The following is a 71,513-nucleotide window of genomic DNA, read 5'->3' on the forward strand; positions in this document are numbered from 1 at the left end:
TCGTAAAGTTCACACGAATACCTCTCATGGGCGTGGCAAGACTTTCACAGTAGTTCTGCGGAAACCCGCAAGATGGAGAGAAGTAATTAGTAATTCTCTCCACCTTGCGGGTTTCCGCAGACTATTACGTCAAACTCTTGCCTTTTCTCCGAGTTGTTGACCAATTCGACTTCGCCCTGCAATCTGCTAGCCGCCTGGTTAGGTCATATGGTAGAGCGGCTGCCCCGGAAAGGCGGCGATCCCGGTTTCGAGTCCCTGACCAGGACAAATTTTTCGTCGACTGCAAGGGTTTTCTTTCGAGGAACCCGTGGGTTCCCTTTGTAGCAATTGCTACGAACAGGTGGATGTCTGATCTTCCTTTTATTAATTACAGATTCTATAATTAAACCCCAAAACATTTATGGGATCTCTTTTTCAGTACAGCAACACGGAATTGACGAGTAATTGAGCAGGGGGTTGTGCACCTCGTGTTGCGGAGTTAAGCTGAAGCCCTGCTTTTCTCCTTTACGTGTAATTTAAAGGGTTCAAGCTTCCTTATTACCTGTACTGTTCTTTCTTCTCTCCCAGTTTATCGGGGATGACAGGGTGGCGTAAAAATATGCTTAACCTCATTCTGGCGGAGGAAGCGTCCAAACACGCTCCATCTGAACTGCGGCCTATTATCTAATTCTAACACTCTAGGAATGTTTTGCACTGCAAACGAATTCCGTAGCACCTACCATGGTTGCAGCCTAATTGACGTTCAATGATTTCAAATGCAGCCATTTTGAACATGTGTCCATAGCCAACAACCGTCCCTCAGCTTCCACTTCCACGAAACCCAAATCAACTCACTTCTAATAATTGCCTGCTACCGGCCTTAGTTGCCGCGGCGAAGGCCGCGTCGCGTTCTATACGCGAGAAGTCAGGCTTGTCGAATACTTGTTTCAAATCGGCATCCACATTTGGACACTAAAACCAGCTACGCGTCCTCCTCTTGCTTTTGTGAACACCTGGGTGTTCTCCTTCCTGCATTAGTGCCGCGACAGTTGACCTTGATACTTGGAGTATTACAAAGCCGCTCTTCCCCTGTAGACACTTCTGCTCAATAGACAGTTCGTAAAGAAGTGAGAAGTATGGGTTGCACCCTTCGTCCGTATACTTGAGCCAATGTCGCCATGTCACGTCGACCGGAGCTTCAAGTAGGCTGTCTTTCTTTCTGTTCCTTGTGCAATTTATTGATAGTAAAATACAGTTCCATCAACGATGGGGTAGGCTTCATTTTTGCTCTTCCCCTTTCGTTAACTCTAATGCAAGGCACGATAAGCTACCAACGTGACAGGCGCTTCGCTCTTTATTATATTAGGCTGTGTACCGACAGGGAGCCAGCAGGTTCCTCCGTCGTTCCAGTCATGCTACTGCCGTTTGGTTAAAATGTGTATTTGATTCGAGCAACTGAGTCAATTGGTGGCCTGGAAAGTTTTCAATTAACTTTTTTAAAACCGCAAACATTTGTTTCTTGTTCCCTTCCTACCTGTGCATGCACCATCATTGTGAGCGATGCGAAGCTCATAGATTTCTCATTCTCATTCTGCATGTGTTAGAAGTCATAGGCTCGTCACATATAAAGCACAGTGGCTTGCTTTGGGCATTGTCCGGACATTCCGGACACTGCCCAAAATGTAGTATACGTCAGACCTCGCCTTAAAGTGAAAGCAGTGGTACTCGAGACCCTCCAACGAAGGTGTACGTGGTCTTCAGTCACGGCGATCATCGGAGCCATATACGTATCTAAATAACGTCTGCAAGCACACGAAGTTCAGAAGTTCCGTAAGTTTCAGAAGTTGCGCATTCAGAAGTTCTGTAAGTCCATTGGATTGGCGATGATAGGCTGCTATGGAGTTACGACAAGTCGACCAGCTCTTTCTTTTTTTCTTTTTGTTGCGGTCACTCGCCTCTTTTGAAAAAGAAAAGCACCACCCGCCATCTGCGATGAGCTAACGAGGAGTGCCGTGAAGCAGAAGTAGCACGTCGTGAAGAAGCCAGTCCGCGATGCCTGTGTCGCAGCTTGCCGGGTTGCCCAGCGTGACCGCGTACGACGGAGCATAATCTATAGCAACAATGCGCTTGAATATGTCCGAGGTTTGTACAGATATACCCGCGGCTTTTTTCTTTGAAGCAATGCAAAGGAAAAAGAAATGATACGGTATGCGAGCGCACACGCAAGAACAATGGTCGTAGGTGAAACAAGCAGACAAGTAACTCAGGAAATGTTTGTCGATTGTGGTCTTTTCTAGATGACCTCCAACATCGAGCTAGTAAAACGCGACGTCACATACAAAAATTACGGGTTGTTGGCTAACGTAAACACGCAAAGAAATTCTTTCTTTTTTAAATTTGACTGGAGGCATACATAAAGGAACATTTATTCTGTAACTTGGCTATTGCCTTTGAAACCAAGAGCGGGGCTCCGACACAGGCTGGATTGCTGTATGTTTTTTGATCGACATTTGATTCCATTTGAAATTCAAAAGAAAAAAAGGAGGGAGCCGTAACTATCGTCAAATATTGAAATTAAAAGAAAATTACGTACGAAGAGTGTCCACACTCCCCTCTTGTTCCCATAGCTCTCGTGGCACGAAGCATGCGCCATGACGAGCGAGCACCTTCTCGTGCACTCGCCGAGGCGCAGGCTCTGCGCGCTCTTCGCGCCTCGTGGCGCGGGAGCTGGTGCACTGCGGGGCAGCGTCCTGCAAGGAGGCCGCCGCTGTCGCCACGCCGCCGCACGGGCGGCTGGTGTGGCGGGCCCCGAAGGGCTTCGGCCCGCAGCGGGACCTGCAGGAGGCCCTGTACCGGCTGCCGGCCGTGCTGTCGCACCCGCTCGAGCTGCACTGGTGGCCCCACAAGGCGGTGGAGCCCTTCAGGGGACCCTTCCTGGCGCTGGTGTCGACGCGAGCCGAGAACGTCGCCCGCAGGGCGGCCATCCGCGCGGGTTGGGGAAACGCGACGCGCTACCCGGCCGGCGCCTTCCGGCTCATCTTCTTCCTCGCAGCGCCCGCCAAAGCGACGAAGAAGAGCGCGCAGGTCCAGAGGCTTCTGGTACGAACGCCGCATTGTATCTCGATGTGTACATACGCGTATGGCTCGGTACCTGTCTGTCAAATCGAGCCCGGATTGTAGAGTGTTACCGTACCAAAGCGACGCGCACACCGCAAGACGCAGTAGTGCTGCGGTGCTCCGGAGTAATTTTTGACCTGCTGCCGTTCTTTGAAGTGGAAATTTTTTTTCGACGTAAGCACACCATCGTTTTTTTTTTTTTTTTTTGCCTTCTGCCTCCATCGTTATGCTACCGCGCCGCGGCGACCAGTCGGAGAGCCACTTCTTCCGGCTTAGCAGCACAAAACAATTACTCAGTAAATCTATACTCCTTAATACAAGGCCGGTGGTTCGCATGCGCACCCATGCGCGCCAGCACAGGCGTACATGCACCACAAAAATAATTTGAATTGGGGAACATATCACCATGTACCCCCCATACCCGGGCCGGAATATTACACGCGGCCGCCCTCAAAGCCTCTACGAGTTATAGGATGTAAAACCTTGGTGGGTAAGTTAAACACTGAATAAACGAATACGAACCAACTTAACACATTTTCCGTTCTTCTTAGATTTAGGTGTACGTTAAAAAACCCGGGCGATGAAATTTAATCAAGAGGCGTATTCTCAGGAGGCGTATTCGTCTTTCTGGCACATTCATTTCATTCGTTAAGAATTGAATGGAAGAACGAGGGAATCCTTCCTGCTATAGTGGGACCATGCTGCGCGGAATTAAAGACAGACGCCCACGTAAATTATGCCATGGATGTCATTATGTCATGGAGCATTATGTCATGGATGTATGTTTATATGATTGCCCAGTTACTGTGCATATATGTCGGCTCAGTTAAGTAAACACATCCCACACTTTATTGGATATGTTTATAAAGGCGTTGTCCGCCCTTCTAATCGAGGTGGTGGAATTGGTCTATATGTTAAAGATTCCCTCACTTCTGGTGCTATTGACGAAATTACTTCTATGCACGCCTACAGCCGAATGTGCCATTGTGCATGTGAAAACTGCTGGACTTGCAGCTGTTTATCGGCCTCCCACAGGGTTTAAGTCCGAATTTATTTATTTTATGGAAACGCTACTTGAAAAAAAATTATTGATGCCTAGTCTGTTCCTTATCGTGGGCGATGTAAACGTTGACATGCTCAGTGGGGATGCATCTTGGAAACAGCTGGAAACTATCTTCGACTCGCTTGCTTGTTCAAATATTATCGTACAACCTGCTCGTCTTACCGGATATTAGTATCAGGAACAACCCCACACATAAATGCGCTAGTGGTATATTATCACTCGACACGGGTGATCACCCTCCTGCTTTTAGAATTTTGCCACTTGCCAGTGATAGGCGTGACTGCCATGAAAAGTCATACTATCGCAAGTTAATTTCAGATCTGTTCAGTAAATTTAATGACGCGCTCGAAACTGCAAAATGGAACCTCGTTTTCGCAGAAAGTGCTCCTGACCAATCGTACTGCCTTCTCTTTTACACACTTAGGGCTATCGGTGATAGATACTTCCCACTTGTTCAATGCTCTCGAGGAAAAAACGAACTCGCAAACTCAGGATCATAAGAACTGAAAATAATATGTATCACATTTTTACAGACACGTGACGCTGCTGTGCTTCGAGAATACAAAAAAATACCGAAATAAATTAAATGCCGATTTGAAAAAAGCTAGGACATCTATTATCAAGCCACTTTTTGATAGAATATTTCATCATCCTAGGAAGCTTAGGAAAGTGATTAAAAATTTTTCTCACAACTAAAAAGTTAAGCGTTTCACAACACGAAAGTGCAACTTTTGCTCATGGTAAAACGCAGTTGGAAGCGCTTGCAGACATGAATGAATACTTTACTAACGTCGGCGATTTTCAGATTTCCTCCAGAAGTGACCCGAGTGTCGGAACTTGTCATGATTCAGTTCTGAATGGCGTAAGCTTTATACACCCAATTTGTTGGTTCCGACAAGTGCAAAAGAGGGGGAAAGCTTATTGGGTAAAATAAGAAACAACCTTTTGGCAGGAAATGATTAGTTGTGTGCCCAATGGCCCATGGCACCCAATGGCCCATGCCCGGTTACCCAAGTGTGTCCGACGTTGCGCCCGCTTCCCTCACAACAGAAGCCCGGTCCTTTGCCCATTTTTGACCATGGACTATGAAATACACAGTGATCAAAGTTTGCGGGAAAACGGCTATAGATCCAGCCCGACAGGCCGCTCAAAGTGCGTCAAGCACCGTAAGAAAGCTAATCGCGTTAAAATTCTCGTTGAAGGACCAGCGGTGCTCCGCGATCGGAAATCTATAAAAGCACTCCTCTCTGCGTGCGCTGTGCGCCAGCCGCTCTAACCTGTGTTTAAACCGTGTCGCATCGTGAGCGAGCCCCAGGTGACGAGCAACGGCAGCTGGGTGTAGGCATTCTTAGATGCTGCCGTCGCCAACGATCGGCAAAACAGATGCTCATACCGCAATGACACGTCCAAAAAAGAATGTGACCACTTAGGGTGCGACCGACGTGTGGATAGACTCCCGAATATTGTGCAGCACGTTTGGATACAATTTGCGAGTGCTTTTCGCACCGAAACGGCAAGACGCCACCAAAATACCTATGCGGTGCAACGCCCGAGATTTGTCTTCGACTGGCCGGACCTATTCTAATGGCTTATGGTACTGGTCCGGCGAGCCTTTCGCTAACGTAGGCGAGAGCGATCTCAGAGGCCAAGTCGTGTTAGTGTCAAAGCGGCGGCTTCAGCTTTCGGTGAAGTTTGGAGTTCGTGTATTTATTTGTTTAGTGCTGCGACAATACATCTAAGGGCTTGAACACGAGCTTGTAGCCTTCTGTTTTCTCGGGGACGCCATGCACATTGTTTTTCTTTCTTATTTTTTTCTTGGCTTCTGCGTCGCTGTTCGGTACCGCAGTTTTCGCCATGCAACCTTCAGTGACGCAGTTGGCTGATGCTGTGTGCGGTTGTCGCCGCCTAAGCAGCTGGTGGTTGTGGTGAATTTATCCTTGTTTCATGAAAAGTTCGCAGGTCAGCAAGGCACAAATGCCGACCCGGCGCTACTTTGAGCAAGAATTGCTTTTGTTCCGAACAGTAATGCGGGTTACGACACTAGTGCGGGTTAAAGAAAGTAATAATTTGCCTTTAGGAAGTGGTATAGCTGACCGTCCGATGAGTAGTCGTTTGCATGCGCCAAGAAAGTTTGTAGCGGGTCGCATTTCGATAACGAGCTCTAATGGATGGCAAAGCCGCTTCCTTGTTACTCTACCTTCCATTCAATTAAGAAGTCTCGGTAAGTACAACAAGAAGTCAGACGACCCGGTGTTGAGTGCAGCTGGAATACTTTCGTAACTTGGAGCTTTTGAAATTGTGCACGTTCAAGTCACGGAACCAAACGATCCCGCTGCACCTGCAGTAGGGCCACTGCATATGGGTGGGACTCTTTATCGAAGCGCCAGCTACCACAGTGTAAGGAATGTGTGAGCACCAGCGAACGATGTGCGATCGTGTCTTTAGGTGAGGCGTGGACACCTAGTTTATTTTCCTTACAGTGTGGTCGCTACATGGGGATACTGAATTTTACACGCCCTCCTCCAGCTCCGCGCAGAATACGAAGCCGACGAGGCTCGGAAGGATAATCTGGAAGTCGGCAGGCGATTTTGTCGGGTGGATTCATAATAGAACTCGCAACCAAGCTCACGCCGCAAACGACTGCGGCAAATGGTCACTCAACTATTGAGCAGTTCGCAGTCGTGCTCCTCGCCAATTAAAAAAATGGCTGTGGCTTAGCTAACGTTAAGCCCAGGATGCGAAGCATACTAGCCTTTATTTTAGTTGTTGAACCACTGAACGTTGGTGAACTGCTGTTGCTTGGCTATATATGGTTCGGCTTGTAGAAGAAACAACTCATGCGTTACTCTGCTTCGCCTTCAAGAGTGGAACGTGACAGCGTTCCCGTCGACCCGCCAAGGGGTGTAAGACAATGGGCTACGGCGCAGCGACTACGCGCCCCGCATTGGACGCGGTGAGCGTCGAGCAACGCAGCGTTCGGCGCGGCAACGAAATGTGCGCCTGAGCAAGCGACGCACGCCTGAGCCTTAGAAACAGCTCGTTTCTAAGGCAACACCGCATTCACTAGAGGCGCTTTTGTACCGCTTCGAAGCATCGTACTCGTGGCTCAGTGGTAGCGTCTCCGTCTCACACTCCGGAGACCCTGGTTCGATTCCCACCCAGCCCATCTTGCAAGAGTTGAGCTAAAGCCACCTAGAAAAAGCGCAGCTGCTTATATACCGCCGCGACGCCGCGAGCGACGGCGCGAGTTGGAGCCCCGTTTCTCCTCTGTCGTGACGTCACGGTGTCACGTGGTATTGAAGGCGACACCGCCGCGCCTGAGGAGCTGGGTTGAGCTCTAGTAATATGCTTCGCATAAAAGAAAATACATTTAATAACAACGCGGCACCTTGCGTTGGGTTCTGCAGAACGAGTCGGACCTCCACCTGGACATGGCGGTCGAAGCATTCGATCTCTCCTCGACCCGAGCCATGATGCTGGAGTGGGCGCCCGAGTACGCGCACAATGCGCGGCTCGTGTTCTGGGCCCGCGACGACGCAGTGGTGAACGCCGCGCTTCTGCTGGCGTGGATGCGTCGACTCTCCGCCGCGCCAGGTGACGTGTTTGGTCGCGTCGCCGGAGTCCCCGACCGTGGCGCTAGACGGCAGGGCAGCCGGATCACGTGAGTGAACGTGTTGCGCGGCGGCTTCAGAGTCGCTGAATGGATGCCGGCCGTTGTTCAAAGCGTAACGATTTCGCGCGAACCTCTCTGGTTTGTAAAAGCTCGGAGAAATACATTCACAAAATCTGCAGCGAATTGCACTCATCTTTCAGGTAATGCGTTTGTGCAGTTTGGGAAAAAAATGAGGCACGGAAAAAAGCTGGAATGAAAGTGCAGTTCACGGCTCATATTTATCGCCTAATTATCAAAGTGGGTGAGGGACAGGAAGCTTCTAGCAAAAGCATGCGCTTATCGCACTGGCTGACTTCAATTTGGATGCTATATGACGTCCTTCCTTTATATGCAATAATTTTAAAAAGTGATTTGCAGAGATTGCGTTGCTTACGAATGTCATGGGCGATTATCGCGCCAATCATGATGTCCGCCACATCTGTGAAGCTCCGGCAGTTGAAGTTAGTCTCGAATTCACTATTATTAAAATATATATAAGACAGTCGTCGGCTGAATGAAGTCAAAATCAGATTTGTGTGAATCTTTGACAAAGGGAAAGTGAGACATCCACCCAAACGTTGCTAAGTATGAATCTGTGTGGATATCATTGAGTTAGCTTTGTGGTTTTACAGCTGACTCAAGGAGGCTTATCTGAATAATTCATCGTTTGCATTTCTTTGTTGCCGAGAACTCAAGTGGTGGCGGTAGGAATGTGTCACTCCGTTTGTTCGGAACTAACTAGGCTCAGATCTCAGATGCAATGTTACATCATTGTACAGATCGAAAACTTTGTCTTTTTCATACGTGGTGCACAATTTCTTTTGTTTCAATACAAACATTCGGAAAACCCTCTCTATCCTTATAACGTAGCCTAATATACTGGCGTTGCTCGCACATGCCATACGACAAAGCACGATATCTTCGAACTGTCGCGAAAGTGGTAGGCCGGGAGGATGCTCGCCAGCGCTAACCTCCCTACACGTGCAGCACGTCGGGCAAGTTCTTGACGCTAGGGTCACCGCACCCTAAGTGCTTAACGCGTTAAAAAGTATCTGACTCTAATCTCTACGTCATACATGGTGTCCATGCGCAGTTACTTGCCCTGGAAACGGCTAGAGCAGTGCGCCTACTTCCTGAAGATGGCAGCACTGGTGCGAATGAGCAGCGTCTACGAGGACGTGCCTCGCCAGTTCAGACAGAACGACGCGGCGGGAATCGTGGTGCCCTCCCTCGCCAGGCGTGCGAACCTGAGTCTCGTGGCCATCGGCGGTTTTGAGCCCTGCGCCAGTGGCGCGTGGTACGCCAACAGGACTATATCCTGAATGACCGAGCGAGTCGCTGACTCCTGGGGATCTCAGGCCAACTCTTGGACTTAGGCGCAATAAAATTCGTGACCATATTGGTTTTACCTGCTGTAGAAACGTTTCCTTTCAGAGCTTACAGCCTAACCTCACGGAAATGTATTTATCTTATCTATATACTTACTTAAAGTTCTCTGAATGCCGCTGTGGTGTCACAGAGATGAGTGGTACAATAGTGGTAGATTGTTGCATACCTAATAGCGTTGTCAAACGTACAGTTGTGATCGCGATCGGGGCTGATCCGGAATCACCTTGATCCGGATCGAGTGTTTTCGCACGGCCATTTGCGTTCGCCAACTTGCGAGTGCCGGATCCCGACAATCGCGATCCGTGAATCGCAATCAGGCCTCTTGTTAGCGATTGCAGGTTGACGTCTGCGCCCTTTAGCGCAGTATTCCGAGAACGCTAAAAGCAAACAGTGAAGACAGCTCAATAAAAAAGTGTTTAAAAACATTTTTATCAGCGATAGTAAGTTGTAAAATTGTAGTATTGTTCAAATTTCAGAACATTTTGCGAATCTGGATTTGTAGCCAAGGCATTATGCAGTTTTGAGCATTGCCGACGACCAGCAGATGATAAAAACTCGATTCAGATCGTTGGACCATGCATCAGCGACTATTGTTGATCGCGATCAAGAAATTCGATCTGGATCGGCCCCGATCGCGATCAGAAGTGTACGTGTGACACCGGTATAAGTCTTGAACACTGATTGATACGGATCGCGGGTGATACAGGCGGGGAGGGCGTGGCTTAACGGCGGGGTGGCACGCCGGGCATGTGACAGCCCCCTCCCCCCTTTCGCGATTTTTCTGTTAGCGTGCACTCTGCCAGTCCCCCTCTCCCCGTTCCAGGTCAAGTGCGCGCTGCCCCCGCATCCCCCTCCTCCTCGCTCCCGAAAAGCATTTCTGACTACGCCACTGCGGGGAGGTTTCTATTCCGGTGAGCTTTTTGGCTCGATTTTATTTATGTATTGTTAAGTCTCAATACGGCAATGTCAATCCTTTGGGTGCTTCCCGTGAAGCGACCGCTTGACCAGAGCCCGCCCAGATGATGACGGAGCACGGTGCAGACTATTGACGGGTAAACAAACAAGCTACTTTCGAGGTAACAGCGACAGTCGCACAGCGTAGGAATAACTGTTGGATGAACCAACAACGCAAATAATCTAAGCCACGGAGTATACTCCAACGCTAGTACAGCGAAGCGACTGCTGATGAGTAAAAAAAAAAAAAAAAGAGTGAAAGAGAGATCCCCGTCAGGCGCTGTGCACAAGGCGTGATAACGAGGCCACTGTAGATAGCTGGATCCTTCGTTCGTTTCCGTTTGCGAAATGCAACCGATGCGCATTTCGTTTCCCTAGTCTTCTTCATAGTTTGTTGCTCTAAGCAGGGCTCTGTTCCCACGAATGGTAATGCTAACATGTTGTGTTAGCTGTTCAGCTTCTTTTTCTCCTAATTTATACATCAGTTCACTGGTCTCGGGCAGTTTGCTCACACCATTTAAGTTTTCTGCCAACATTCTCTGTATGGGCCCGCTGCATTTGGAAACTGGGATGATATTGTGCGCACAGGCGTAGCAACAGGGGGGGCCGGGGGGGCGGGGGGCCGGGGGCCCTGGGTGCTAGGGGCCAGGGGGGGGGTGTCATATATGCCTGAAGACACCCCTCTTTCCACCAGCTTGACTGGGCGCAAATTGCAAAGAATGCTCCAGTATCCAGTAGCCCGAGCTCATGCACCCGATGCGTTGTGCCGCAGAATGGTCGGCTTCAGAACTATCAACACCCCACGAAATAATTGCACGAATGTGCGGGCTAAAAAAATTTAATTCGCGAAATGGTCGCTAAACTACTCGCCTTAGCGGAACGTTTCATGTGGGGTGCGCTCGTGCTGTGCGTTCATGCTGGGAGCAGAAGTCGCTAAACATACAGTGAGGCGTTGTAAGGCGTTTGGGCTCTTGGGTCCCTCTTCCGTTCAGAACGCGCAGCGAAGACGAGCAAAGACAGCAGCAAGAGGGCGTTCAACCAGCGCGCCCGGCACTCGCGTTTACGGCGAAGCGTTCGTTGAGAGCGACGTTGCATAAGTAGGGCCGTCAAAAGTCGCGATTGGGATTTTCTGGATCGTCTTCAGACTCGGTTCGGCCGAAGAGTTTGGCGGCGTATGACTCGACAGGCTGTAGTCGCGGGCCCGCCGCGATGTCCGGCTCGCTTTTACTTCCCCTCTCCCGCTCGCTCCGAGAAGCCGCTGCGAAGCCTGCCGTTATGTTTCACGCTTTCCTTCTTAACCTCGAAAGTTTCAGAAAACTGTTGTTGTTGCGTGACTTCATGTTACAAGTACACTGTCTGTATCAGCTGCGCAGAACTTTAGAAAAAAAAGGTGAATTTTGTAAGGGTATTTCCCGATCGAGATTCTATGAAGTTATGTCTTTTTGTGATTACTAGGAACTCGGTAGCGCGAAAAATATGGCAGATAAGAAATAACCATATCCTTAATAATCCCGTAATAAGTACTTATAAAGGAAGAACTTCAATTCGAGAATTGAGGACTGAAAGTCATATTATGAACTCAACAAAAACTTCTTAAACAAAATCGTTTTGGGTGCTACAACCTACACAGCGCGGACAGCGTCCAGTATATGGCAGCAGCGAAATAAATATGAAATAGTGGACTAGTGACGTTGATCCCTTAATCCTCACCATTGCGAGTGCAGACCAACAGTACTGCAAGCTTTCGCTGGCACGGGCTTCATCGCGGCCTTTTCTTTCTTTCTTTATGGTGACGCCAAGATTCGACGCGAAGCGTGCTCTATTCTGTTCCCAATCTTGCGGTGGTACCGCAGCTCGGATAATCACGTTTGTCCGTATAGCAGCAAATGAAAACAAGGCTTTATTGATCAGAATGAAGAGAACTCGTAATTGTCATAGCATTGGCGCCCGCGCAGCGGGGAGGCAGGTAGCGTTGTCTAATAGGGTGGGGAGATCAGCGTCACTGACAATTTAATTTTCGTTTTCGTTCAGGGCTGCGCACAGACAAAATACTGCGTGTCATAGTACCTACGACAATTTTTGTGAAGTTGTTGTTGGGCAAGATATGAATGTCGGGCTTCAACTTTGCAAATGCAATATGGCCGCTAAAATTGGTAATTAAAACTTTATTATAAAGATATTTTTTGTTACTTGTGACGTGAGCCATATTTTCCACGATGCCGCATTTGTATTCGGTGCCAAGCCTTACAGTCTGACAGAAGATGTGCACATGGGCTTATCACACGTTATCGGTGCAGCACCCTGTGTTATTTGGCGCAGGAAAAACAGCGTGTATATTTGCTGCATTCGCGATCTCTGGGAAAGAAAGCGAAAGAGAGGATAACTCGGGGAACGTGCGCGGTATCCAAGGCGGCTGTACTGGTGCTGAAACCCGGAAATTGTCGATATCCTCGCCTTCCTCGACTACATCAAGGGGGGGGGGGGTGCCAGAAGACCTATGGGCCCCGGGTGCCAGACGACCTAGCTACGCCACTCATTGTGCGCAAGGTTCCTTAGGCACTAAGACGGTTATATATATTGCAGTGTGGGCAGAGTAACAGTCATCCTTCTGCAGCGTTGAAAGTGCAGTTAATATTAACTCCCGTGACGGCAATTCCAATAATTATGCACTTTATAGCGAATAATGAATGATACTTAAAGAATGTGTGAGCGTTATACATATATATATATCGGTTTTTATGCCTGCGGCATCGCATGTGACCATATTTCGTGTGACATCTTTCCTGACTTTTTTAACATGTATGGCAAGTGCTACCAGTCACAATTTGTCACATATACGCAGCTTTAAGACTGATCCTGCAGGTGCGTAGTGGCTTCAGACACCTCCTTCCAGTTTAGATGAGAATCGTAAGTGCTAGCTGACATTACTTCTTTCAACAAAAGTTCATAAGCACGCTCTGCTGTGCTTTGTAACCGAGTTTACAGAGCGGTATACTTATAAAATATTGTTTTATCAGAGAACGTAGATATCTTGAACAGGAGAGTAGTAATGTTTGTGATGTGGCGGATTTCCATGTTCTTTTACGCTTGACGATTGGCAGGGATTCTTTGCTGATGAGCTACATAAGACACAAGCAGCGCAACTATTACTTTTCTGTGTCTTTAGTGGCCCAATACACTGGATTCTTGGAAGCTAAGTAGTTACATCTACCTAGCCGGCATCTGTTCAGTGAAATATGTTTGCAACTGTTATAGTTAAGGCCTGCCAGTAAAAAGGATTGCTCACGAAGCCCAAAAGATGTTTAGGGCTAAAAAGAAAACTTGGTGGTGGTGGTAACAACTTTATTAACAATCCGGCAAATTCGTGGCCTGGGCCTAGGCCGCCCCCGAGGAGGTCCGGAGATCCTGTATCCTCGCCGCCTCACGGGCTTTCTGGATGGCCCATAGTTGATTTTGGAGGTTTGAGCTGCGCAACGCGGCCGTCCATCGCGCCGCAGCTTCATCTGGGGAAACTGCATCTTCTCTGCATATAACCTCACATTCCCAGAGAATGTGTCTAAGAGATGCGTGAGCCCTGCCGCATAGTTTGCAGTTATCATCTGAGTAGATGTCCGGATATATCCTCCTGAGATGGACGGGGTTGGGGAAGGTCTTTGTTTGTAGCTGCCTCCAGTCTACCGCTTAGGCCCTGTCGAGTTTGGGGTTAGGGGGCAGATAAACCCGCCTTGAGTTTTGATAAAATTTTGTAATGTCACAGTATCTGGTCATTCTGTCCCTCTCTGTCCATGCCTCCGTTGGATTTCCAACCCCAAGAGAGGATCCTTCTTCGCGGGCGCGGAATGTGAGACCTCGCGCTACGCGGCGGACCTCCTCGTTGAGGTTGGGTACGGGGCTGTCGGGGGACGTGTGAGCCGGGAACCATATAATGTGTCGTTCCCCCGTCTCCTCGGAGGTGACATAGTTCGCGTTGGCTTTCGATAGCCTCAGCCTTCGTCGAAATTCTGCCTTGTGCATAGTTTGTGACCGCCGTCTGCGAGTCACTGAGTATGTATCTACAACTGGGGTTAACGATGGCTAGAGCTATCGCCACCTCTTCCGCTACCTCGGGGTTTTTTACACGTATGCTACAAGAACTGACCAATTGTTTCTCGGTATTGAGGACGGCCACTGCAAAAGCACGTTGATCCTCGTATTCTGCCGCGTCTACGTACAGCGCTTCCTTGTCCCTACCGAAGGCTTGGAGTAAAGAAGTTCGAGCAAAACTTTATTAACCACTTCAAAATCTAAGGGGCAACTCGCCAGGTTTGGTCACTGAATAAAGAGACGTGCAGAGCATAGGTCATGTTGCGGCAATCGTGTCAGTAAAGTATTAAGCGACAACGCGGAATGAGAACACTTGAAATTTCAAACGGTAGCCCACATGCCCTTCCTCTCGAGGGAGTAACAACGATATGGTGAATGTCACATGCACAAATGCCTGGTCAGACAGGTTGCCTGTAACGTCACTGGTTATGGAATGTGACCTAGGTAAATCATCCAATGAAGAATGTTCACGACCGCCACTAGGAGTGTGCCACGCACGAAAAAGAGGAAGAAAATAAAGGAAGGGAAGCGGGACTCGCCATGTAAACGTGGCGCGGTCCCTTGAATCTTTTTTTGGAGAACACAGGAAAGAAAACGGTCTTGCAGCGGCAAGTCGAGGTACTAGGAGAAAAGATTTACATCGGCAGTGAAGCACGCCTCCTGGTAACATAGCAATGGGACATTTCAATTTCTCTTATCGCTTCTAATAATCAACTAGTTCCAGAAGAGTTTGCAGTTAGGTACTTCGAGGAGGTGCCCTGCAGCTTCATGGGTATACACATAATTTGCAATGGCATCTGGTGAGGGCTTTTTAACAAGATCACCTTTCTAGGAAATTGTGCAGGCAATCGCTCATACAAGACTATTTGTGTTGCGTTTAGCTCCTAAAAGGTATGTTTCATTCGCCTTCACCATTGTGAACCAATTCACGGCGGGATACGAGGAATTCAGAATTGTGGAGCTTAATTTCAGCGTTGCAGGCGGGACACAGGCGTTTCGTTTTGTCTGTCTCACTTCCGTCTCACTTTGAGAGGTCCGTAATCGCAGTCATAGCTTATGTGGTGGGAACACACTTCGCGTTGCATAGACACAGTAGACATCCGTAAGATAGGTTCCAATGGGTGCGACGCTGCTTCCCACCTGCATGTATGCATCAAGCTGACAACCTCAGTAGGCAGGCATAAAGCAAAATCATGAACCAGTCCTGTACCTTTCGAAATGAACGTCGTGGCTCAGAGGATGCCATTGCTGAACCGATGAAATAAACGGCAAGCTGAAGTATCTCTTGAACTGGTTCAGGTGGTGTTGGTGAATCGAACGGTAACAAAAATGAGCTCTGCCATGTGCACTCGGACAGGTAGGGTGCCGCTGCTTATGTCCGTCCCTGCTATATGAAACTGAGGCTGATCAACAAGGAGCCACCTGTTTATTGTGACTGAAGTATATTGATGTGCCTGCAGAGAAGATTGTCACATCTGCCAACATAGAAGAAGCACTGCATTCGAAGGCCTCGTCAATTGGTAAATATTGCCATGCATTTTGTTGAGCACTTGTGACATGTTTCTTGCCACCGAATCACAATGCGAGCATCATCACACTCTCAAGACCATCATTTAGACCCCTGATCTTTCATAGGATTAATATGGATGATTAAAATTTAACTACCAGTCTTGCTATGTGTAGTAATGCCAGCACAATTGCCGCTACTTTTGTTTGTAGCTGTAGAAAATTGAAATATATGGTTCTTATCATTAACGAAGAAGATATAGAATTTCCACAGTTCTTTCTGGTCTTTGGAAGATTATTTCTCAGAAACATTTTACTCGGATAATCACATAGAATACTTGGCGCAGAAGGTATCTTGCACACTCGGTTATAAGCACCGTGACTGCCCTTCCTTTACTGTGCCTATAAGTGTTTCACTCTTAACACACTCTTTCTTTTCCCATTAAATTACTGAACCAGTATCTGGAAAAAGTCACACCGCTATCGCCTTGCGAGTGCATAAGCAGTTCGCATAGGTTATCAACTGGCACGGACATTGTTGTTGCATTGTTGTACTCTGCTGTATGCCCCCAGGGGTTACGCCCTTCCTTCCTCAAGCCATTCATCATAATGACCTTTTGTCTGTGCTCCTGACATCATGTAGTGAGGTTGAATAAACTGAATTGAACTGTAAGGTTGACCAACAAGAAAATTTTCACTTCTTGAAATGCACCTTTGTTCATGTTCACCTTCATGGGAAGTTCCTCTCTTGTGAAGATGCGAGGGAGGAAGCATGCACACGGAGGATCGAGTAAGAGCACGTTTGTCGCGTTCAGGAATTTTTCGGGCAAGGAAAATAGTAAGTATGGCACAAGAGGTGTGGGTGGCTGCGTTGTTCGTCATTCTTGTGTGTGCTTTGCTCTCTGCCATTTGTTACGACTTGCCATTATGGAAACACCCATTAAACCTTGTGTGGGTTTCACGCCTGCATATTTGGGAGTGGCCTGGCGCTGGCCTGCCTACCTGGAACTGCGATATAGATAATTCAAAAGTGTGTTTCTATTGTAGTTCGAGTAGTCAGATTTCCTGTCGCCGATGAGAAGCCAGTAAACGGAGCCATGCTGGGGTGCGGGGTTGGACACCCACGTCAGTCCCCAAACCTTGTGGGGCAGATCTATTAAATGTCGCGTCATCCGTGAAGGTAGCCCTTTCGGTCGACAAGCTTACCTTTGGGGGTGATAGTTGCTATGGGGCGACGGAGCCCTTTCGGCAAACAAAGAATGCACAAGAGAATGCGATCTGTGGAAGGCGGAGGCTTCGCCACGAGTGGAATGCAGAGGCCATTGTGGAGTGCCGCTGACGTCATTTGTCGGTCCTTTAGGGGAGATTTGAAAGTATTACCGCCTCTCCGGAAGAAAGCACCGCGGAAAAAGAAGGGCTCTACGCACTTGGGGCAAGGAAACGACATCATCAAAAGAAAAATAAAAGTCTTGTAAGCTCCCTCCTCTGTGACACAATCAGAAAGAAGATAGCGCATCTTGTCGCAATATCCCTCGCCCGCCCGGTTCAATGACTACTTTCATTGGAGTCACATCGGGGGCTATTTGAGCGGCCCGTCATGTACATAATTTTCTCTCTTCTCATCTTAATACATGTCGTAAATAAGTCGCTAAAGTTTTTGCAATCCAATGTCGTCGTTCGTTCCTGTCCGGATGGCTAGTCTCCTGAGGCCCATGGCACGTCAGTCTTGGACACCTGCCATTTAATAAAGCCGTACAGCAAGCCACAAGGCACGACTATCCGGCGTCTTAACAAATTGCATTGAAAATGTCAGAGCTCATGTAGACAGTTTAGGTGAGAACAGAAAGTTGAGTTCGTGTGAAGCTTAGGTATCTTCTGGCAAAGTGATGTAGTTTCGCTGACACACTTCAGCTGTTTTGTGGCATTCAAGGAATCGGTATGTATGTGCGCTTGTGCAACATCTGATAATAATGAGGATGCCGCAGTGCCGTCTCGTATTGCCTGGAGTTCAAATAAGTTAGAACAGTAGACATCCATCGTGTACTCCTTACCTTCTTTCAGAGGCAGCGTTACGAAAGCAGCAAACACTGGTGTTAAGGCTTTGCGATAATATTACCTTGCTTATAGCATCAAACGACAGAAACGCAGCCCCTTTTCCCACCTGTTTCTTAAATGTTTTAACTGAAGGAAGTTTTATAGCCCATGTAAATGAAAGATTTGTAAGTGCTTTTTCCGAGGTGCCTCAGGCTTCCCAGAACACGAAACATAACAAAAGGGACGTGTATAAAAACTTAAGCTGAACGGTGACCCATGTTTTCGTACGCTGAGGTAGCCTTTTTGTGCACACGAACAAAACAACGCGCGCAAATTATTTGGGGACTTCTCTTTATTTTGTTCGCCTATACTATTTTCGTAGCCCTCGAATTTTAATCATGCTTATATTTTCTCTGTTTTGAACATTTTCTTTGCAACATATCTATGCGGTGACTTTGCTGCAAGTATCTTTGTCGTAGAGGGAAACACCCTCCCCGCAGATCTTGGTATGCTGTCGGTGACATTCTTCCGGAATCGTAGCCGTCGCGTTTTTTACCCACAGTGTGCAATCTGAAAGGAAGAAAAAAAAAACAGTAATATAATAAGAATAATCCACATCATCAGCCTGGCTACGCCCACTGCAGGGCAAAGGCCTCTCCCATACTTCTCCAACTACCCCGGTTATGTGCTAATTGTGGCCATGTTGTCCCTGCAAACTTAATATTTCACGGTAAATAACCGCGCAAGATTCTTGTAAGCATCGATTTAATTATGTTTTAGTGTGGATGAAAGGTTGCTCTATGGAACAAGCAAAAACGAGTTCTGCCATGTTGCCAAAGGTTGAGCATGGTTATGCGCATTTAGAACGTGATAGATTTAGTGCAAAGAAGACAACACCAAGATACGAAGCGTTACTTTCAACTGAGATGTGTTGTTATATAGCACTTCATACTTGCATGCTTGCATTTACATGAAAAGTATGCGCGCAGCTACCGCTATGACAACGCAATGATCAAGGAAGAAAGGTCAGTGAAATGATTCCAAACAAAGTTTTCTATTACGCAGGGCAGTAAGTGTAGAACCGCCACAATCTGAGCCATAAGAGCCGACATAATAATTTGCTGGGTAGCAGCTAAACATGTAGGTAGTTTGGAGTGATTAGGCAGGGGACGGCCCACTGCGGTCGATAATGATCACTCGTACTCTTTCATCGTTCACTTACACATCGGCTTGGCTGACCTGTTTAAACATTGTACCATTTCAATTGCTATGCGTGTACGTCATGCGGAACGTAGAATTTCTTGTGCACGCCGTAAGACGCCATTTCTAGGTGACAGTTCAGTCATTGCTTTGCAAGCACAGATATACCGGGTGTTTCAGCGAACACTTTCAAAGACTATTAAATTCTGGGGTTTTACGTGCCAAAACCACTTTCTGATTATGAGGCACGCCGTAGTGGAGGACTCCGGAAATTTCGACCACCTGGGGTTCTTTAACGTGCACCTAAATCTAAGCACACGGGTGTTTTCGCATTTCGCCCCCATCGAAATGCGGCCGCCGTGGCCGGGATTCAATCCCGCGACCTCGTGCTCAGCAGCCTAACACCATAGCCACTGAGCAACCGCGGCGGGTCTTTCAAAGACTATTAAAGATTGCCTGTGGCCGACAGCGCAATTCTACTTCACGAGCTGGTCTACTTGAAGAGGCACACATGCACAGAAAATTGAAATGCACAATCGACTAATTAACAAAAATTAATTAATCAAGTTTTTAACTAATTACCTTATCGCACATACTGCAAATGACAAATTCTAACCAGGGAGTTCGCAAGACGGATCCACTTGAAGCTAATTCTCAGGATGGAATAAGTTTCGAGATATAAATTCCAGAACTTTGTACAGAAATGCATTGGCGTTCGAGTTACTTTTATGCTTCAATGCATGAAACGATGTTTTTCTAAGAAAGTAAGTGGACCGACAGTGAACTTTTACCGCAAGTTTGACGGCGCGTATCTCCTAAATGTTGTCAATTCTTTTCAAGTGAATCCGCCTTGCGAGCTCACCGGCTAGAATTTGCAAATTGGAAAAAAAAAGAAGGTGATTAGATAGAAATATAATTAGGCGATTTTATTGAATTAGTCCATTATGCATTTCAATTTATTATACAAATAATTCCCGCCTTTTCGAGTAAATCGGCACATGGAGAAGAATTGTGCTATCTGACACAGGCAAATAAGAAATTTTTTTGAAAGGGTTCGTTCTAAAATACCCTGCACATGGTGCTCCAGGTATCATGCATCGTGGTTCTTAAAACGATGGGCCATTTTACGTCGAGATAGCCCACTGCAATTTGTTCACAGTCGAGCAGCCGTCAGCAATTGTTTTTCGTGCCATTTAATTGAAGAGTTAATTGAAATTCGCTATGTTTAAAAGCTTCCTAATTTTAATTTTAGGTATATATTGAATTTTTTTTTAATAACTGCTCCGAACGCCGCGCTGACGATGAAGAAATTGTAGGAAATTGAAAGACGCTTAAAGCTGGCATGCTTTCGGGCGCGTGCTTCTTGGACCGTTTATTTCTTTTCCGGCTGATAAAGAAAGCCCGAGAAAAAGGAAGAAAAAAAAAATGTCACGTGACCAACCATCCACCCGCACCACAAAGCAGCGCCCTCAAACAAGCTACACAGCAGTTAGTGGCCGAGCTGGCGCATTATCTGGTGCGCCCCACCGCGACAGCGTGACGCCTTGGTGTTGATCAGGAAAGAGGGCCGATAACCTGTGCTTGATGCGTCGTGTAGAAGGCGCTCACCAACCCCCGCGGAGCGTGTTCGAGGGCGCTGCTTTTTGATGCGCGCGGATGGTTGGTCACGAGATATTGACACGTGTACTTGTATATCTCTATCGGGCGAACACGTTTCACCGCCTAACAAATGTTATTGCACAGCGCAGGACGCGCCTGCATGTATAGGAAGTTCCTCGGAAGCTGTCGATGGTTCTATCCGCTGTATGTTTTTATCGAGCCTTGTGTTATCTGATTTCATCGCGTGACGCGAATGGTGTAGAACTTTGTGGAAGACACGCGGGTCCCAGGGATTACTCTGGAACATTCGACGACTGATGTATAAAAGGCGGCGCGCTTGACCCGCTGATCAGATTTTGACGATCGCCGACTGTGTTCGCCGTTGTCGCCGTTCTTTAAGTGTAGCCTGTTGTTGTGGGCATACGTACGTTCGCCTAATAAAAGTTAGTTTTGTCTTTCGCAGTATTGTTACTGTGTTCTTCATACGTCACTACCACGTGACAATATTTTTCCTTCTTCATGGCTTTTTTTATCAGTCGGAAAAAGTACACGGACAAGACGCACCTGGCTGAAAAACGTGCAAGCGTCAAGTTTCTTTCAATTTTCTACTTCTTCATTGGCAGCTTGGCATTGAGAGCCGTAATTGAAGCAGCTACTTGTAATTAATTAATGAATAGATTGGTATCAGCGAAAAAATTACTGGCAGCCGCTCTGCTGGACTGTGAACAATAGGCACTTGGTTAACGCAGAATGGCCCGTATTTTTTAAAGACGCGAGACGTGATAGCCGGAACATCCTGCGTTGCTTGTTTGTTTATGATATACTTATGCTAGCTGAGAGATATGTATGATTTAGTATTTACAAAGGTGTTGATTAGTGGCTATGGTGTTGGCCTGCTGAGCACGCGGTCGCTGGATCGAATCCCGGCCACGGCGGCGACATTTCGCTGGGGGCAAAATGCGAAAACACCCATGTACTTAGAATCAGGCGTATGTTAAAGAACCCCAGGCGGTCGACGTTTCCGGAGTCCGCCACTACGGTGTGCCTCATAATCAGAAAGGGGTTTTGGCACGAGCAACCTCATAATTCAATTTTGTATATAGAAGGCGCAGCACCAGTTAAAAAACTGGTGCTGCGTGAATTGCACATTCAATTCTGTGAAATTTTATTTTGCTTCGTGAAAAAGGAGCCGACAGGACTAAAAGTCGCAGCCGCGACTTGACAAGAGTTTCGGGTCCTGACATGGTGTCTCAGTCTCGCTAACCACTGCATGCTCCTGACTTAGACTTCGGCATGCAGCAAAGCGGAAACGAAAAAAATAATAAACATAAGATGAACAATCTTAACTTTACAACAGCTCGTAGTCCGATACGAAACTGCTCAGCGTAGTCAGTCTGGAAACCCGCTGTGCAGCGCAAATGTTGTAAACCGACATTTTAAATAATAGCGAACTATAGACGCCGCAGGTTCACCGAACGCGTGAAGCGATGGCAAACCTGCGTCACTTGTCTTTTAAACGCAGCTGGATACGTATACGTTTGTCAACCACCGAAAGACACGAGTTCGTGATCGTTCTTGCAGGGAACTCCCGAGCGGTTGACGGAGGACAGTTGTGGCACATCAGAAATTTATCGCAGGCGAAAAGGTTTTCGCAGCCAACAACGACAACGAGAGCCCCCCAGCATTCGCAGCAATCTTTTGCACTCTGACGCGATTCTTGGAGGATAAGAATGGGGAGACGTTTTGGGTGGGTTCAAGCTGTCAATTGTAGAGGATGGTCACATGTTAAAGAACAAATCAATCACCAAACCAATCAGTTGATTAAACCAATTAAAACGAAGGAAATAAGGGTTAAATATTCATTGTTTCTTTTTTTTCAATGCAGGCACGATGCACATTTGGACTTTTACGAGGACAACGGCAATGAGTCTAGGATAGCTTCTTGTAAGGGGGGTCAAGTTGGTGTTCTGCACGGACGTCTGTGTTTTCGCACTGTAACACAGTCCTTTCTAGAGCATGTACTTCCCCTTCCCTAACTACAGTTTCTTTCTGTGTGTATCCGGCGCTGAAAAAGCCTTTCTCTTCTGAGCGCTCTTTTTTCCTTTTTGTGTCTTACCGTCTCACGCCAGGATCCATCAATCAATAACGAATACGTTGCTCTGACCAAAAAATGACGCTTCGTATTCTTTTTTTTTTTTACATCGTTGCGCAGACATTGTGTTGAGGCACATTCTGTATGTGTACGTCTGGCCCTGAGAAAGGTGGGCAACACAATGTTAAAATCGTAGCGTGGTAAGTGTGGCTTACGATGTCCTTCGTAGTTGACTTCCATGATTCCGCAGGTCGTGTAGTCAGTGTAGGGATACCGAATAGTCTGCCGACTGCTGGTGTCTGCAAAAGAACAAAATTATACATTTTTTTTTCGCAACAAACAAAATGAGTTACGTCGCGCATGTACCGTCCTGCCTGCGCAGGGCAGTGCAACATTTGGTTGTGCCAAATATCATGCGGTGCAAAAAAAAAAAATGATGATCACCAGAAAGAAAGGTTCCAGCATGATTGGAGGGGGACAGTTACTGACCACTACGCATTGGCGACAAGTCGGTGGCTGATATTTCATTTAATGATGTTTGTGACTTTATTTTTAGAATAGAGGATCGATCTTTCAGAATTGATCGAAAGGCGAGTACGGAAGAAGGTAAGGAACGGTACGATCGCAGGACAGTGCATTCTAACTTCGAGTATCTTTTTTTTTTATTTCGCAATTTGCTAGGAAGCGGGAAAACAATGCGCAGAGACTGAAGTAGTTGTTTAGAGCTAGCAAATGCACGCAAAGTCAGCGTAGGATAGAAGAAAGTGAAAAAAAGTGTAATGATAGGTGTTTTCTGTTGGAGTGTAAGCGTCCATTGCTGCCTACTAGCTAATTCGTCTAGCAGAGGCAGGAAGACAGTGATCGATTCTCAGACTCTCTATTTGTAGCATGCTGGCGTTAGGGCAGGGATGACTGCAAGTATGTTAGTCTTCTAGTTTAGCAAGCTAGCTTTTGAGACAGAGCAACACGCTTCCAATAAACAAACTAACCTACATATAAAGAGATGAAAGGTCAGGCTACCCTTTCTTCACGCGTCGTCTGTACTTTCAATAATTTTCGACAGCATTCACATCAATTATGCTGTCGAGTTCATGCGTGATTTGCTTTCCTGTTCGTTGAGCATCTGTGGAACGAGAGTCAGGGGGAGGTTATTCCTAATATTACGCGAGGCTCACCGATCGAGTAGTCGGGAGTACATAAGTGTTAACTAGCGTGAATGAGTTGGGAGGATTAAATATTAGTTACATAGCCCAGCAGTGCTATGCCTTTCAGAGTTGCTAAATTTAGGAGCTCAAAGTTAGAGATATCTATACAGGCCGGCTCAGCACCACATAGCAGCATTGAGTCTCATTGTGTGTGTTACTCGCTATGGTGTTGAAGCTAAACATTAACAATCACCAGGACGGCTGTCACTCTTGAGCTTGCGCTTATGTTCTTCAAAGTATACTAACGTTCCTAAACACATTGCTTGGAGGTACTTGCAAGCTTTTATTACTTGTATCCCCCCCCCCTCCCCGCCCGCTGGCACACGAGGTGAATTCAGCTAATGCTAATTTATCGGTAAAAACATCTGTAATATCCTACATGCACCAACCAGTGCTGCAATGGAGTTGCGCCTAAGCTACACATGTATTGAAGCACAGCATGCGTAGTCCACTGCAGCAATGCGCCGACTTACCTGAGTTCACCACGACAGTGGCAGTCTCGGGGGAGTCACCCAGTGTGAAGTAAAACGTGGCGTTCTTCCTGGCAACAGAGAAATGAGCACTGGTCGATTAATTGGTAACACATCTGTCGCACTTAAGATACTAAGTGAAAATGCCGCGGCAATTACGTTTATTGATTTTTGTATCTAAAATACGCAACTGGACATCTTTGCCGTGAGTAGCGGCTTGATAGAGGAATAACCACGCTAAGGAAATACAAGGCCGAGCAATGCTACATTACAGCGGCCGAATAACATTAAGGACATGAACGAATATATGAAGCAGTAGTTGTGTCTAGTGTATTGATAAAAAATGATTAAATTTGGCCTGAATTTATAAAGAAAAAGGTAAACATGACTTTCTGTGGTTTTTTAGAGAAACTTAAGTGTCGGAATTGACAATACAGTTTACACGCCACTGATTTTGTGCCCCCGTTTTAGAAAGAGATGGAAACAGAAGGAAAAAGGAAAGAAAAAAAAGAACGGTCATATTTCTTTGCGACTAAGAAGTTGTTCCATACAAGAAGTGTTGGCTCGTTTCGGAAACGCTACCTTTTGAACAGTTAGCTTGTTTTAATATTGGCGACATATGATCCTCTCAAATAAAAGCTGGCCTTAAGTACCAATAACTGGAGCGATAACGACGAGGTGGTTTATTTGCCTTAACTTACTGCGTCGCATGACGTTCAATATTTTTATTTGGAAGGGGAACCACACGCACTGTGCGCGAATGAAAGAATCTTATTTCCGGTTCCTCTACGATCCGGTTCGACATAACGCGGCAGTAGAAGCGCAGGCAATTGTTTACCTCGGCTGTCCATCACCTGCGTTCAGTGACCACTCGTACGTGGCCGATGGACCGCTGGGGTCGAACTGGATGCGTGTCGCCGTCAGGCACTTGAACAACGGGTTGGTATTTGTGTCTTTAATAGCCACGGCGTAGGGAAGGGCAGCCAAAATCTGCGAGTGTCGACACATAAATTTAGAAAACGCACGCACAAAAAACAAGGAAAGCCGTGAGTTTTCCTTTTCTTTCTGCCAGGTGGTTTTCGTTAGGGAATATTATGATTAAATAAATGCTTCCAGTCTTTCTGCATAAATGGAGTGCGTAAGTCGGCTGTGAAACTGTTCGTCCGTAATCAACCCTTTGTAGTCTGTGGGCTGATCTGACCGCCCCTCGGCATCTCTACGCATTCTCCCTCGTGTTGTCTGTGTCCCCGAGACAGCCACAGCAGACGGCGAGCGTCTTCATGGCCCGAAGACCTATCCTCCGACGGAACACTTGTGATCTCATACCAGGTTTAACTGGTGCCTTCCTCGTAATATTCACCCCATTTATATTGTGATCTTTTGATCGCTGTCGAGCGCAATCGGGATCAAATTTCACGACCCCGATGGGCTCCCTTCTGCCACGCCCGCAAGGAATACAATCGAGCTCAGTCGCAATCGAAAATGCACCACGTGACACCCGCATTGCTCGGGTGCAGGAAGTCCCTCCCCGGAGACTTCGAGCCGGAGCTTCCGTTTCTGCTTGGCCAATCTGTGCCTGTGGTCCAGCATCCGAAAAATCCTTTGCCTAAAGTGTCCTGCTTCTGCGTATGTCGTGGAATACCGACGTTTTGGGGTCTCATCGGCATGTTATTTGGTTTGATTCATGTTGAACGGCGCTAGAAACGTGGCAACAATCGATGAAAGCGGAGCGCAGACGTACGCTATTTCTTCCTAATCGCACATCACGCCGCCTTTGCAACATTCGTAGTGTACAGCGTCTACATGGCTCGAGGAATAGCTTTAACCAATGAATTTTACCAAAAGAAACTGAATGAAATAACCTAGCAGAAGTAATAAATCCAACAAAGAAACCCCCTAATGTTAAAAAATAATGTTGACAAATGACCTCAGAAACGTACACTCAGTTTTTCTCGCCATATGTTGCGTTATTATTTTCTTGTTTTACGTGTTATCTAACCATGTTTCAATGTATCAATTTTTCTTTCTTTTTTTACCTCTTATGATATCCCGTAAGGGGCCTTTTAATGACATAATAAACGATGAAGATGAAGTTGATTATGATGGGAGAGACAGACAGTTCTAGAAATACACGAAATAATTCCAGCTTCCTGAAGCTCAATATACACGCTAACATCGCCAATTTCGGCATCATCCATTTCCTTCTCGCGGCGTGTACTACTGTACCAACTTTGGCCTAGTTTGGATATTGTTAAAAACAATGTCTCCTGAAGACCTGCTGGTTCTAAGAAAAAGGCGACTTGGTGCTTGAAGGTTGCAACACCGATATATTTCACGACCGGCAGGTGCAGCCGGCGAACTACAGTTTGCAGACGCAAAATGTTTAAAAACTTCCGAAAAGGAATGATGTACTAAAATTACGTCGTGCCTCTTTCTTTGGCTCAAGAACTTCTGCTACAGGATCGGCATATCCGGCGAACTGTTCTGCCGTAGTATTTGCTGGACTTCTAGGTACATCTAAACTTACTAAGCCCCTAGGTGCATAACCAGTAATTAGTTCAAAATCGAAAAATTTTGCGGCAGTAAGAAATCACAAACGTTGTACAATAATGTACGCGGACATTCGTGTCCTTCCTTTTTTCTTGGCTTTACTCCTCATTTGGTTCGTTCCCTAAAACTTGCTAAGAACAGGGCAACACGTGAATCAAGGCTTTGACGTTTTCAGCAGGCACCACGGTATCGTTATACACTGTAATAACTGCGCACACTCAAGAAAAAGCGTACTTTTATGCGAAATGCTCCTTCGTACCTCGAATGCGTCGGTTTCCTCCGTCTTGACATCGTTTTTCTCTGTAGACGCATGCACCGGTGCAGGGAGCACGCAGAGTTGGACCAAGGCCAGGGCAAGGAGCGCAAGCGTGTTAACCGAGGACATTGTTGCAGCTGAGGCGTCGGTGGTAGAAGCGGCGGCCTTCGATGTATTCTCACTTCGCGCGAAGACTCCGGCAGAGCTGTCGCCTCGCAGGATGCGCGCTATCGACGTCTAGACAGACGCGTCCGTCCTCGCGCTGAGGATATGGGCGCTCGCGATGCGCGTCCGCCAGTTCCGGGAAGCTGGCTAAACTTATCGCCGCCGTACGTGGGGATCACGACAGGAGCTTACTTCTTGAAGGGCCCAGGTGGCGGGCTTCGGCTGTAGGTCTCCGCAATCCCAAAAGAAACGAATGGCTTGAAGCGCGTGCGCGGTGGCAACTATTGCACGATAAAGTCTGAATACCATACAGTAAAGGAAAGCTCCGGTAGGATAACACTGCTAACAGCCGAAGTGGTTTACAAAGCGTGATAGGCAGAAGCAAGAAAATGAGGCAGAACTCATCCTTTGACGATTGTTTACGTTAATGCAATTAGCATTCAAGTGGTGGTACATATGTAAGTTGGTGATGGAAAATTCTTCATCGGTAGAGATAACAATGATGCAACAGTGGAGTATTAGGTTGCATGTTCGGGCCACATATCCAGTGACCTAAGTTCAGTTCAATTTTCAATTCAATTTATTTTTATTTCAACTCAAACATATTGAGGACCGCGGGCAATAAGCTTTTGTATTGCTTGACGATGTCCGCGGCCCTTTTAGACAGGCAGTGCGAAAACATAGGGTGATGTGTTATATAAGTCATGAATGTTATTGAAGATTACCTGAACGACAGAATACAATGCGTAGTTATAGGGGGCAAGAATTCTAGTTTTGCCCAAGTCACTTCTGGAGTGCCGCAGGGCTCGGTGCTGGGGCCGCTGCTGTTCTTAATTTACATCAACGACATCGCTTCATACATTTCCTCACAAATTAGACTTTTCGCAGATGACTGCGTTGTTTACAGATCCATTCGCAATCAACATGATATAGACGTACTCCAGCAGGACCTCATCAGCATAGCCTCCTGGTGTCAAAACTGGGAACTTAGCCTGAATACTGATAAATGTTACCAGGTAACATTCACTAAATCTAAAATCACTAATGAACCAACTTACAAACTGGGAGATTCCATGCTCAGGAAGGTTAACGAAATTAAATACTTAGGTGTTCATCTAACTGCTGATCTGTCCTTTTCCAGCCATATTGATATGACCGTCAGGAAAGCCGGGAAAATGCTTAGCCTACTTATACGAACCCTTAGAACTGCCCCTCAGATTCTTAAAACCATAGCATATAAGTCGCTGGTAAGGCCACAATTAGAATATGCCACTGCCTTGTGGGATCCCCACCAGCGATACCTGATTGATAAGATAGAAGGCATACAAAACCGCGCTGCCAGGTTTATATCAAAGCAGTACTCCAGACACGCAAGCATAACAGCTATAAAGAAACACATCGGACTAGAACCGCTACACATAAGACGCCAGAAGCACCGACTGAAACTTCTACACGCAATATACACTGACGCGACAGGCATTGACAAGCTAAAATACCTTAAAGCACCCCACTATATCTCAAACAGAAGAGACCACAGTTTCAAAATACGTGAAATTTCCTGCAAAACGAACTATATGAAGTTTTCTTTTTTTCCCCGCAGTATTTCTGAATGGAATAAGTTGCCAGTTGAAGTTGTGAGTGCTCCTCGGGATGCATTTCTAAGACTAATCAATGATTTGTAATTGCAATCGTCTTCCAAACCAATGACTGCAGGCTGAATGAACTTTTCTTGTATTGTTTTTCTTGTATTGTTTTTCATGTACTTTTTTCATGTACTTATTTTTATCTTGATGCATTGCTCCTTTGTCATCCCTCCCTCTTGTATGATAGTCACTTCATGTTGTACCCACTCCCCTGCTATAATGCTTCGGCGCTGCAGGGTGTACTGTAAATAAATATTCAGTGGATCCGTCGTTCTCTCAACAAGAAGTTGAATTTGCGTAATGCAGATATATAGAATGATATGGCGAAAAATAAAGCACATATAGAATAAGCGTTTGGAATGATAGAAGTGAATCGAGATTTAAAAACACAACACAGTATAAATAACAATCCAATCCCTTCTAACATTCTTACGTAAATGAAGTTAAACATTTGTCACGCGATACATTCTGCAATGCACAATTCAAGTAATGCATGGTGACAAAATATGATGTTTTTCCTTTTTGCCCAAGCAGGAGAAAAAGAAAGAACAATAAAAAAAATGTTAGACAACGTAGATTTTGTTCATAGCTGACCGCAAGTCAAACCACTGCATTTAGTATCTGTACATAGTATTTGCCCGTGGTACCTCGCAGGCTTCGCAATGCGTGTACTTAGTTTCCCCTCTCTGAGTTTTAAGCTCAAGGTAGTGTTTAAAGTGTTAGTATTTCTTGAACAGAAGTCTTATACCGTTGAATTAGGATTGAGTCATAAATATTACGTTTAGGAAGTAAACAGGCCTTTTAAAAATGAGACGTGTATGCGTATTGTGGGGAACTTTCAGAATGCTCTCATTACCATTTTTTTTTGTATTCTATGTAAAGTAATAATAGTAGTAAGTCATACTGCACCAAACAACACGACAGTAGTTAATGCGACTGAAAAGAATAAGGCCTTGTATAGGGGAAGCTTTGTTGTTTTAAAAAGAAAATAATACAGAGAGGACTCATCGCAGGAATAATGTGCACGTTATTGCGATGAGCACAGAAGCAATGCAGCGACAAACAGTATTGCCACCGCCGAAACACGTATGCAGTCAGGACATGTACTCTCGCGCTCCCGACGGCACAAGCTGCGGCATCTAGCGGCGACATGGTAAAGTCCGAGCCTAGCTCGGGTTCAGTTCTGCCCAGCATCGGATGAATTCAAAGCATAACTTTTGCCGGAATCTTATGCAGGCCAGTAGTTTATTGCGATTAGCATTCTTTTGATGCTTCCGGCCCTATCCGGGGACTGAATATTTGTCTCCAACAGTTTTTCCACCAACCTGGTTCGACTGTGTAGCGCATCGGGCTGCTGCACTGAGGGAACAGGGTTCGAAAGCAACCGTCGGGCCTACTTGGGTCACTGAGTATGTGGCACTGTGTGCCCATGTGCCGCTCTTCAACGGATCTCTATAACCATTTTCTACACTCATCATTTTATATAACCTGACAATTAGTTTCTGTGTAACTGTGTGTTGCGTGGGTCTATATGGTCATGTCTTAGTGAGTGAGGACTCGGACACTGCTTTGAAAACGTGCCGTGTATACAGTGCTTCGTACTTTTTATATGTGATCGTCCTGGTGGAATCGTGCCGCGATTGTGACTCAGTGTTTGCATCGTCTCTTGTTGAATAAACGTTTTCTAAACACACTTTGACGTGGGTGTGCGTAACTGGAGATGCAGCACTGGACACGTGGCACTCGGCCCATGCCGCTATCCAGTGAAGCGTTTTAACTTGGGTCACTGGGTAAGTGCCGTAGGTGTGCGCCGCTCTTCAATGAACCTCTGTGACGTTAACTTGGGTAACTCTAGGTATGTGCCTCTGCGTATGGGGTGCAGCCCAATAAAGTTCCTTGTCTGTCTGTCCGTAAGCTTGGCGCGATTGAACTTGCGCCACACGCGACTTCACTGTGGTCGCGCTAGATGCCGTAACGTGTGCAGTGCGAAGCGCGAGAGAGGAGGTCGGCTGCATCCACGTTTCGCCAGCGGTTATACAGTGTGCCGCTGCATCGCTTCAATGCTAATGGCAATAATGTGGACATGACATGGATGCTGCAACAATAAAAAAGAAGCTTGAACCTATGCGATGATGATTCCTTCATTATTCGTTCTTAAACGAACCCATTTCACAACGGTTCCTGAAGGTGAGCAACCCGACGCATTAGTACGCTGCGCCACAATTGCACTGGACATGTTGCGCTTTTGAATGAAGGCATTTCGCGCCTACGCTCAAGCGAGCTGCGCCATGAATGCACTGGGTATGTGCCGCTATTCAATGAATCTCTTGCCAACTAGGGTCACTGAGTATGCGCCACTGGGTGTGAGGCAAGCGAGGGGCCAATCCTCAGCGTTGGCCGGCACCGGCGCGCCACGCTTCTCGTCTCGGAGGCCATCTGCGGGTGTTTCGCCAGTGCCACCAGATGGCGCAGAGTGTCCAGAAAGAAGCGCCATTGAGGCGCTCGGTTGTCGGTTCACGCGTTTCCCAGCGTTCGCACGCGCCTGCCCGCCATGCGGTTCTTAGGCCACGCGCAGGCACTACAGCGGCGGCACCAGATGGCGCCAAGTACTCTAAGGGAATTAAGGGCGAAAGAGGACTTCCACTGGTTTACAGCCCTCATACATAACTCAGTTAGACGGCGGCAGTAAGTTGCGTCATTATATTCATTCAATGCTAAACACATTACCGCTGACAGCCATCGTGAGGTGTGTTCTGGCGGTATTCTTTATCGTAATTCTAGAGCAGCACATAAGTGGTACATACCTTCTCAGCCAAGTTGGTATCAAAGACGTTCATTGAAAAGCTGTGCACACCCAGCGACTCACGTTAGCTCAGAGAGGTTCATTGAAGCACAGAGTAAGGGACACATACCCAGTGCTCCATGTCGGCCTCAAAGGTATTCTAAGAAAGTGGTATATATCCAGTCCCGTTTTTGCAATAACCCACGCGAGCGTGAATGAGGTTCATTGAAAAGCAGCACGTATGTACAAGTGATCCATAGTGGTGTGATGGTTGGTTTCGGATCCTGTTTTCTCCGCACAGCAGCCCGATGCACTTCTCATTCTATTAGGGACTACTCAGCGATTCAGGTAAGCGGGGAAACGGGTGGATACAACCATACCGATACAGAAAGATGCAAACATAGACGGATAGTTGGCCCGCGGAAAGGGTGCGAAGTAACCCAAGAGTGCTAACGCATTAATAAAGCAACCTTTATCGCGCTTAGGAAAGGAAAGATTTTCCCTTTCCCTTACGTCTGTTGGAAAGTCTAGAGGTTTCGTCCGAGACGGCGAAACGGCTGACAGCTGCTCGGTTGGCTCAGCCGCTCTTGAGTGTTGTGGGTATTGTTAAGCGTTGTGCACGTCGTCCGGCGCCTTGACGATAATTTCCGATTTCACTGTAAAACAACGCATTTTTACTGCTAATATACATGCTTTTGTAGTGAAGTAAAGGACCTCCTATGGTATTTCGTTTATGTTTTACACAAGCCTCTTATGTCATTTCGTTGTTTTAGCAGGTTCCAGGGCAAATGGTAAAAGAGGGGGTAAAAGAAGAAAAAGAATTGATTTACGATAATATTGTCGTTATAGTGTTATTCTTTTTGTGATGTGTCGTATTTTCGTATCTCTTTTTGTTCTTTTAACATGCACCAATGCTGGCGAACTTGTGGTATGCTAACCACAGGTAGGAAATCCATTGAGGAGGAAATCCTGCAATTAGAATTACTATACACATAAGCGTGCTAGAAATCAACTTATGCTGTAAAATAGGTCTGATGTATTTTTTACATGGGTTGTCTTGAAAATGGTAGGCTCCGTGAACGAATACATGAAAAAAAGTTCGGCAGCATGTTACACTCCTTAACTCTGGAAGGTGAAAGCCTGCTGCACACGCGGTAATGCATTAAGTGATATGATTGGAGGGGTCAGACGTATTGCAAGGCATAACGAGTCGCAGCGTGAGGTAAACGTATAACCTTCTATGTCGACGTCCTTAACGACTCATGCGAGCACCTAATGCACTAACTAAATGTTCTTTCGTTCTTTCTTCCATTCGCTCTTTCTTTCTTTGTTTCTTTCGTTCCTTCTTAGATTCTTTCTTTCGTTTCTTCATTCATATTCAGCCATAACATTTTTCCTTGCTTACGGGGGCACGAGCCATTCCTGACAGAACCCGCCGTGGTTGCTCAGTGGCTGTGGTGCTGTGCTGCTGAGCTCGAGGTCGCGCGATCAAATCCAGGCCACGGCGGCCGCATTTCGATGGGTGCGAAATGCGAAAACACCCGTGTACTTAGATTTAGGTGCACGTTAAAGATCCCCAGGTGGTCGAAATTTCCGGAGTCCTGCACTACGGCGGGCCTCGTAATCAGAAAGTGGTTTTGGCACGTAAAACCCCATAATTTAAATTCCTGACAGAGATAGAGCGAGAAAACTTTTATTGCGTCTGCTTAGAGTTACGGCGCGAGATAGAGTCGCTCCTTTTTTCTCTCCAGGCATCAGCCAGGAATCCGTTGGTCCTGGTTGCATCCTCGGTCAGCTGGACGAGCCGGTTTTGGATGCCCGGGTCCGATGATATTTTTGTCTCACTGGACTACGCGCCGCTTTCTTGGGGCATGAGCCATTGCAAGGAGCCACTCCAGGCTTTCTTCCATTTTACAGCGAAGGTGGGTATTGTTAGGATCTGGCGGATCGCTTCCACGCGTAGAACAAGACCTTTTCATACGTGGGCCGATACCGAAGATAGTGCAATACCGGGCCGACCCGCGGCAGTGGTGAAGCAGACGTTAAGCACTCCCCAGACCTGGGCCGATGCTGAAGTTGTGCAATGCCGGGCCGACCCGCGGCAGAGGGGAAGCAGGCGGTAAGCACTCCCCAAAAGTGCGCCGATCCCGAAGATAGTGCAACACAGGAGTGACCCGTGGTGGAGGTACAATTCGCCATTAAAGGGCCCACATACACAGCTTCACTGGTCATCCTTCTTCACAGAGTGAAAGAGCACTGAGTTTTTTCCTTCGTTCTTTCTTTCTTTAGTTCCCTCACTTATATTTATTTTTATTTTTGTACAATGTACGCTCAATATTCCCACCTATTATGTTCTCGATCGAGAGCAGCAGTATTTTAAATAAATAAATAAATAAATAAATAAATAAATAAATAAATACAGCTTTTCCATCTTTGCTTGCTCACGGGGGTATGAGCCAATCCTAATATCTTCTGTCTCGCCGGACTAGACGCCGCGTAAAAAGCCATATAAGGCTTTCGCCCTAAAAAATTCCCACCGCTGCGTACGCAATAGACGGCTGTGGTGTTTTTCTCAACAGATCATATCTGTCTCTGGATTATGACATGAAACGTTGCATTCGCTTAGGACTAAATTAGTCATGAAAACCATCGCCCCTAGCACTCAGTACAGATAGTTAACCAGCGAAGCTGATACGTGCAGCCCCGGTGTTCATCAATGAATTAATCTCGACGGTTCCATAAACGACGGCTTGGTTGGCTGCCGGATTCTCGGTACGCACTTGCTGCTTACACTGCACGAGCCTGTTCTTGTGCCCGGGCTGCAGCATCGGCACATCGTAAACGAGCTCGTCCCCGGTTCTGCTCGCGGCGTTGCTAATCGAAAGCTACCTGCTCCTCGGGAATACGTATGACACGGGGCCTCTTCCTTTCAGAGGCGAAGAGAAGCAGCTAGCTGCGCGTGCCCTCTGCTGGGACATAGAGCAATGACGTCACTACTGGCGCAGCCAATCGCGCGCCTCTCTATTTTTCTTTTTCGCGCATGCGCATGGGGTTGCGCCAGAGTTCTCGACGCACAGCCGACAGACGGACGCATGGACGAATCGGTCAGTCATATACAGCTTCGCTGTAAAATATTCGCAGTATTCTGATGTACCACGTGGTCTCCTTGGTCAATGTACAGTGAACTGACGGACTGCGCCTCTTTATAAAGTGTTGATCACTCTAATAAACTAAATATCATAGCGCAATAATTTTCTACACGCTTTGCTCCTTGTAGAAATTACATATGTTGCTATGACACTAGAAAATGAGAGAAGAGCACATTCACAACATTACTCAGACATTAAGGAAACAGTAAAACGAGTTTGTCAATCTTGCCACATCCTTCTAACCCGCGACAGCTTGGGGATATAACAGCTTTTCAAATCGCTTCACAATATTGAGTGGTAAGTTGCAAACGTGTAACACTAGTGTTTGTTTGTATACCGCAGCTGAGGAGGACAAACTAACTTGCTGTGTCACATTTACTGGCCAGTTCTTTCAATCGGTAGCGTTTGTTTGACGCTATGAAGTATTCTATACGGCACCGCAGTTGCTCAAGCTTTGTCGTGCTTCCTTTCTAAAGTTATTCTCCGGAATTGTGAGAATGACAGCCCACAAACAAATGTCATGTAACAAAACATCGACAGCGCATGTCATTTATGTCAAATTTTCTCAGGCTCAAATATTAAAAGTGCGAAACAATAACAAAAGATCGGCCTACGCAAGAGGCTGCGTTTCGACCACAAAGCTCGCCTTCGTTGAAATCGTTTTGCTTAGGCGCCGCGGTGCTCGCTGTGCATGTTCGCGGCGTCTCTTCCTTGCATGTGTGGCAATGGAGCGTTCCCTGTGGCACACCAGTTTTTGCGCCCTTTCCGTTTGGGTGTCGACGCTGCGGTGCTATTCCAGCGACTATGGGCGGCGCGACGGTAGGTCGAAATGGCTGCCGAGACGGTGATAAGGCGATCTCGCAAGCGTGTGCGTCTCGAGCAGCAAAGCACGTCAGGCCCTCTAGTTTTGCTGCGAACCATACTTTCTCTCTCGCAAAATAGACGCATAGGTGTGTAAATGAAGGCGAAGCTACATTCAACGCAGGTCTCATCATATACTGTGGTTCAAGTCGATTAGAGACGATTTTTGGAAAGGGGAACGCAGAAGTGTTGCGGAAGAAGGAGACGAAGAAAGGAAAGACGCTCACAGCGAGAGTATATGCTCAGAGACAAACCAGCAGGAACGTTAATGCGCATGCGCTGCCATTCAGTATTGCAAAAAAAAATGTTTACGCTTTTCGCACATATAAAATTTGCTTAACAACGTGGCATGCATCACTACATCAATTATGACAGCTATAGTGTAGGTTATAGCAACAACGGCACATGCAAGTGGCCTGACAGAAGTCACTAAAGAAAAGCGGCCATGGCTTAGCTTGGTTAAGCCTGGTGATTGCGAAGCAATAGCAGCGCCCCTGGTGAGAGGAGCGGGAATTAGGCCGCCGTTGGTGGCTACCGCCTCGCCTCGCGACGGCGTGAGATGGGGCCCCGTTTTTACACAGCTGGTGTGACGTCACGCAGCGAGGTCACGCTAAAGGTCAATGGTGCCTACCACCGCCTCCCCACGGAACGGGCTGAAGCGCGACCTAAAGTAGTATTGCTTCGCAATAAAAAACTTCGGGGGGGGGAGAGTGTCAGAGGTGGGAGGGTGTAGAAACTTCAGCAAGGGTGGGGAACGTAAATTCCTTATCCATCAGATGCATTGACGGGGCACCAAAAGAAAGGTAAGCATGAACATGAATCTGATCAGCCTCGAGGATTTCCCTTTCGAGTCTGCCTTTAGATCTACTTACAATCTCGGTTTTATCGAAAAGGCGCTAACATCAACAATCCCTGCAGTTAGCAGTATGGGGCGCAGAGTTGCTCAGGGCCTTTTAATATGAAGAACGTTCTCTTAGCCTGTCATTTAGACTGCGCCCCGTCTGCGCAATGTAAACTATCCCACAGTCCAGTGGTATCTGATATACAACTTCGGTAGCACAGGAGGCGAGCGGTTTCGTGTGCTTCTTTTCATAGGTCTTGTTCTTGTTATGGCCGTTTTGCAAGGGCGCACAACCGAGAAAGCTTGAGAGGAGCTGTGAAGACAAGGTCAACACCGTGTTTCTTTCTGATCCTTTTTAGGTTGTGTGAAATCATTTTGTCTCTGAACATATACTTAGTTGCATGTGAGCGTCTTTCCTGTTCACGTCTCCTCTTTCCACAACGCTTCTGCGCTCCCCTTTGCAAAAATCATGTCAAGCCAACGAGCCCAACAGCTTACTATTCCATTAGAGACGCCGAGGTCAGCGTCAAATCGCTCTGCCTGCAGACGAGTGCAATCAAGGGCCCGCCGCACTGCGTTAACGCCGCAGTACGTGAAGGTACAGGCTCTGTAAAGGTCAGCATGTCGTTACTAGCCTTGAAAATGCGCACGGGCATGAAGCCATATATTTGTGTTTTCGCAAACACTTAGTAAACGCAAGTGCATACCGGTAACAGACGTTAGTTGTTGTTGAAGCACTCCTGTTTTCAACAAATTTATCCGGTGCAGTAATAAACAAACTTTAGTGCGTATCCAAACGTAAACTTAAAAAAGAAAAGAACGGCTGTAGAATACAACAATTTAGGAAACTCGTGACGTACTGGGGTAATCGGGCTCGTCTAGGGCCTCGAGCCGCGTACGGCGGAGCAAATGAAACGAAATTTAGCACAGGTGTTTGACTAAGGACAAAGTACTTGTGCCTGAATGGGTTTCACGTTTTGCGCTTGCGTTTCGAGTTCGTTCTTCGTAACTCTGTACCTCCTTTAAAACTTGTTTCTTCCTTGCGCAGAGCTCGGCTCAGTCGCTGTGGGCAACTGGGATCACCTCTGTATGCAATTCAGTGTCAGGCAAATGTAGTACGAGCTTCGTAACCAGTTCCAGTGCCTCAGGTCGTTACGGCTGTCTTTAAGTATATTTTAAAGATGCCTTAGCAGTGAACACTCGCTACGGCACGGTTTGAGCACTGCGGCACGCGACACGTGGGATTACTATTACCTTTTTTCCTCATCGGCGCGTCCATGCACACCGCCAGACCGAACCGCCGAAGTGCGTCGCAGATTTCTATCACCGGGTGACTGCTTCGGAGGAGGGCCGTGTGACGCCGCCTGCGTCGCTGGATTGACTGAATGCATGTTGGCGGCGTTTCTCTCAACATGTAACACTTGCGCTTTCCCTGTGCAGTGCTGTTGAGGTGCCCTCCCTTGAGAGACAGTTACGGCACTGCACTTTTCTCTTCCTTTCATCTTAAAATCACTACTACTACTACTACCGTCGAGATCAATGTAGCGTCCGTGATCGCGTTCGCGCCCTTCCTGTTTGTGCTTCACAGTGGTGGTACTCGCTGTACATGTTTGCGGCGTCCATACGCTTGCGCGTAAGCTGCGTTCACGAAGTGAAACGTCACCAATTTTTTTTTCCTTATGCAGTAAAAATCGTGTTTCGTTGCCTAACAGATACGATCAGGATTCAACATAGCCTGTTGTGTTTCCATGTACGTGCTCTGTCCTAAATTTTCATTTCTTCTCGCGGCATTCCGAACGGACTTCACCTATGCTTGCCGTCGTCTGTAACGACACAACCACCTAGGTCAACTAATGGCATATTCGGGTGCTAGCTTCAGACAGTTCAGGCAGCGGTACTAAGGTCCCATAAAAGAACCACTATGCGTTTGTGCTAGCTTAAAACGCAGTCACTGATAATATTGAAGTCAGATATGACAACTAGAATTGCTCTCCACCGTTCTGCTTTTTTTTCGCCAGATTGGAAGGTTGTACGTCACACGAGACAGCGATTATTGAAAGTAATAGCTATTCGTAAGACACTTATTCGGTGTTCGCGGTGCTATTGTGTGTTATGCTTATGCTTACGTCATGCTTATGTAGTCAAGGACCTACACTAAAGCAATTCAGAGAAAAGGCAGCAGCGTAAATCCAGTTCAAAGTGAGAGAAAGGAAAAGCCGATTTTCTTAAGAAGACACGACAAGGCGTAAGATCTAGTTACCTGACGTAAGAACGCTCGCAATCAACTCAAAGTAAAATCGAGTTGTTGGGTTTAACATCTCAAAACTACATAGTAGGTAGTGAAGGACGTCGTAGAAGAAGGCGGGGACTCTGCAGTCATTGTGACTACCTGGATTTGATTACGTGCACCTAAATCTAAGTAGACAATCGTTACTGAACTGCCCCCATCGGAATGCGGCGGCCGCAGCGAGCAGTCGAACCTGCAACCTCGCGCTCAGCAGCTTAACGCCGTGGGTACTGTGTAACGTTTTAAAAGTTGCTATCGTGACATCCACACATCATTCTCGAGATGTGCGGATGTCAGTCCTGAAGAAAAACTAATACGCGCGGGTGCTCGCCTAGGCCATGATTACGGCTGAGAGCGAAGCAGAGCAACGGCACTGCTTGATACAACACGTGCGCAACCATATGCTTACGTCCTTGCTATTGGACTAGGTAGAAAGGCCTTCTGCACGCCTTGGTGGAAAGGCAGTGGTCAATTGATTGATCCCTAGCGAAAGGCGCATTTATTCTGCTTCAGCAAAATTAGCCATTTGAGAGCACAGGGCCAACTGTGGCGTTTTGCGTCAGTCAGATCGATCGAAAGCTTTTCTGATGTGTGAACAGCGTAAGCACAAAAGATCAGAAGAGTTTGTGTAGTTCAAATAGAGGAGCAGCTACGTCCCCCGCCTCCTCCCTATTGATGGAGGGGGGGGGGGACAAGACGGATGTGCTAATGAAAAACCCTGCCTCAAGAGCAATCTTTTCATTTTTTTTATTAATTTGAGTTGTCCATCTCGGGTTGAATTGTGTAACAATAGAACGAATCGGAACGAACAGCTCCATGTGCTTATGAGGAGCGCTCTCTCTCTTCTTCATAGGCAGGCGACACCAGAGCCCAAGAGTGAACCCAGCGTCGCTCCATTTTCTGAGTGTGCACGCATATTGCATGGAACAATGACAGAAATGACATATGACGAAAGGTTCGTTAGAAGCACTTATTTTTCTCCTATCCGCAATCCTGTTCACATGAACAGCAATATGAAAAAGGACGATGACTCGTCCGCCCACTTGACACATTTTTGTTTATTTTGGAATTCATTCTCACGCTGCTGACATTTTGAACATGGGTACGATGTTTGCTTGTTTTTTTCGCTATTTTTTCATTATTTCTCCACGCTTAAAAGTCTCCGCAGGTATTTTTGTCATACAGCGAAACACCGTTTGCGCACAGTTTGGCGTGCGCCTTAAAACATTTCTTCGGAACAGAGTTCTTGGTCGTGTTACGAACCCACAGCGTACATTCTGCAAAGACGAGAAAAGCAAACAAAAAATGCACCAAGATGTTACCGATTAAAAAAAGAAACAATTGCGAACGCTGTTTATAGTGTTCGTGATCATCAAATAGAAGGAATGCTGAATAAAAATGGGAAACGAAGGTTAAAGAAAGCTGTCTAAGAGGAATAAATTAAGCGCCCCCATAAAGTAAAATTACTTGAATGAGTTTTTATTCCAATTATCTGACTGACAATTTACGTAAGCGCCAGCCTAAATGCAGGGCCGTGAACCCCAGCGTTCTCTGAACCACCCAAGAAAGGCCATCCTCGTTTATAGGAGACCAGCTTTGTTTGATTTCAAAGCGAATAGCATTGCCTACAGTGACAAGTTTTTCTTATGGAATTGACTGACATCTTAAGAGGAGAGGAACACGCAGAAGTGGGGCACCTGATGGGCAGAACGGTGCCGGCGTCTGGGATTGGCCCACTTTCTCTTGCTTAAATTGCGGTGGCTGGTTGGAAATTGCGACAGCGCGCAACGGAAGGTTAAAAATCTCGCTAAGACAGGTCCTCCGCGAAGAAGAGGTGGCAGAGTGACGTCGTATATGGGCCGAAAGGGATCGCCAACGTTACACTGCAACGTACAAATTTTAATTGTAGGCGAATAAAACCTGTTCTCCCCAGCAGTTCATAGCAGCAGCCAGTGCTGGAACGATCGGTAGGCAGACGCCTTCTAATTCTTTCAGAACAGGGCAGTCTCCTGCTATTCCAAAAATATTTCTGTTTTTTTTTTCGGCATATTAAACCAACTTTCACGTGTACACGTCATTTTCGCGTGTTTCGTTTTCGCGGTTTTGAGACGTCGCTTTACAGAAAGGCGAAGTGTGTGCAGCCAGAGAACTTCTGACCAATAACGGAGGGCTAATGGCGAAAGAGGTGTGGAATTGGAACTAATTATTTTTCTTCTGTTCTGTCTATTCATGCACAATGAGTGTGCACACGTCATATCAAATGGGGAGTTCTCGTAGTATTTGTGACGACTCTTGATAAACAGGCGAAGTGCGGGTAGCCTGAAAGCTTTTGACCGATCTGACAAGGCTCACTCCATAAATGAAAAAAATAAGTTTCGAATAGTTTTACATTATAGCGCCCCATATGCTGAAAAGATAAGCATATTGAAAAAAGTGAGATGCACCACAGAAATAGATGAATACTTCACGCTGAGCTGACAAATGTACAGGCAGCTGAATACGGAAACCACATAGCTTATGTGAGTGAAAGATACTGCGCAATGTTAATTGCTGTTAATGCCTAAGCCAAGGATCTGGCGGATTTGCGGAACAACAAAGTGCGTTTAAAGGAACCGTAAACCACCACCTATATTTTTAAGCAATTCAAGTAAACGCGCCCATGGAATTCAGAATGCGGTCACGATCAACGTTGCGAAACGCGGCAGCGGTACGGGCCGCGGGCTCGCCACAAACACAACATTAAAAAAAAAAAGACAATCCCGTGCTCCTCTCCGGGCCTTTCCGGTATCCCCAGTGCTCGTCGTGAGGTCACCAGACTCCATCTGCTGACGTCACCAGGAGCAGACACTGTCGATTGGTCGAACAAGAACCTACGACTTCCGATTAGTCTGCTAGCAGGTGCGCGCGCTCCCTGCTCTTCGTTGCCATGTTGATCACTTGTGCGTACTGGCGAATCGGTAACTACGGCCTGCAACTCAAGTGTCGAATCGCTCGCGTTCCAACACAGTCGTGCCTAGTGGTCTGATTATCTGCGCGGACAGAGTCCGACAGTGTTTTGCGATGGCTAGAATGCATTCGTGTGCGGTGCTTGTCTGCAAAAGCGCCGACTTGAAAAACAAAACGACACGACACCGGCTGCCTGATATGACGACGCCTTGCTCAATGCCTGGCTTGAGCATTGCGGATCGAAGCGCAATGGCGATTTACGCGCTTGTGGGCGCCACTTCGGTGCTGAAGAGTATCCATCACGACCCACGCCTGCTGCAGGAGTTGAGCTGCAGGAGGCCAAATGTGCTGCCAAATGCGCTCTGTTCCATCCAAGAAGGCCGGTAAGTTTTTATAAATGCTACTCTTGCAGTCTGACTCGTATGATCGCCACGATCTGGGGAAGGCGGAGATGGCGACTGTTCATCGCCAGCGGATGTGCTTCGTCACGGCTTCTCACCGTACGGATCCATTATATTGGCGAGCCTTTCTAGACGTGCGCTCAGCCAACACCTGCACGGCCCATAGCGACATGCCTCGCAGGAGGGCGGGCCGGCCCGGCAGCAACAGCGGGTATCCGAGAAGCACTCGGCACACACATTTCAAAACTGCCCATTTCCGGTAGCCGGAAATGGGCAGTTTTGAAATGTGTGTTGGGGATTACGTATGTCACGTGACATTTGGAGGAGCACTCGGCGAGAAGGATGGGCCAGGCGACGAATGGAACGTAGCGAAGGAATGAGGGAAACGAGCAGGGGCCGCGTTTCGATCATCAAACCCGTGTAACTCCGCTATGATGGCACCGTTTCAAAAAATTCTCGCGGCTACGTGTTCATTGCAGACTCGTGCAGAACAGAAACAGAATCACAAAATTTTGACCTCTGGGTGGTTTCGGGGCCCTTTAAGCATATTCTTTCGGTGCAGTGCTTTTCCGATTATGTTAATATTTGAGGATCAATAAACAGCGAATACACAAACCGACACTAGCAAAGAAGGTTTTATGACGACCGGCTGTTATTAGGGTGTTGCGTGATTGAAGCTGTTTTGCATGTTGCGTATTCACCTGCGTGTATGTATTGCATGTTATACAATAGAGAATAGACAGCCGAAACCTGGCGTTTCCTTCCGTCCTTCTTTGTTTGCGCCAAAGCGATCATATTTATGGTCTACTCAGCGTGTAGCATTTCGCTCTCATGCCAACGAAAGGTTTGTCTAAATGCTCTTTCCTGCTATGGTATCCACGTAATCGAATGTGATATGAAAGATTAGTTTCAGTCGTAAGGCTAATTTTAGCACACTGTGCATGATATACAGATGTACAATATGCATGACACAAACCTAGCCGGTTTGCGTCATGCATCATGCACAAACCTAGCTGGTTTCCGTCGTGCTTATGGACACAAACCTAGCTGGTTTGTATCGCGATGCGAGTAATCAGATTTTTGCGAGACCTCGCCGAAACCTGTATCTCTTATGGTTGACTTGTCTGACTTGATTTGACTCGCATTTAAGCGCATCGAAGAAGCTCTAGTAACAGGGACAGCTAGTTTGTTCTTACGATAGCCAAAGTAGCGCAATTCCATGATGGCGCACGTCACAGCGCGGTCGACGTAGAGGTAACGAACAACATCCGGATGAGCGGTGTCTGAAACGTAAAAAAACAATACAACATTTTTTTTTCTCTGAACGAACTCCTGGTTCAATGAAGGTTGGAAGGTCAGTCACAACAACGTTGCAAAATCATAGAGTGTATTTCACAGCACAACACCTTTCTAAATACTAACTGAGCTGCAGAAGACATATTTCTCGCACGAACAGAACAATATGCAATAAAATTTACGCATCTTCGTTGCGTAACGAGAGGACGATGTGCAATATCAGCTGCCTAAATGTATACATGAATTCTGCCACGCTACGCCGAGCTTAACAGCCCGTAGTGCTGCGGTGGTCGGTGTTATATTTCACATTAAAATCGTACAAGCAACGTCAGCAGGACAAGCGAGAATGTCAAAACAAATACAAACTTGCACCTTTCTCCCTTCACGAAGACCCTGAAATTGAAAAAGCAGCGCAATTCACAGTATGAAATCACACACAAAAAATCAAAATTTAGGAAATACCATTGTTTGGGTATTGAACCTTGCAAGTTTTGGCACAACATAAGAACCCACCAGCAACTTCATTGTGCTTGACGACTAGTGCTTGCCTGATGACGTGTGCTCATCACGGAAATAAGAGCGCATGTGTGGCGTTTGTTCAAGCATGAAAGCACAGGATCTAGTCGTACTCAACAGACGAGTACGCAAAGATATTGTTCAGGCATATCGAGACCTCGGCTTCTTGGCGTTGTTGTGTGCATGTTGGTAGTGATCGGAAAGACGCAAGTCCATGCAAGGGAAAGCAAAAGGAGCATTCGGCCTACTTTACAGAGAATTTCGTTCGTAAGCGCAGTTTGCAATCGACCTACTTAATTTGCTAACGTTATGTCCGGCATCCCGTTGGCTGGCAGTAGCTGTTAGAAAAAGAAAGAGCCGGTGCATTGGTAGCCATAGCAAAGTAACAAACAACTACACAAAGCAACCTTCGTAGTTTTGATTGGTCGTACGAAGCAAATTAAATTCACAAGCATGGTTTCACGGGCGCACAGGCAAACGTAACGGATCTCGCTGCATGACCGCGAACACTCGCTGCATGACCCTGACGGGGTGAAGAGCGCAAACTGAGGGGAACGGACGCTTCTGCTGCTTCTCTCCAACGCGTGTACGAACCGTGAGATTACACCTGCCATCAAGCAGTAGGCGCGCGCGAAGATTGTGTACATGCAGCCACCAGCCATCTTGGCACGCCTGACATTTGCACCCGCCGGAGATTACTCCCCAAGACAAGGCGCGGGCGATGAGCGCGCTCATCCGCGGCCATGCGCAACCGCGGCCGGCATAGCGGAGGAGACGCGCGTTCACCGCCTTGCCACGCTTTACCAAGTGACTTCAAACGTTGTTCGCGCTTCAAGCCAGCATCATACTCGGCTCACCCTCACATCCGCCGCGTACAGAAAACGGGGTGCGATTTTGGACCATATCGCGCTTGGACTTTATGCGGAGCCTCATGGCGACGACGACGGCTAAAACTCGTCGGGAGTATCCGTGGACTTTCTATTGCAATAATAGTTCTAGCGTATGGATCTTCTTGTGAATTTATGCCATCGGTTCCTTCTAGAAACAGAGAGATTTTTGCCTTCTACACGTAGACAAAGAAGGTGATTGCGTGCTCATTCCTAGTCACGCTTTCTCGGAGAAAGGTCCTGATTGCGTTACTGAGAGCTCGCAACGTAAAGCCTCTCGCTGTGCGCAAATAAGCACGGGCCAAATTCACAAAGCTTTTCATTGGTAAGCGAAATTTGACATTGGTCCGCCGCCTTCGCTAACGTTATGTCCAGCATAAGAATAGGGTTGCATTTCCTTTAACGAACATTCGTAACGTAAATGTTTCTGTGAATACGTCGCTAGAACTTTTTTACCTGATAAGTCTGTGATCGACTGCAACCACCCCTGCCTTGATATCTGTTTAGCTCAAAAGACAAGCTGGATATCAAAATTAAGAGAACTATACGTGAAAGCGATGCATGGCATGAGCAAGTCATTCATTTTCTTCTGACGGACATCAGTGAGTTTTTGCAAAGATTCCTTGCCCTTAAGAATTTTTTATATGTTACGACTTCTTCATGTGCCAGATATACGCTGGTGTCACTGTTTAGATTTAGTAAAAGTGTCTGGAATTAAACCTTACATGGAAGTTAGTGCCGGTGCACTACATTTTGTGTTTCTATCTCAACCTCACATGACGCAAACAATCTGAAAGTTATGTAGTGATTTCACAGAATACACGAGCTGTATGAAGTGGGAGGAGCATTTTGAATTCAGAGCACCTTTAATCACGTCCACATTTTCTTGTTTCTTTTTGCATCGGGGAATGCCGACAACCGAATACAAAGCACTACCAGGGGGTCTCTTTAATGCGCAGGAAGAAATGTGCTAAAGCGACAAGAGCAAAAGTGGGAGAAGTCAGCGTACTTTAACTTGTTTTTAAACGCGCAATGTCCATCGGTGATGGCTACTTGTTAGCACGAAAGTTTTAGTATTTCTGTTTTCTTTATCGTTCGATGTACCTGGCCTACGTTTCGTGGTTGGTTTGCCGGATCAAAGCAGCCCCAGTTGGGTCACAACGTAAGGAAGCAATGATATCTTCAAATTACGGCTAAAATGGATACTATTGGCCCGGTCACTTAAGTATGGTCGGCACAGTACGATGGACTACATTATGAAGGGTGAGAAGTTCAGGCGACAAGTCAACCATGAAATATGCCATAAAAGTAAACAGGCATCGTTCTTACTGCCATACTGAAGAGTTCATTGCGTTTGGGGATTTGCAATAACTAATGAAGTCATTATTTGCGGTTCGGCAATCAGGCACCGAATATTAGCGAGATTAGCTAAAATGAGTTATAGAGATTGCGAATTACATTACAAGATAAAATATGACATAGCAAAAGAAAGATGTACTTTATTGCTATTGATCCGAAGTGCTGGTGAATCGCAGACTTAACAAGAAATAGTTTTTGTCAAATAAAACATTAAAAAATAAGCAACATCCAAACCCTGTTTAAATAAACGCTAAATTTGCTCTTTTCTTACTGCGCGCTGTTGAGTAGGAGGTACTTTTCGAGTGCTTTCTCTGAGAAGAGGCATGCGTGGCATTCCAGTGACTATTGAAACAAATTTTTGAAAAACAACTATATTTTTAAAGTTGCCTCCTCTTGGCTACAAGCAGATAATCAATTTTGCGCATAGCTTTTTCTTTCAGGTTGTCGTGACTGGTTCAAGCATTTTACATAGCTGTGGAGCCGTGCTAAAATGCACTGCTAAAGATGACGTCTGCATATGTGACGCGAAAAATGCGTTCATGAGCAACATCACATCAGCTATGTTATCGCTGCACAACTGATGCCGACGAAAGAGGCAGTAAATGAATCTTACAGCTTCTTCGCAGGTTCGAAAGGAGATTAGGTTGATAAAAATTTCTGTCGAAAATCTCGGTGTATGTAGAGTTTGTGTCTCTGTGTGTTCACTTACGCAATAGCAATCTTTTACATGTGCAAGCTGCACGCCATGTAGCCTGCCACGTAGGGAAAAAGTCTGTGGTTGCTTGGCTGTTCTGCATAGACTTCATGTTAAGCAGAAGTAGCGGACGCATTCGTTCTGCTGAACAGAGACTCTCAGAGTCAGGCATCTGGTCAAACTAATCAGTAACGCATTCTTTTGTTCTTTGGTACGGTGAAAAACAATGACTACCTGATTTTCATCCACTGGTAGCCGCTTGATATCCTGGCCTAAATAAATAGTGCTGCCACCATCGACGTCACATTTTCGTCACAAACTGTGCAGCGTTTATGAAGATACAGACGCAATAAAAGCTCGCGCACGCGAACAAGAAATTCGGAGAAACAGACCGCAGCCGGCTCAACGGTGGGGCCGCGGCATAACAGACCAATACATGCGACTTCAGCGCCACCACCGCGTTCAGACCTCCGGCTGCTTAGCCAAGAGCATCGAGTTTCCTACAGTTACTAGAGGGATCTCTGTCGCTGCCATTGCTCAGCCACCATAATATGATGGGTAGCACATGAATTTGTCTGATTTTCGTGCGCGGGGCTTCAGACGTTTTTACGGTTTCGTTTATTACGTTTTAAGTGGGCCTAAATTGGTGTAACTTTCAACGCAATGTTTAATTTTTTGTTCAATGCAGAGAGTAATAAGATTGCAAGCACGTACAATCGCTGCTTGTCCATGCGTCAGCGGCGTAATGGTTTCAATATCGGGCTTCTATGCGAGATGTCCTGTGTTCGAATCCTTCGTTCGGGCATTGTTAATGTTTTCTTAGTTATTTATACCGCAGTAATTCATTAAAAATGATCCCATTGGAAAGCTACGAAGCCATTGAAAGGCACAAGGGCGAAGTTTAGGCAAACCCATCATTCCCTTGCTGACGGAGCTGCCCTGCTTGCAGCTCCCGTAGAGACTAGCATCACAGTTCTCTGCCGTAATTGTATAAAACCGTATGGCTCAGAGCCTAGCATTCTAGTAGGCTATGATTTTTATGCAGCCACCTGGCGAAGTATGTTATGAAAAATTTACCAGCACTGCTCAAACTTTTCCGCGCCATAAATATTTTTTGCACGCATGCTCGTAGGTTAACCTTTCATTGTGTTTGGACCTAATGCCATTAAGCTCCAGATAACACGGATTTTCGTTAATGAAAAATTTTTATTTCCCTTGCAGTTTGATTTACCGATACAGGGCCGTGAATCTATTATGGTAGGTTTTTAAGGTGTGGTCTCGCAGAGGCTATGAACAGTAGAAACTGTTTTAGGGTATAATTTACAAGAATGTGCATTATTCCACCTGTGTACCCTTCGTCTGTACGCTGTTCACATTGAATCATTGCGTGGCTTCGTTTACGTGTTCGGAACTCATTGTACGTGTATTTGTTGGAAATCAGTGCAGTGTGTGTTGCAACCTGTAATGGGGGTTTATTTGTGTATGTTCCGGCGTGTCTAGGTTTATATGTGGACTTTATATGTGGACTTCTGTATGAGAATTACTCTCTCACCTTACTTCGTTCCAGGTTTTCCAAGCCTACGACGTTTCTTCTCAGCTTACAGCGTCTTTTATTCTGTGATTATCGCTATTATATGAAAAGCAATAACCGCAACAATTGCGCGCGTCGGTGGCCAAATTTGGTTTGATTTTGATTTCAAAAAGTAAAGAGATTTCAAAAGAAAGAAAGAGAAAGTAAAATCAGGCGTAGGGTGGTGGAGGTGCAAAGTAATTCACGCATCTTACCAGTGTCCACCACTACGTTGGCAGTGTCGATTGATGGCCCTTTTGTGAAATGGAGCGTAGCGTTCTTTCTGGATGCAAAGGACAAAATAGTAAAGGAAACGGCCACAACTTGATTACAACATGTATTGTCTCGTGCACCGTCATCAATATTTAATTAATAAAATTTCGTAGCGCCAGCCCACTATGCAAGCCGGTTTCAACGCTGTTCGGGCTGTGAGCTGTAATTCAGTTCTGTTATTGCAGTAAGAGCAAGAGGTCATATGTTCAGTACGTCAGCTGACACAGGACAAGTAATAGCTAAGCCTAATGTATAGTTACAGGAGAAAATAGAGAGTGGGATAGTACCCAGGAGTAGGACAATCCTTTTCATGGGACCCGTGAATATGAAGATAACATGCATAAAATAAATGATCAACATTAACCGATGTGGGACAGAATATTGAGCGAGAAACAGAATATGTATAAAAATTATTCCTAAAGAGACAGTGCAATTAATTGCGCCGTCGGGCCTTGTCATGTACCTTTTCACAATACGAGAGTCACTGCCTTTCATTAGTAAGCTTATAAAAAAACATATTGGGACGATATAAAGAAAAATGGAGAAAGCACGTAATGATTGTTTTAGGAGTTTAGACACGCAGTGACACAGAGGCTCTGTGATGTGCATTTGACGTTCGTCTGCTGAAAAAAGGATAAATATCTACGGATTCCATTCTTATGGGAAAATAGCCGCTAAGCGAAGCTTTCCTTCATGTCTGAGCGAATGCTAATTAAAATTTTATCCAAACATAGCGGTAATGACGGTAATGTTCACATAAAATGGCGATAAGGAAAGGCTATTTTGCGAAAGCGTAACACGGGTGGCAAAAATACAATGGAATATTCATCCAAACGCATCGCAATTAGGCAAACGCAGCGAAGCAGACATTTCGATGCAGGCGCGCCCTACGCTTCAATGCGGCGTAGGCGCGCTATCAAGCAACACGTTTTCTCTATGTTAAGCGTCGCCAGAAACATCAGTGTTCATAATCGCCAATGCAAATTGAAACAGTCCAATTTCATGTGGTTGCACGGGCGTCGTGCCCTTACTACAATGACCAGCCATGGTAGCTGACTGGCTATAGTGTTGCGCTGATGAGCTGGAGGTCGCGGGTTCGATGCCGAACGCGGCGGCCGCGTTTTGATCGGGCGGTATGGAAAAACCCTCGTGTACCATGTATTAGTTGTACGGTTAAAGAAACCCAGGTGGGCAAAGTTAATGCTGAACGCCCCACTACGGCGTGCCTCTTAACCAGATGGTGGCTTTGGCAAGTACAACCAAATAAATTTTTTAACGACGGCAGGAGAGACACCGACGAAACTCGTGCCTCGCATTTCTTTCTAATCTTTTATTCTTCTTGGTGTAGTTGCTGACTTCGAACAAGCGCGAGAAACGGCATCTGCGTCGAGAAATGCGACACCTAACGAGAAACGCTCAATGCCTCGCTGAACTAATGGTCGATCGCGCTGTCCCTGTTCAACGGCTAGTGGCTGCACTGGCCGAGGTGACAACTGACGAGACGCACGACCAAGACGGCTTTATTGATCGTCGGTAGCCGGCAGTTTTGTTCGGTTTTCGCAGGTCGCGCGATAAAGTCACCGGCAAACTCTAAAGGCCAAACTACACCTGCACGTGCGGCTACGCCAAAGCTCCCGTCCACGTCTCTCGTTCACCGTGCCTCGAGAGCAATAGCGATTTGAACCCACAAGACGCGCGCCAGCGCGTGCCCACGCAGCTCACTATTTTAGCCTTGGTAGACGTGGTCTCGCATTTTAGTGAGGCAGCCCGAGTACAGATATTTGTCTGGAGAAGATAAATTCGGCAGAGCCGATTAAAACTGCTAACGTGTGGGAATGCGAAAAGGATGGCAGTTGCTTTGGTGAAATGTTTCCGCTTACATATGCATCCACATGTCGTGGTGCACGTTGTAACCTTGCACGGCGTTCCTTTTGTGACGCGATGGCTGTGGCACACCTCATCTTATACACTCATGATTTGGCAGCAGTGTACTAGGATTTAGTGGGCTGAGCGGCGCCGTGCGCGCTAAGCCGCCGACGTCAACCTGGAATCGGGGGTATGCATTGAAATCGATGATGATAGTGATTTAAGGAAATGAAGGACGCTTGATTCTGCAATTTTGAAATCGACGGTACGACGCCTGGTGCGCCGCAGGGAAAGCGCGCATTTAACTGCACATGCGGAGAAGAGCGGCGCGGTACCGTCGAGTTCTATGTAGCGTCCGCGTTCGCTTCCTTTCCGTTTGTGCTTCGACGCCGCGGTGCTCGCCGTGCATGTTCGCGGCATCTGTTATTTGCACGTGCAGCAATGTGCGCTTTCCCTGCGGCACACCGGGCACATAACCGTCGATATCAATGTATAGCTCCGCTTCCAAAGTGACATCGTTGGCTTCACCTCTGCCCGTTTCCACTAGCACGCAGTGAGCTTATTACTCCTATATCTTGGTACACTGCAATTTGGCGTCGGGAGCGTTGTGTTTCTGTCATCTATGTGGTTCCTGCCCACTAGGGGGGATTGGCCAAGAAATGGCTACGCGCTGCTCAGCGGTGCCATTTCTTATAAAGGGATCGTTAGCGCGTGATAGCAGACGATGATGATGGTGACCCGCAGGCCTCCGAAAGTGTTACGTGAGCCTTTGCATGTAGGGAAGACGCCTTGCGCCGTCGGCTATTTTTGGTACTGTGATTTGGTCACGCCGCCGCTGGATTTCTGCAAAAGGGGGAACATAATACTTCCCTATCAATCTGCGATTACGCCGCGCTTCGACAAGTAATATCTGTGCTGCAGCATCTGTGCATACGTCAGGCGCGTGGGCACGAGCCTTCACGCGCCGGCAAGCGTACGTGTAGTTTGGCTTTCACGGCATCGTCCTGTAGTGGTTGTTGTGGCCAGGGTTCACTGCCTCGGGTGCTCACCGAATGAAGTGCAGAGTACAGAAGCATTGGATTTTCTTTTGCGTTGTTAGTGATCTGACGTACGAGGCGGAAAGCGCTATCTCCGCGTCCACGCCCTTCACTGGCGCAGAGCATCCGTCGCCCACACCATCATCGAGGATGTACTCGACCACGGCTCATTCACTCGAAGTATTCTCCGGTCTCAGCATCGTTTGCTACACTTTTACATAGACCCTCTTGCCTGTCAGCTCAATCTATCCCTTGCAAGGGCTTTTGTAAGTACTGTGTGCGCACAACAACCACGGGATACAACTACAAACAGAGCAGGTACGGTATATTTCCTTAATAGCATGTATGTACATTTTTAATGTGCTAACGTAACAGGCGGATTTCAGGATTTTCTGCCGGAATGCGGCGACCACGGTCGGAACTGAACGCGGGACCTCGAGCAATGCCATAGTCGCAAAGGTACCGTGGCTGGCACAGAAATGTGGATTTGATGTGCAACCACTTCCTTAATGTCGCATAGACCCTGAGGTGTTTTAATGTGGCTTTGCGTCTGCATCTCGCGTCAGTTGTCCGTTTGACAAACTTGCATGGCGTTTATTTTTCATAAATAGCAGAAACGTAGCACACTGTATACTTTAGTTTGCCCACGACCGCTGTTTGCTTGCCTTTTCACCTCATTTATTCCTCTCCCACCCTCTACCCCTGCGTGAGAACTGCGAAAGTGGGAAAGCTGTTTGTTTTTCCACTCGTTTCGCAGCTGCATCGGTTCTACCCCCCTCCCCCATTCTCGGTCTCTTCTCTCCCTCCTCTCTACAGTTCGATACACGTCCACTCTGAGCTTGCACGTTAGTAGAAAGCTAAGCGCTGCAGTTTCTGCAATGCCTTTAAGGGGGATCACGGATAGTTACAGCTGGAAAGGTGCTAATGTAGTGACACCCAGGGAGCTCCAGAGGGCATTGTCCACTTGCGACGCAGTGGAAAGGTCCGAACGAGTATCCCACGTCGACTTTCCTCTGTGCCAGGATCCTGTCATGTGTAGACACGCCCCCTCCCCCCCTCCTCCGACGCGGTGTGGAAGAACGCAGCATCAGCGCAAAAGTCGAATGAAGAGGCAAAGAAAGCTCCGCCTTAAAACCCGCATGTAATATGAGCTGAGATTTGGGGATAGCGAAATGCAAAAAAAGTCTGTCACCCGCGTGTAATACGAGTCAGGAAAAGTCAGAGAAAACACTTATTCACATCCGACTGCCCTCTTCAAACATCGCTGCCCTTGGTTGCGCTGTCTTCGAACTTTGTCGAAGAACTCGTCCCAGAGATAGCCATCCTCTGTGCCGTCGAGCGTGTCCGAAACGCCGCACTTCCGAAAAGCGCGACAAACAAGGTCCCCCGGGCTGCTCGGCAATGCGTCCGCAAGCACGTTCTTGCGGCCAATCCACGCCATGCTGTATGGCGCCTTCTGTACGCTTCATGATGATGAGGGTGATGGCAACCATGCAGCAATAACAATTCTGGTTGAAATTTTGGTTTGGATCAGCATATTGTTTGAATAAGACATTTTGGAGTGCCTATAATTGGAAAAATTTCTTCGCATGATATGTGGGCTGTTACGCTAATCCGCGGGAACGTGTCTCGCGTGAGAGGTGTTTTGGTGTCTTTCCGGCCGAGGGCGTACTTGCTATGGTGCTAAATGAGGTGCAGATGATGAACAGTATTGTAGCCTTTTATAAATCGCTTATCGAAGGCGAAAATGCGCCTGGAATGTCCGTGCTATTTTATCTTGCTAGAAATAAAATGGTGTGGGAATGAAAGACCGTGGATAGCTTCTAAGCACTCTGCGTCTAGGTTAACCACTTCGCCCGAGTTCTCCTTCACGACTTGTTAACTTTCAAAAAGGAGACGCCATATCTTACCTTGTAGCGCTTTCATTTCTGTTGAATGACCACAGGAAGGCCGCTGACGGGACGTCAAGGTCGAGGTCGATGCGAGTCGCTGTCAGACATTTCAGCATTGGGTCCTGATTTACGTCCTTTACGGCCACGGCAAACTGATCCATAGCCAAGATCTGAAGTTTCAGAATAGAAACTTTCAAATTGATTGTACTGACAACACAGCAATCACAACGTCGATCTTTTTGTTTTCTATATAGCAAGAGGCCTCCTAATACAAAAATAAAAATGCGTTTGGAGAAAGCAAGAGTACGAAGTGCTCATCGCTACACTATCAATGACAGTGCACCCACATTTTGCACTATCAATGACAGTGCATCCACAGTGCACCCACACCCCAACTGCACCCACATTTTCGGCGCCTGGAATAGTTATGCATTCTGCTAGTGCATACGGCATTGCATTGTGTTGTTTGGCTATAAAATTTTGCACGTGCTCCATACTGAAGAATTATTGAGAGTAAAAAAAAAAAACTTCAGTCTGGTAAAACAGGTCACCCTCTTATTTTTGTTCATTTATCAAGGAATACGCACTGTTAATAAATGAGTAGCAAGAGCGATAACTTGGAACGATCGTTTTTATATTATTACTTTTTGGTCTTCGTCAAGAGCGCGCATAAAGCCGCTTCCCCGCTACCACCAAGATTGTCCACGGTCCGGGTGCGACAAATGATAAAAAAGAGAACAAAGTTGGAGAAAGAAAACTCTGCTCAAGACACGGTGCCAAATGTAAAATTTTGAATTTCTTGCTGAAATTGTGGTATTATGGTGTGACGAATTAAGTTTTAGTTTTGAGTATTCTGAAATAATCTTTGCGGAGAAAAGACGCATGAAAGCGCCCGAATAGATCAGGGAACGTTTTCTTTAATTCAAAATTTTTATACAACAAGGAAACAATAGACTGCGTCAGACGATGCCGGAATTTGATGACATTATTGTTCACGATCTGATGATGTCGGTCAGAAACTGATTCAGCAGAAGGACCCTCCTCCCCCCCTCCCCCCAAGAAGCAAAAAACAGACCATTGAATCCGACTGAAGTGACTAGTTCAGGAGCAGACACGAGACATAAGAAGGAGACATGGACATATGCAACCATTTAACTGATGTTTATTACAAAAAGGTATATATATGTATATACTCACGCGCACTTGATCATAATTAGTTACAATCGTGCAAGTCAACATGGCTATCACAAATAAAGTAGAGCCCACCAAGGCCGCTACAAGGCCTAAGGAGGCCTCCCACATGCAGACCCCAAGTATGCAAATTCTTTAGCAGTCAATGCTAGGGATGGTTTGCTAACGCAGTTGCCTTCTGCGATGGCCGCTGCCTCAATGATGAGTCTAGTGTGTTCTTGCACGTTGGTTGCTATTATCTCTGTTTTTTCAAAGAGTGGATGACATTTGCATTGGGAGCAATGGATTCCAAGGAAACCCTCTCTCCCTTTTTGAACTTTCTGAGTACGTTCCTGCGCGCGCTCGTCTACAAGTGTCTCAAAACAAGCAGAAACAACGCTACGACCTCCGTCACCGTGATGTCCAATTGTGCCCGGCGCCCTCGTGTTGCTTTGGTCACCATCGCGTAAAGTCGGCCTTTGTGAAAAATTACTTTCCTGTTACACAAGCCCATATCGCGTGCTCCGCAAAGTGACCGATGTCACCTATGAAAGTTCTAGCCACGCCCACTACGTCCTCCGCTGTGACAACCAGTGACATTGACCACGTTGCCCGACTCAAGCCTTACAACTCTCCATGCACCTTGGATATTTAACAGCACCGTGATGGTGCTTTTGCCGCCGGGGGGTATTATTACGATATCATCGAGCGATGCTCAAGAGACGAGCCACCGCGAGAACGACGAAGAGGTTGGTCAGTGCCCTTGGCACGAGCGAATGCCAGCCTGGCTGCCTGGCTCCAGTGTAAATAGCGCGTAAATAGCCTTTTCGTCTGTGTCTTTCCACACGTAACAATATTTTTCCTCCTCCTCCTGCTACCCCTTGTAAATACACAGTGTAAATAATTTACCTACTGTGCTTCCACGTGAGGATATTAAAACGTGAGAAGAGTTACCATGGGAATTTCAGACCATCATTACTTCGTGCCCATCTGCTCTTGCTTGCCATGTGTCTACCTACGCTATTATTGATGTTTGTGATAATTTTCATAATAGAAAAGTCTGTTTTACCGATCCAGCTTAACTCAGCTTTCCTTTACTGTCAATTTCAATCTCGGCTCATTCTAAATATCGCAAGAATTGAACAGTATTCCACAGATGAGCTGTGATGCGCCTAGAACTACGGCATCTACTTGCGATGAAGGAATGCTACGCACTAAGAACGTTTCTAGAAAAGTACCGGACTGAAACAACGACGTCATTCCCAAAGTAGGTCCGGCCACAATTTAACGCTAACGAGACAATCAACTTATTATAGGGATTTGTATGTGAAGCCTCCGTTGCCAGTCTCACATACCCCGACCTCCCTTGTGCATACCCACTTCCCCAAATAGAACTTTAGCCATAGGCGTATCTACCGGTGGGGAGGGGGGCGAGGGCGAAGGGGGCACAGGCCCCCGATGTCAAAAGTGTGTGTGGTGGGAATATGCCATTTGCCCCCCCCCCCTACTTTTGAAACCGGGGACTGGCACTTCCGACTTCCTGCTGGGAAGTCCAACAAAACTGCACCACAAGCTAAATTTCCTTCCTAATACAGTGCTCATGTAAGTAATGCTTTTCTTTACTACGCATATCCATGCGAGGACAACGAGGATTGTCTTTTGTGCCTTCTAGGGACGCCGTGTAGCGAACGACGTGCGGGATTCACTATACACGCTCGCGTTGGGCGGTTCCCACCTTAACAAGCTCTCAACTTGCGCAACTCGCATCATGCCCTATTTTCTGGGGCCGCTAAAACAGTATTCGAAAACCATAATCAGCTGGCCACAATTCACCTGTGGGCGAGGTGGCGATTCGGATAAAGTATTGTAATTATCCCCGCCAAACGATTGGTGTGCCTTACGGTATGAAATCTTTGGATTATCAATTCTAGAATTATTTCTGGAATCAATGCTGGTATTCTGGAACATAGCGTTGCAGTCTCAATTTCTTATCATTATCAAAAAGCTAATCAAGCCTCTTACCGGTATAACCGTCGAAGTTCATTGTGTAGTCACCATTTTTCGTAGATATGCCCGCGAAAATGGCCACGTTCAAACGTGCAGAGCCATTTTTGTGCTAGTAGAAAATTCACTTGGAATTTTATGTAAACGTATGTGTCACTTCGTACTTCGCGGGTTTCATTTTCACGCGGTTTCTAAATAAGAGCTATACAATTACTTTTTTCCCGGCAGGAACAAAAGCAGCAGTTATCTCTTATTTTGAAAACATGAGGGCCACTTTTTAGTGACGTCTACCACAAGTTTGCAGTGTGTAGATTGCTTATGTGCTCTGAAAACAGTTATTCAGTAGCCGCTTTCTCCCAATATAAACGGAATATATAAACGGTATAAACGGAATTTAGTTGTTTTCCTCCCGGTATCCTCGGTGAAATATACGGGGGACGGTGCTTATATTTATTCCAAGTACAAAACAACATCTGGAGTGACGAGCTATACATAAGTTTCTCAATGAAGCGGTCTCATACATATCGCTAATCTTAAGGTTTCCCATGCGCATAAAAAGAACAGTACAAGAGAGGAGCGCGAAATACCCTGCAAATAGGACAATTTTATGTGCAATGCGTTGTGAAACATTCACTTTTCTGCTTTAAATGAAGGTGCCGCCGATAGTTATTAAACCGTCGTTTTTCATGTATGTTCATGCATATAACCCGATTCGTAGTTTGTTCCTCGGATGGGCTGCTGAGCACGAGGTCGCGGGATCGAATCCCCGCCGCGGCGGACGCATTTCGATGGGGGTGAAATGCGAAAACACCCGTGTGCTTAGATTTAGGTCCACGTTAAAGAACCCCCCGGTAGTCGAAATTTCCGGAGTCCTCCACTACGGCGTACCTCATAATCATAAAGTGGTTTTGGCACGTTAAACTGCATAACTTAATTTTAATTTTTTGTTTCTCGGGTGTATTTGGTGAGCTAAGCAAGGCATCTTGTTTACATCTGGGGAAAATCAGAGGCATGGTATGGCCAATGTGTAGGCAATGTTCCAAATGGGTGGGTTAAATGCGCGTTTTCGAGTAGACCACGTATTCAAGTGCTACATATCATTATTGGCGGTGTAAGACTTAGAGACTTAGACGGCTGTGCTGGCATAATTACAATAACGATAGAGGTCAAATTTTGCAAGCATAAGGGGAATGATATGCCAAGTTCATGTGCTATGGTAAATACTTACTGAACAAATACACTTTCAAGAATTATAAGCAAGTGTTCGAAAGTATCACGCTGCTGCTTTTAGCTAGGTTTCTCAATCTCCCAAGAGGACTGTGCGTTTCCAATATTTAGTACATAGAAGGAATAGGCAGAACTTTAAGTGCAATGCGTCACGTAGTTTTAACGTATCTAGCTTATTTAGAAGGGTTGCGAATCATTATTCAACACTTATATTCTTTTTCTTTTTGCTTTTTCAGCCGGGATATACTAGTTTCGCCTGGTTGCCTCACGGAACCAAAGGAGGCAGCTTCGTTATCTATGGTGACTGTAAGGACAAGTTAATGGGTGTTGTGTAAGTGAAGTTGAAAATATATGGGTAATTGGGGCTTTATCAATAAATTACGTATGCAGGCACTCTCCTTTAAATAGTCCTTTAAATACAGAACAAGCACAATACCATCAGAACCACATAATTGACGATAAAATGCTCCTGATAATGCGTAGCACGTAGCGCTCCCCGCATACGTTTCATGGTGAAAATTACTGTTGCGCAAGTGGCCGCGGCGAGGGAAACTTGCGACGTGGGGAGTGACGTCACTAGCCCTTCGTATATAAGTGAAGCAGCTTAGCAACTGATTTCATTGTTCTTACAGCACCGCTATGGGTAGGTGACCCGTAGTTAACACTTCGGAGAAGCAGCGTTAATACGAGGCGTGCTGTCAAAATTACCGTTAGTCTCATTACTACCATTACTCTAAATTGCCACTACCTCCATTACTGCGAAGCAATAGAGCATTGCATAGCCCTCTCAGCAGTTGTAGTGGTGGTTTTCAACAGCTTCGCAGGACATATACTCTCGAAGGACCGGGAGGGCGAGTCAATTTTTTTTTTGAATACTGGAAGTAATTTATGTTGATTGTACTTCGTTGCGTATAACCTCCAGAATACTATTACCTAAACTACCTATATGTTTATACTGTAGACTTAAACACGATGTACAAGTCCTTGTTTAATTATTAAAATTATTTGTAGCAAACGTGCGTTTTTATGTACGCCGTACTGCTGCTACTTGGAGGGATCTGGGACCTGCGTGGGTCCCTCATTGCTTTTTGTCCTTGTATAATATTGACATCTTATACAGATGGAAGAGATAAATGTAAATTTAAATCACTTTTCGGGCCCCCATGGTTGACCATGTGTCATTGATAAATACGCCGATGTCTGTTAGATACAAATATATCTGAAAGAAGCATTTCCAGACACTATCACTTATTAGTAATTCTCAATATATATAGGGAGAGAGCGGGAGGTCAGATCTTCTGCAGTTTCCCTCCTCCCCCCCCCCCCGCCCCTACTCTAGAAATGGTACGCCACTGACTTTAAGCACACCTTCGGTATACTAATCTCCCGTTTGTGCCCGTTTCACTTTGCTTCAATGACATCACGTCACTTATGAAGAGCGTGGGAACGGGCAGCAGACTTTCCGTACCTTGAATGCGTTAGGAGTCTCATGGTGGTATTTGTGAGGTTTCCAGAAGGACCGCGCTGACGCAGACAACAGGGAGATCTGGAATGAGGCCAGTGCCAGGAGTGCGACTGTCCCCAAGAACGACATTGCTGCCAAAAGGGCGATGAAGGGATGACGATCGGGCTGGGGAGTTTCTCGGCCCCAGCAGATGGGCTAATTATCACGTCCGTTTTTGGCTTGGAGCCAGTTTCAGCAGCACTCTGCGCGTCCGCAAACTTACGGCTGGTGAATATACGGGCCAGTAGTCGAGCGTACACTGAAAGCGGCCAACGTTGAGGCGTGCTGTCACTGGAATGCCGTTTTATGTTGTACAGGTTGCTCGCAGCTGCCGCTCTCCTGACGATTGTGCAAGGTCGACTTGCCGTCGTTGTATTCCACCAGTCCCGTGGCGACAACAGCGAACGGGACTACGGCAGCGATTCAAGCCAAATTGTCAGCGTCTGTCCTGTGATGACCAGTTAGTGTTTTCGAAACAATGTCGTAGGCCAAACCCTTGGCACGTGCGTGAGCAGCAGAACTAGTATTTCGCAGCTCCGGTAGAATAGCAAATCGGGTGACTCCATGGATGTTTACCTTGAAAGCATGCCAACGGAAAGCGGTGGGAGTGATGGGGGGTTGGGCAGACTATGGGCTAAACAAGAGAACGAAGGGGCAGAAAAACGCGGACTGACAACTAACTTCATTAGCAAAACGACGCTCATATATATGAAAAACGTACATCTCGTCAAAATAGTAAGAGCACAGGCGGCACATGTGTCCGCTATTAACTATACATATAAACGTTCGAAAAAAGTAGAAAAGGAAGTCTTTCCTTGTCGCTTACGGGGATTGAAATACGCAGGTGTTTTTCCTCAAAGCTCTGTCTGGCTTAATTCATTCTGGAATGATTTTGTTGGTGTTAGAAATTCCTTAGCATAACTTAGGTTTTGTAATGGTGTCTTTGTAAAGGTTTGTGTTCGTGAACTGCCGGCGAACTCACAGCTGACATTCTTGTGTTTTGCAGCAAGCGTGCCGCGAGTGGGGTGGAATTGTTGTTTTGTAGTGTACTCTAATGCCGAGGTAACAGACATCTTTAATTACAACTAGTCCGAGTTAGCGCTACATTATTAGAAGTTAAGCAAATAGCATCCGCCGACATTCTGAATAACTCACTCAATTTTCAATCAAAACGGGTGGACATTCGAAGCCTCAGCGCTTGGCCAGCGTTACTGGAGGGGGTACTTGTTTTCCTCAGCCCAATAGCTGCGTTGATTGGTAACGTTTATACATAAACATCTTCATCAATGTTAGAGACGAAATGTTTCATGCATTTTGATGAAATTTGGCACATTGTAGAAGCTGGGAGCAGTTTCGGATTCACCCTGCAGCAGACGACGCGCCAGCGTCCCACAACGGCGACGAAGTACCTCCTCTTCTTCCGACCACGTGGCAAAAAGAGATGTGGACACAGATAAGCACAGAGCAATCCACGTGGAGAGGACATGTAACCTCGTTAGCTGCACCGTGCTGTTGCGAAGCAGAGCAAGAGGCTGCTGATAAATGTTGGCCAGTTTACGTCCTAAAATACATGTTATGTATTTGCGGCCCGCGTCCTTCGCTCATCGGATAATGCTAGAATATCTTCCAGTGACACCCGTGAACGTCCTGATCATGAGAAGGAAATCTACGGCCAAATAAAATAAAAGGTGTTGGGGTGCGAATTGCAGACGTTATCAGCTCACCGACATCCTTTAAATTAATATACACTATCATTGCATTCGGCCGGCATATTACCGCATTGGACAGAAACTTGAAGTAATACAAGAAAGCTTCACAAGTGAAGGGCTGCCCAACGCGAAATGAAGCGAAATATGCTTCGTTTGACTTCAAGAGACCGGAAGAGAGCGGTCTGTATTAAAGAGCATAGGAGAAGTTTGTGGTATCGCTGGCTGGAGTTAGGCAGGCTATGAGTTAGGCAGGCTATGAGTTAGGCAGGCTATGGAGTTAGGCTGCCTAACTCATAGCCTGCCTAACTCATAGCCTGCCTAACTCATAGCCTAACTCATAGAGTTAGGCAGGCTATGAGTTAGGCAGGCTATGGAGTTAGGCAGGGGGAAGAAGAAGAAGCCGACTAGTGCGGTCGTGCAAACATCGGCTCCCGCTTCGATCAATGTTTTTGCGCAGAATTTATGTGCCACCCCTGAGAACCTGGTGGCGATCGACGCGTCGTATCACAAGGATTACGTGGGTGCCCATTTTTTTGCCGGTGGGTCCATTTTTCGCCTCGTTGAAAACTGTTTTCTGCGTGCCACGTAGAAAAGGTGCCAGCCCCTGACTCGCGCTGTAGGCCTAGGCCTCACGCGCACGACGGAGTGTAGGCATGGCCTCCGGCTTAGCTGTTGAAGGCATGGAGATCACCTCGGAGGAAGATATCGGATGGATGACAGCCATTACTCGCCGAAGGAAACGCGCATTAGCCGCTGGCGGGAAATCCGTGGCTATAAAGGATACCAACCATGGCGGGAAAGGTAGTCGCCGCACGGCCACCTCGCAGAACGTGCTGAAGCGCGTCGCTACCGCCTCTAGGATCCCGATGCTACCGAGGGATCACATCAAGATAATTGTCCGCCCCCGTGGCGGCCTCGACGTTAAGAAGTTCAGCCTGGTGCATCTCTCCAGAGCGCTGGCCATGGCGGCAGCCTTAGCGCCGGAAGACACGACGGAGGACACGTACTGTCCGAACGGCTGTCAAAACATCTTGGTGGTATCGACTCCGCGGGAAGAAAACGCAAGAGCTTACGCCAAGGTACGCAAGATCCATACGAGGGATGGACCCTTCGAAGTGGCGGCCTACACCGCAGCAGGAGAAGATACATGTAAGGGTGTTGTTCGCGGTATCGACCTGGACATTAGCGACGCGGAACTGAAAACCCTTTTCGTCAATCACCGAAATCCGGGCCTCGTCGAGGTACGTCGGATCAAGCAAACTACAACGGTGGTGGTACTTTTTGAAGGACAAAGAGTGCCAAACCACGTTATTTGTGGTAACGTACTCATGCCCTGTTATCTCTACCGACGACAGATAGATGTGTGCTACGGCTGTGGTGAAATCGGACATAGATCCGACGTGTGTCCCAATCCGGCAAGTGTTAGAAAGTGTAGGGGCTGTGGAATCAGTTCCCCACCTGAAGATCATCATTGCGATCCCAAGTGCGCTATTTGCGGTGGCGCACACCAAACTGGGGACCGAAAATGCAGTCGAAGATTCCAGATGCCTTATATTGTGAGGCAAAGGCGTCGAAGGCGCCAACGACAGCAAGCACGCTGTACACAGGTGGCCGACGACATTGAAGACAGCGACAATTCCCAGCGCAAAGGGGTCACGCAAGAAATTGACCCCAACTTGCGCTCTCGCACGAGAGGACGCTCCAGCTCACGAGGGCGCTCCCGCTCCAGAGGGCGTTCTCGATCCAGAGGACAACCCAGCTCTGGAGAATATTCTGGTGTTGACCCGCAACCCCGAGGACCTGGGGCAAGATCGAGGTCCCGTTCACAGTCGACCCCAAGAGCAACCTGGGCCGATCGAGTCAAGAACGGAGGCCTAGGGAAACCAGGACAACCGACAAGGGCAAGGTCTAGGAGTACTAATGGTAGGGCACAGCCGGAACGTGAGTCAAATCCCCGAATATTGGCATTAGAATCAGAAAATCGGAAATTAAGGCAAGAACTGTCTAAGCTCACGGAGGCTTTCAAATCCTTTAAAGAAACGTCCGAAACACCCCGTATTCAGATGGAGACAACGGCTCCAAAACCTTTGGCCGGCAAACCTAAACGTAAAGCCCCCCACCCCGTTCCCATTAGCGAAACCGAGGAGGAAGATTTAGAAACCACTGAGGCAGAGGTGATGGGAGAGAGTGAGGCACCCCCCAAACACAAAAAAGTCAGAATAGCCGCAAGGTTAGCCACAATAGACAGGACTCTGGTGAAAATCATGGAGCTCATCACAAATCTAGATGCTCGAGTGGGTCAACTAGAAAGGCCCAAAGTTAAGGCAAAGGCAAGCGCAGCGGCTGCATCGGCAGTCCACGGAGGCACAAACGGTAGCCCGAGCGCGGACTCTAGGGGTTCGGATAGTCAACCAGTGTTATTATAATGGCTTCAAACGACAACAATAACATTAAAATATGGCAGTGGAATTGTGCGAGTTTCCGAAGGCGCAAGGCTCCCCTGCAGCAGCTCATTAGATCGGCCAAAGTTAAGCCGCACGTTATTCTCTTACAGGAGACACTAGCTAAGGAAGATATCTTTCTACCGGGTTACAACTCCGAAACCTTGACCATTCCAGGGGGTCGGGGAATAGCGACTTTGGTTCGAAAGGGTACCTCCTATGAAACTCACGAGCTTCCCACGTACAAGGTTGGTCTAGAAGCACACATGATCGAACTCATCCTGAAGAACAAAAAAGCAGCTAACGTGTATATAGCTAACGTTTATAGCTCTCCGCAAGATAGGAAAAGGGATTTTAAGACCCTCTTGGGCCGCATTTCCAGTAAGGCAGATACAGCCCCACTCGTAGTGGCTGGGGACTTCAACGCTCCCAACAAGGAATGGGGCTATGGTCATCAGAGCATCAAGGGTACTAATTTAGCAACCACGGCAAGTGAATTAAAATTTGCTCTTATTACAGATGCTAACTTCCCCACGAGAACTGGTACCTCCACTACCAGAGATACAACCCCCGATCTTACATTCCTTCGGGGAATTGAAGGCTCATGGGACAATCTGCAGGAGAATTTAGGAAGTGATCACTACATAATTGAAGTCATCTTACAGACGCAACCACCACCACTAAGGAAATATGAATACGTGGACTGGGATCTCTTCCGTAAGCTGCGTAAGGAAACCAGCATAGATGACGAATCTTATGAGGAGCTTTTAGATCAATTAAAGGCAACGATTAAGAAAGCTACTAAAGTAGTCTCAACAGAAATCGAAGTCCCAAAAATGGACTCCAAGCTAGCTCACATGCTGGAAGCGAAAAATGCCCTTCTAACCAGATGGAAGAGTCACAGACTCAATAGAAGACTTAGAGCCAAGGTCGCCCAAGTTAATCGTGATATTGAAACATACGCGGCTCAACTTTCACGTCAACAATGGGACGAAACTTGCTTAGAAACAGACGGCAGATTGCACAGAGGAGGCAAATGGAACCTATTGAAGAGCCTACTTAATGACAAGCTCTCCAGAGGTACTACAAACGTCGCCATAAACAGGCTCGTCAATAAACAGATAACTATAGGGCGGACAGCAACAGAGGTCGCAAACGACCTCGCACACATGTACCTGCCACTTAAAAATGAATATGAAAACGAAGAAGAAATAAGCGAACCTTACTCCGGAATATCGCAACCGGACTTGGACAGTGACTTCACTGCAGCTGAGATAAGGCATGTACTTTTTAATTTAAATGGGAGATCTGCTTCGGGTCCGGATGGCATCACAAATAAACTTTTGCGAAACCTGGACGATGATGCCATAGACATAATCACGGTCAAAATTAATAGTCACTGGAGATCCGGCACTGTCCCACCGGAATGGAGGGAGGCCAAGGTGACGTTTATACCGAAACCCGGCAAACCACTAACAAAGGAGAACCTCAGGCCCATATCACTTACATCCTGTATTGGCAAAGTAGCCGAACATGCTATTCATAACAGGATAATAGAACACATAGAAAACCAGGAGCTTTTCAGACACAATCTCATAGGCTTTCGGAAGGCATTACCCACACAGGACGCCATGCTCATGATCAAACGGGCGATTATTGACGACCGTAGCAGGGACGTAAAGGGCCTCCTGGGTCTGGATCTGAACAAAGCATTTGATACGGTTGCACATAAACATATCCTACATGAAATCTCAACCTTGAACCTGGGAAGCAATTTTTACAGTTATGTGAGGTCCTTTCTAGCTAATCGGACAGCTCGGGTCAAACTCGGGATAGTCACAGGCGGTCCATACAATTTAGGCAACAACGGCACACCACAAGGTTCAGTATTGTCCCCACTCCTCTTTAACATTGCCATGCACAGGCTCTCGGAGGAATTGTCCAAAATCCCGAGCTTGGGGCACGTCATATACGCTGACGATATCACAGTGTGGGCCCCAAGGGGGTCACTCGCAGCACTAGAGCAGACACTACAGGCAGCGGTAGACACCACAGAATCCTTCCTTAAGGGCACCGGACTCAGGCTATCACCTAGTAAATCTGAGCTGCTGCTCTTCAGACAGGGGAGACAGGGTGTTAGAAACCTTGTGCCTTTAGAAACTCTGCCAATAAAAATCACAGACAACACAGGACGGGTCATACCCAGAGTAGAGCAAATAAAAATTCTGGGTCTTCTCATTGACGCAAGGAGCTGTAACGCTACGGCCCTAAACCGTCTCACAGGTCAGGCCAACAGTACTTTAAAGCTCCTGGGCAGGGTCTCAAACCGAAATGCAGACCTCAAGGAGGACAATCTCATCAGAGCATATCATGCATTTTTCATCAGTCACGTGACGTACATTGCATCATACCTGAACTGGGGGAAGGGAGAGAAGGCTAAGCTAAACGCACTTATACGCTCCGGACTCAAAAGGGCTCTGGGACTCCCGCACGGAACGAGTACTGAACTCCTCAACAAGTTAGGACTTCATAACACTATAGATGAGCTCATTGAGGCACATTCGATGTCACAAATTGCAAGACTCTCCAACACTAAGCCAGGGTGTAAAATTCTAGATGAAGCCGGAATACTGCCTTGAGGAGGAGACGTCTCTAAGTTCAAAATACCCAAGGAGGTGGAGACACAATTAGTTGTAGACCCCATACCTAGAAATATTCATCCTGTGTACAACAAGGGCAGAAGGGACGCCAGGGCCAAATGCATTTTGGGTAAACTGCACCAACAACACAGCTCAGCTCTTTTTGTCGATGCAACTAGTTATGGATCGGGCAACCGCTACGCTATTGCCGTGGTCGATGAGAGCGGTAAATTAATAAACGCGGCGTCACTAAGAACGACCTCCATTCATGCCGCCGAAGAAGCAAGCATAGCACTTGCAATTACAATGAGGAGAGGCTCCACGATTTTCTCCGATTCCCGTACAGCTATTAGGAATTACTCTGCCGGCTTCATCTCAGTGGAAGCACAAAAGTTACTTATACACAGTATTAATACTAATAATTACGACCAACTGGATAGCTCACACCTAGTCTGGTTTCCGGCTCATCAGGGCCACTCGGTCAGCCCCAGTGGCTGCAATCCTAACGAGCAAGCTCACTCTGCTGTGCGAGATCTCACATGCCGCGCATCAGATCAGGAACTGCTCCAGGATGACTGCGGCTCCTACAAAGACCCACTTACTACTTTTCACGAGATCACCTCACACTATAGGGACGGCAGGAGGTTTTTCCCTCCCCCCCATCAGAAGCTCAACCGAGCACAGGCAGTCACATTAAGAATGATTCAAACTAAATCTTATCCCGCACCTTTTGTGCTTAACAAAATTGACCGGGATTTTCCCGCGGAATGTAAAAGTTGTGGACACACTCCGTGTCTATTTGATCATATGTTCTGGCTGTGCCCCAACCAAAGGGCTTCGGATCTCAACAGTGAGGAGGACTGGAGTCGGCGCATATCCAGCGAAGTCCTCCAAGATCAACTCCTGGCCGTCCGGAGAGCGCACGACATCGGGAAAGCCTTTGGCCTACCGGTGCCTACGTGGGCGGAGCCACCGACTTAGCCTGGGGGCTTGTGCCCTCGGACCATAGTTTCTCTGGACTAAAATAAAGTTCTTGCCATGCCATGCCTGGAGTTAGGCAGGCTATGAAATCCGTAGGGCAGATAACGGGTTGTCAGAGTTAGAGAACGGATGTCAAGGGAAGGAAAAGGCATCCATGACGGCAGGTAAATAGGCGGAACAAATTAACCGACCAATTTTGAAGATTGCGAACGCACAGCAAAGCAATGCATTGCAGCTTTGTGAATCTTGTGTTCTCTAAGCGTTTTATTCCGATAGCGACAAGGTGGGCAGTCCAAAGAATTTGCTTCGTCGTAAACTGTAGGCAACACCACACGGGAATGTGCAATGGCGAACAAAAGTTCGGAGACCATGGCAGCAGGAAAAAAAATTGATCCAAAATTCTAGGAATTGTCTACCAATCTGCCAGCATTATTTGGCTGGACTGCTACTTCGCTTTTGCTTAGTTATTTAACTAATTTATGCATGCGTTCACACCACTACCAATCATCTATTATAAAATATTATAACGATTACACATGTTGAATTGGCTGATTATCCATGTATTTAGCAGATCTACCATATCAAGTTAGCCGAAATGCCGTCACAACCAGTTTACTTTTGCCACACCACAACATTCTTTATGTTCCTTTTGCGTTGCGACCTTGACGCGGCGAAAGAAAACGTCACGAGATTTTTTCTTTTTTTACTAACGGCGCCAGTAATCTACTATTGCACTGTTATAATAATTACATCTGTTAAATTGACCAATTATACATTCATTTTGCAGGTGTAAGGCGTCACGGGACGCAAGGATATTGCTGGGGCACTCACCAAGGAATGCTTACGGATTACTGTAGTACTGTAGGAAGCTAAGGAGAGGCGCCTATTAATGTCCTTTTGCCTTGAACAGGCTGTGATGTCAACTGAGGACAAAGTAGCTTTTACTCCCATTAATCTTATGTGGCTGACGCAGACATCTGCTTGCCAAGTTGCGGCTCATGGTTCTAATCCCATTCAGAAGCATTTTCTTTGTTTTTTTTTGTTCATCTACGATTACACTATAATAACAACTACGTATGCTAACTTCACCAGTTGTGCATTTATTTTGCAGATATAGGGCGCCACATGACATGCAGATATTTCCTGCGATTGTTTAACACGCATACCTGCGTTTCACGAATCAATAACAGGCTGTACATTTAGGCTGCGAAATACATGTCATTTTCTGTGTACCCACAGTCTCCAAGATTTTTTGGGATACTATACTCATTCATCATGAATTTCCAGGGCACTCATGGCAACTGCATCTTAGCCTACAAGCTTACTATGAGTGGTTCCTACACCTATGAGTGACACTGCCTGCACTATGGTATAAAGTTTGTAAACAGGGATAAGGCGCCTCAGAAAGGCTGGCAAACGTTTCGATAGGAGGACGTATTTTCGTCAAAGGCGGCCTCGTCATCCTTGGCACTCTTCTAATGCCGCAAAAACGTGCCGCCAACGACACTCCTGAGTGCTCCCTAAGCTCTCGCTCCCCAACGCCCTCTCATGCCCCCCTTCGTTCTTTTCTTTTCTTGTCTTTCTCTTTTTTTTCACCTCTTGGTGTCTCCCCGTTTTTTTGTTCTCGTTTTCTTTTTTTTCTTTTCTCCAACATTCCCACTCTCCCGCTCTTGTCCCCTCGTCTTGGGAACGACGCTCACAGACGTCAGGCGGCAGCGTTCATTACCTCTGAAGCCTTTCCCTTTATAACCAACCGCCACCGAAGACACCCGCACAGGACGTCACAGCACTAACCCTTTAAAGCTAACAGCCGGTCAGGCAGTCAGTGCACGAGTAACACAAAAGGCAAAAAAAAAACATGACTTGAAAGAGTGACTTGAGTAGCATAGCAGCAATGCATCGAGTAATTTTGAAGTAGTTAAGATGGCGATGGCATACTGACGTCTGGGATTTCGGAATGCGTTGGTCAGGGTGTTTCAAAAGGCGTATAAAAACAGACAAAAAAAGAAGAGAGAGTGGGGAACCGAAACCGGAATAATAGATAGGAGGGTGACGTGCGCAGAAGCGGGCGGGGGCAAGTATACACAGGAAATGGGGTTCGTACAGTTGATATAAACGTAAAAACATGAACGAGTATATTAAATTGAGTAGTAGGCAGGTAACAATTTTCGAAATGGAGGAATATATGAGGTTAAGAATTGAGGTTAGCTGGTTGCATAATGTGTTTTGTCTCTTCGTTGATATGAGAATTTCAGATTTAAGTTACCGCTTTTAAAGATTCTAAGCTGCCACGTGACAAATTAATTCCCGTCAGGTGTAGGCAAGAAAACATGTGTATGAGGTATGATTCCGTATATTTTCTTTCGCGAGGTGAACGGAAATTTGTTTGTATAATATAGTGCCTTGCTTTGCCAAATGTATGACCATGTTCATTAAAGTGGCTGGCTACTGCTTTAGGTAAATTGTGTTTTGTGTCCGCGTGGTGACCGTTGAGTCTTGTAGGAATTCGTTGTCCAGTGTCACCTATGTATTGTTCGCTATAAGCGGCTCATTCTAGACAGTAGACTACGTTGCTTGATGTGCAGGTGAAAGCCGAAGTTGCCTAGTGTGCGTAATTCGACGTTCTACTTTTTACTGTAGTAGTAGATTGAATATGTTTGCATGTAGAGCATCTGGGGCAGCCACAGGGACAAGTTCCCAACTTCATCTTTGTCCATAGTTTGGCATGCACAAGAATATCTTTTAAATTAGTGTTGCGTCTGTAGGTTACTAGGTCGGGAAAAATCTTATTAAGTTTCTGGTTTCTAGTGAGAATTGTGTAATGTTTACTCGGGATGATATTCACGTTTGGGAGTGCGTCTGAGAATTTAGTAGTAAGAAGAGGCGTTGTTGTTCTTGTAATCCTCGGGCGGCGCTTCAGGACCTCGGCTCGATCAAGTTTGGTTGCAGCGGTGTAGGCTTTTGGAAGGTCACTGTTTGGGTGGCTCCTGTTTGATAGGGTTTCTTTAAGGTGACGGAGTCTATCTATGTAGTCTTGGTTTTGAACGCAAATGCGACGTAGTCGTGTGGCTCGGCCTTTAAAGATGCCTTGTTTGCAATGTCTGGGATGGTGGCTCGTATATTCTAGGCACTGTTGTTTGTGGAAAGGTTTCCTATACGGCGTTGTCTTTAGTGCCCCATTGTCAATGTATATCGTAGTGTCCAGAAAGTTTATGCGCTCAATTGACGATTCTGATGTGAATCTTATTGTTGGATGAAAAAAGTTAAGAAATGCTACATATTTACCATGTCCCCATAATATGAATATGTCGTCCATGTATCGTAGGTAAGTGTGGGGTTTGTCAGTGCAGCGCGATTGGAAATCTCTTTCCAGAATCCCCATAACTATGTTCGCGTAGGTTGGTGCAAAAGGCGTACCCATCCTTGTACCATGTATCTGTAGGTAGTAACTCTTTTCAAATTTGAAGTAGTTATATGTAAGAACTAATTGAAGGAGAGACAAGTAGACTTCAGTAGAGTGTTGTGCATTGTGTCTAGACAGCGTTTGTTTTATCGAAGATGAACCATAAAGGATTGGAATGTTGGTGTACAGGGCCATGGCGTCTAGTGTTGCGAGAATTATGTTGTGGGGTAGCGTGCCTTTAGCGTTAATGTCCTCTATAATTCTCAGCAGGTGAGGCGTATCTTTTACAAATGACGGAAGTGCTTTTGGCAAGTCACCAAGGTAGTGGTTAAGTAATGTGGAGATGCTCTCTGTCGGGGTGTTGTTGTTTGATGCTATCGGGCGACCTGGGATAATAGCGGTGTATATTTCAGCCGATGGAATTTTAGGAATTTGTGGAAGGAGGTAAAAACACCCGGCAGTTTTGTTACTTCGTTTAAGAAACTTGTATTCGGATGGTGTTATCAATTCTTCTGCCAAAAGTGATTTCAGCCTGTTGGTAATTGTCAATGTGTAGGATAATATCGGATCGTTATCTAGCTTATGGTAATGTTCTGGGTTGTTTAGTTGTTGTAAGCCTCGTGCTTGTATTTTTCTACTGGCCAAATAACTATACTTCCACTCTTATCTGCTTTCTTAATAACAATGTCATTCCGGCAACTAAGATTTGAAATGATATGACTCTCCGACGCAGTCATGTTTCTAGGTCGCTTAGATGTCTTGGATTGGCTTATAATTTCTTTAGTGACAGTTTTAAGGTATATGTCAAGTTGCATGGCTTG

The 71,513-nt window shown here is 46.6% G+C and overlaps 3 protein-coding genes across 3 annotated transcripts in view; 1 reads left to right on the forward strand and 2 right to left on the reverse strand.

Annotated features, from left to right (window-relative positions):
- The window catches only part of LOC129382671 (uncharacterized), a 19,286-nt gene extending 10,062 nt beyond the window's left edge, over positions 1-9,224 (forward strand). Inside the window, exons 4-6 of the mRNA XM_055066770.1 lie at positions 2,672-3,078; positions 7,567-7,820; positions 8,905-9,224. Coding sequence (XP_054922745.1) covers positions 2,672-3,078; positions 7,567-7,820; positions 8,905-9,133 — 890 coding nt within the window. The 3' untranslated portion in view covers positions 9,134-9,224. The remainder of the gene's footprint in view (positions 1-2,671; positions 3,079-7,566; positions 7,821-8,904) is intronic.
- Positions 9,225-18,111: 8,887 nt separating this feature from the next.
- Positions 18,112-27,388, reverse strand: LOC126523628 (uncharacterized). Its single transcript, XM_050172230.3, has 5 exons — positions 27,153-27,388; positions 25,182-25,333; positions 24,347-24,414; positions 22,884-22,967; positions 18,112-18,347 (listed from the first exon to the last, which is right to left on the reverse strand). The coding sequence occupies exons 1-5, from the start codon at positions 27,276-27,278 to the stop codon at positions 18,220-18,222; spliced, it is 558 nt and encodes a 185-aa protein (XP_050028187.1). The 5' UTR covers positions 27,279-27,388; the 3' UTR covers positions 18,112-18,219.
- A 12,466-nt stretch (positions 27,389-39,854) lies between these two features.
- LOC126523629 (uncharacterized) lies at positions 39,855-53,834 on the reverse strand. Its single transcript, XM_050172231.2, has 4 exons — positions 53,633-53,834; positions 48,762-48,829; positions 43,421-43,507; positions 39,855-40,154 (listed from the first exon to the last, which is right to left on the reverse strand). Exons 1-4 carry the CDS (start codon positions 53,773-53,775, stop codon positions 40,030-40,032), a joined length of 423 nt encoding a protein of 140 aa, XP_050028188.2. The 5' UTR covers positions 53,776-53,834; the 3' UTR covers positions 39,855-40,029.
- Between the last annotated feature and the right edge of the window lie 17,679 nt (positions 53,835-71,513).

This window comes from Dermacentor andersoni, chromosome 6 (assembly GCF_023375885.2).
Source record: "Dermacentor andersoni chromosome 6, qqDerAnde1_hic_scaffold, whole genome shotgun sequence".
Classification (NCBI taxonomy): Eukaryota; Metazoa; Arthropoda; class Arachnida; order Ixodida; family Ixodidae; genus Dermacentor; species Dermacentor andersoni.

What these genes read in the sequence shown, in the direction of transcription:
- LOC126523628 (XM_050172230.3), bottom strand. Translation starts at nt 27,278, where the DNA reads ATGTCCTCGGTTAACACGCTTGCGCTCCTTGCCCTGGCCTTGGTCCAA. An exon ending in CACTGTCGTGGTGAACTCAG is followed by an intron (nt 22,968 to 24,346) that starts GTAAGTCGGCGC and finishes GTTCTTTTGCAG; the next exon opens with ACACCAGCAGTCGGCAGACT. An exon ending in AGTCAACTACGAAGGACATC is followed by an intron (nt 18,348 to 22,883) that starts GTAAGCCACACT and finishes TCTTCCTTTCAG; the next exon opens with ATTGCACACTGTGGGTAAAA.
- LOC126523629 (XM_050172231.2), bottom strand. Translation starts at nt 53,775, where the DNA reads ATGGATCAGTTTGCCGTGGCCGTAAAGGACGTAAATCAGGACCCAATG. An exon ending in AGAAATGAAAGCGCTACAAG is followed by an intron (nt 48,830 to 53,632) that starts GTAAGATATGGC and finishes CTTTGCATCCAG; the next exon opens with AAAGAACGCTACGCTCCATT. An exon ending in CAACGTAGTGGTGGACACTG is followed by an intron (nt 43,508 to 48,761) that starts GTAAGATGCGTG and finishes TTTACGTTTCAG; the next exon opens with ACACCGCTCATCCGGATGTT.